The following is a 72,089-nucleotide window of genomic DNA, read 5'->3' as shown; positions in this document are numbered from 1 at the left end:
CTTGAATTTTAAATATATAATAGTCACTATAAATGTCTAGAGTAACGTCAAATATTTTTGTAAAATTTACTTCCGGTCGGCAAATACGGCTTATTAGCTGTTTTCGTTGTCCAGCGTTTTTCTCAGAAACGGTAAAAGATAGAGTCACCAAATTTTCAGAGTTAATAGATCTCACTTTGTAGGCGTGCAGTAGAGGGTTAAGAATGTCGGCCGTCACTTCCGGTCGTCACCGGAAGTGATTAAATGAATCATATATTTCAAACTTTTTTCTTTCAAACTGAAACCTATATCGGTTTACTAGGTCTGGTTCTAATTCTCAAAAAAAGGTTGACCCCACCGGAAGTTGAAACTCCAACTTCCGGTTATATCAAAGAAAGACTATTCATTCTCTCATTTTTCAGTGCCATAAATCTCGGTCATAAAACAAGTTAATGATTTGAATTTTACATATGTTATAAACACTATAAATGTCTAGAGTAAATTTAAATATTTTTGAAAAAATTCACTTCCGGTCGTGAGATATGGGGTGGACATATTCAAACCTTGTTTTTTCAGTTTCTCAATAATGAATATAGATAGACGCTTGAAACTTGTAGAGTTGATCAACTAACATTAGTCCATTGTACACATACATTCAATTTTTTTTGTCCGTCACTTCCGGTCTATACCGGAAGTATTTGAATAATTGTCGATTTACCGATTTCTTCGAGTGATTTCTCAGAGATGGCTGAAATTTTTAGGAATAATGTCTTATGAAATGACCTTGCTATAATTCTTTTTGTTTTTACAAAATTCACTTCCGGTCGGAAAATATGGCCGATTTTCTGTTTCTCAAAAGGAATTTTGTCCAGCATTTTTCTTGGAAAAAGTAAAATATAGGTTCATCAAACATTCAGGGATGATCAATCTCCGTTTGTAGGCGTGCAGTAGTGGGTTGAACATGTCAACCGTCACTTCCTGTCGTCACCGGAAGTGATGAAAAGAATCGCAAATTTCAAACTTTTTCCTTTAAATTGAAACCTATACTAGTTTATTAAGTCTCTTTCAAAGTGTCAAAAGAATATTGACTCTGTCGGTAGTCAAAACGACTACTTCCGGTTTCTTGATAAAATACCTTTTTAATTTTCGTCTCTTTGTCCCCATAAATCTCGCTTATATTTGAAGTCTTTCATATGATTTTCACATGTCTTAATAAAAGTATAAAGTTCCAAAGTTTTGATAATTTTGTTTTTCAAAATTGACTTCCGGTCGGTAGTAACCTACTACTTTTTCTTTCTTAGGTTTACTTCTTTTTTTGAGAACTCTTTCAGATAGAGACGTGAAATTTTCAGGGAATATAAACAGTAAAGAGTCGCTGTCATTTATACGAAAACGCATCTGAATAGTACTTCCGGTCGTCACCGGAAGTTACGAGAAAGGAGTAAAAAATTCGATAATACATTTCTCATTCATTGTTAAGGCACATTTTCTGATATATTTAAATGGTTTTCGTAGGAACAGAAAGCTCTTTACCGGAAGTGGTCTAACGGAAGACCTACTCATTACTAGTAATGAGTGTCTAGTTAAGGTCTTCCGTTTCTAACGGAAGACCTTCTAGTGATTCTACTGTTTATTAGGGTCTTCCGTCTTCAGCGGAAGACCCTTCTATTATTCTATTGTTGATTTTTCACTTTTCTTATTATTAGGGTCTTCCGTCTTCAGCGGAAGACCCTTCTATTATTCTATTGTTGATTTTTCACTTTTCTTATTATTAGGGTCTTCCGTCTTCAGCGGAAGACCCTTCTATTATTCTATTGTTGATTTTTCACTTTTCTTATTATTATTATTATTATTCTTTTTTTTTCTATTTACCGATTTTTGTGCAGAAGATTTCTCGGAGATGGCTGGATCGATTTGCTTCAAATTTTCAGGATTGATGCGTTGCCATTTGAAGTTTGTACCGCCGTTTCAATTTTTGCAAAACCACTTCCGGTTGGAAGTTATCCCCCTTTTATCGATTTTCAGATGACCATTTTGTCCAGACAAAAACTCAAAAACGATAAAAGGTAGAATGCTGAAATTTTCAGTGATGTTAAACGACATGTTGTAGTTGTGCACCTGGGTTGTAAAAATTTCCGGAAGTGCCTAGTATGGAAGCTCGGTAGGGGTCGAAAATGGAGTTTTAAAAAGTGTCCAATTTTTTCCACGTTTTGAATCATAACTTTTTACTCGTAACTATTTTGTTTAGACATATATAACAAAACTTGTACAGTTTATTGAGATCTTTCGTGCCATATCAAGAAATGGGCCCATGGGCCTCATGCCTCGCCTGAACCATTGAATTTCTGTTACAATGATTAACTTTTTTCTGACGAAACTTTTGATAAAACATGTAGAATAAAAGTTGTTCAGTTTTGCAAGTTCTATCTAATGATATCTAAAAATAGGCCTCCGGGCGTCATGGCTCGCCTGAACAGTGGAATTTGTATCGCAATTAATAACATTAATAACTTTTTCCTCGAGAAACTTTTGACAAGACATGTAGAACAAAAGTTGTTCAGTTTCGCAAGCGTTAACTAACGATGTTAAGAAATAGGCCTGCGGGTCTCATGGCTCACCTGAACAGTTGGGTTATTGTTGCAATCTATCACATTTTTGTCAAGAAACTTTTAATAAGACATCTATAACAAAAGTTGTTCAGATTTGCAAGATCTTTCGAACAACATTATGAAAAAGGCCAACGGGCCTCATAGCTCGCCTGAAGAGTTTGATTAGTGTCACAATCAATAACTTTTTTCTGGAGAAACTTTTGATAAGACATGTAGAACAAAAGTTGTTCAGTTTCGCAAACGTTAACTAACGATGTTAAGAAATAGGCCTTCGGGTCTCATGGCTCACCTGAACATTTGGGTTATTGTTGCAATCTATAACATTTTTGTCAAGAAACTTTTAATAAGACATCTAGAACAAAAGTTGTTCAGTTCTGCAAGATCTTTCCAACAACATCATGAAAAAGGCCAACGGACCTCATGGCTCGCCTGAACAGTTTGTTAGTGTCACAATTACTAACTTTTTTCTCGAGAATCTTTTGATAAGACATGTGGAACAAAAGTTGTTCAGTTTTGCAAGATCTTTCAAACGATATCAAGAAAAAGGCCCACGGGCCTTATGACTCGCCTTAACAGTCTGATAAATGTCGCATAACTTTATACTCGTAAATATTTTGTTTAGAGATATATAACAAAAGTTGTACAGTTTATTGAGGTCTTTCGTGTCGTATCCAGAAATGGGCCAATGGGACTCATGGCTCGCTTGAACCATTGAATTTCTGTTACAATGATTAACTTTTTCCTCACGAAACTTTGATAAAACATGTTGAATAAAAGTTGTTCAGTTTTACAAGTTCTATCTAATGATATAAAAAAGTCCTCCGTGCGTCATGGCTCGCCTGAACAGTGGAATTTGTATCACAATTAATAACATTAATAACTTTTTTCTCGAGAAACTTTTGACAAGACATGTAGAACAAAAGTTGTTCAGTTTCGCAAGCGTTAACTAACGATGTTAAAAAATAGGCCTGCGGATCTCATGGCTCACCTGAACATTTGGGTTATTGTTGTAATCTATAACATTTTAGTCAAGACTCTTTTAATGAGACATCAAGAAGAAGGCCCACGGGCCTTATGACTCGCCTTAACAATCAGATAAATGTCGCAATCAATAACTTTTTTCTCAAGAAAATTTTGATAGGAGATGTAGAGCAAAATTTGTTCAGTTTTGCGAGATATATCTAGAATGATATATATATTAAAAAAAAAAAAAAATAGGCCTCCAGCCGACATGACTCGCCTGATCAGTCGAATTAGTATCGCAGTAAATAACATTATTAACTTTTTTCTCGAAAAAAGGCTGATCTCTTTAATTAGTGGCCGAGAGGGGCAGAGAGTCTTTAATTTATAACACTTAAATGATTAATATTTGTAAAACATTACTGAAGCTAAATTGTACGTTTAGACAATATATTTGTATCATTATTTATGAACGAAAATCTCAGTCAAATTCTTATCTCATCACATCTAAAATTGGACGGAAGACCCACTCGTTGCTCGCAACGAGATCGCATCTAGTTATTATTATTATTCTTTTTTTTTCTCCTTACCGATTTTTGTGCAGAAGATTTCTCGGAGATGGATGGATCAATTTGCTTCAAATTTTCAGGATTGATGCGTTGCCATTTGAAGTTTGTACCGCCGTTTCAATTTTTGAAAAATCACTTCCGGTTGGAAGTTATCCCCCTTTTATCGATTTTCAGATGACCATTTTGTCCAGACAAAAACTCAAAAACGATAAAAGCTAGAGTGCTGAAATTTTCAGTGATGTTAGACGACATGTTGTAGTTGTGCACCTGGGTTTTAAAAATTTCCGGAAGTGCCTAGTATGGAAGCTCGGTAGGGGTCGAAAATGGAGTTTTAAAAAGTGTCTCATTTTTCTCCACGTTTTAAATCATAACTATTTACTCGTAAATATTTTGCTTAGACATGTATAACAAAAGTTGTACAGTTTATTGAGATCTTTCGTGTCATATCAAGAAATGGGCCCATAGGCCTCATGGCTCGCCTGAACCATTGAATTTCTGTTACAATGATTAACTTTTTTCTCACGAAACTTTTGATAAGACATGTAGAATAAAAGTTGTTTAGGTTTGCAAGATCTATCTAATGATATAAAAAACTAGGCCTCAGGGCGTCATGGCTCGCCTGAACAGTCGAATTTGTATCACAATTAATAACATTAATAACTTTTTTCTCGAGAAACTTTTGACAAGACATGTAGAACAAAAGTTGTTCAGTTTCGCAAGGGTTAACTAACGATGTTAAGAAATAGGCCTGCGGGTCTCATGGCTCACCTGAACAGTTGGGTTATTGTTGCAATCTATAACATTTTTGTCAAGAAACTTTTAATAAGACATCTTGAACAAAAGTTGTTCAGTTTTGCAAGATCTTTCGAACAACATCATGAAAAAGGCCAACGGGTCTCATGGCTCGCCTGAACAGTTTGATAAGTGTCACAATTACTAACTTTTTTCTTGAGAATCTTTTGATAAGACATGTAGAACAAAAGTTGTTCAGTTTTGCAAGATCTTTCAAACGATATCAAGAAAAAGGCCCACGGGCCTTATGACTCGCCTTAACAGTGATAAATGTCGCATAACGTTATACTCGTAAATATTTTTTTTAGTCATATATAACAAAAGTTGTACAGTTTATTGAGATCTTTCGTGTCGTATCAAGAAATGGGCCCATGGGCTTCATGGCTCGCCTGAACCATTGAATTTCTGTTACAATGATTAACTTTTTCCTCACGAAACTTTGATGAAACATGTAGAATAAAAGTTGTTCAGTTTTGCAAGATCTATCTAATGATATCAAAAAATAGGCCTGCGGGGGTCATGGCTCGCCTGAACAGTCGAATTTGTATCACCATTAATAACATTAATAACTTTTTTCTCGAGAAACTTTTGATAAGACATGTAGAACAAAAGTTGTTCAGATTCGCAAGCGTTACTAACGATGTTAAGAATAAGACCTGCGGGTCTCATGGCTCACCTGAACAGTTGGGTTATTGTTGTAATCTATAACATTTTAGTCAAGAAACTTTTAATGAGACATCTAGAGCAAAAGTTGTTCAGTTTTGCAAGATGTTTCAAACAACATCATGAAAAAGGCGAACGGGCCTCATGGCTCGCCTGAACAGTTTGATTAGTGTCACAATCAATAGCTTTTTTCTGGAGAAACTTTTGATAAAACATGTAGACCAAAAGTTGTTCAGGTTTGCAAGATCTTTCAAACGATATCAAGAAAAAGGCCCACGGGCCTTATGACTCGCCTTAACAGTCTGATAAATGTCGCAATCAATAACTTTTTTCTTAAGAAAATTTCCATAGGACATGTAGAACAAAATTTGTTCAGTTTTGCGAGATATATCTAGAATGATATAAAAAAAGAAAATAGGCCTCCGGGCGGCATGACTCGCCTGATCAGTTGAATCTGTATCGCAGTAAATAACATTATTAACTTTTTTCTCGAAAAAAAGCTGACCCCTTTAATTAGTTGCCGAGAGGTAGAGAGAGTCTTTAATTTATAACATTTAAATGATCAATATTTGTAAAACATTACCAAAGCTAAATTGTACGTCTAGACAATATATTTGTATCATTATTTATGAACGAAAATGTCAGTCAAATTCTTATCTAATCACATCTAAATTTGGACGGAAGACCCACTCGTTGCTCGCAACGAGATCGAATCTAGTTAAGGTCTTCCGTCTCCTGCGGAAGACCTTACTATTATTGTTCGCGTTCTTCTTCTTCATTTTTATTATTATTATTATTATTATTATTATTATTATTATTTTCCTTGGTAGTACACGCGTTTTTCTCAGCCATTTCTCGATCGATTTTCACGAAATTTTCAGGAAAGATGTCTTTTGGTGACGAGACTTTGCTTGCAAAATTTCGTGCTTGACGTCACTTCCGGTCAGGAGTTATCTCTCTTTTAGTGACTTTTTCAAGGGCCTTGTTGTCCACACATCTCCTCCGTTAGCTTTGAAGCTAGAGTCTTGAAATTTCTACACAAGATAGAGTAAACATTTTAGAAGATTTGTGGGGGATTCGATTTTACCGGAGGCGATTTGCCTAAACGCTCGCCTGGACCTGAAAAAATGGATGCCAAAATTTTTCGCCGTTTTCGACGAGTTTTGACCTTTGATCTCCAATATCTTTTTTCTTGCAAATATTTTGTTAAGACATGTAGAACAAAAGTTGTGCACATTTACAAGATCTTTTCGAAAATATCAAGATTTAGGGGCTAGCCCCTTAAATTAGGGATCTAGAAGGGCTCAAAGTCTAGATCAAATATCTCAAAAATCGTTAATATTTTGGTATAAGTCAAAGAACAAAAAATGTTCATCTCAACAATCCAAATCTATTCAGATAAAAATTGAGGTCATATGTTACGTAATAAGGGATTTTAAGGGCCAAAACCATAAATTTTTTACCCCTTGTATCTCGAAAACGACAAATATTTTGAAAAGCAATAAAGAACAAAAGTTGTTCAGAATGATGATCTGAACAATATGCATATTTCGTTTTTACCCTATGTGGCCCCGTTAGGGAGCTACAGTTTGGCCCCTAAAAATTACTTCTAGAAATAACTCGAGAACGGTAAAGAATTTCTAAATACTTGTTGAACAAAAAATGTTTGAAATGTCATGACCTTTCTTACGATATCAAGCAAAAGGGGCTGACCCTTTAAATTAGGGGCCCAGAAGGGTCCAAAGGTTTATGAGAATATCTCAGAAACTATTAATATTTTGTAATAAGTCATTGAAGCGGAAATATTCATCTAAACGAGCTTGTTCTTATCAAATCAAAAAGTAGGTCATATGTTACGTAATAAGGGATTTTAAGGGCCAAAATCATAAATAATTGACGCCTCATATCTTGAAAACGACAAATATTTTGAAAAGCATTATTGAACAAAAGTTGTTCAGAATGATAATCTAAACAATATGTACATTTCGTTTTTTCCCTTTGTGGCCCCGTTAGGGAGCTACAGTTTGGCCCCTAAATATTTCTTGTAGAGATAACTGGAGAACGGTAAAGAATTTCTAAATACTTGTTGAGCAAAAAATGTTTAAAATGACAAGGCCTTTCTTACGATATCAAGCAAAACGGGCTGGCCCTTTCGCCTGCGGGCCTCATGGCTCACCAGTAGAGTCAATGTTTTGTCGATATCTTTCGATAGCAATAACTCTTTATTGGTAAATATTTTGTTAAGACATGTAGAACAAAAGTTGTTTAATTTGTCAAGACCTATCGATCGATATCAAGAAATAGGCCCGCGGAGATTTTAGCTCACCTGTAGAGTGGAATTTCTGTCGATATTAGTCAATCTCCGTCACTTTTTACTGGTAAATATTTTGTTAAGACATATTGAACAAAAGTTGTTAAGTTTATCAAGACTAATCTCTTCATATCAAGAAATAGACCCGCGGGCCTAATGGCTCGCCTGGAGAGTCTATATCAGTCGATATCAATAACTTTTGACTGGTAAATATTTTGTAAAGACATATAGAACAAAAGTTGTTCACTTTATCAAGGCCTATCGACTGATATCCGAAAATAGGACTCCGGGTCTGATGGCTTACCTGTAGAGTCGATTTTTTTTCGATATCTTTCGAAAGGTATAACTCTTTATTGGTAAATATTTTGTTAAGACATGTAGAAAAAAAGTTGTTCAATGTGTCATAACCTATCGATCAATATCAAAAAATGGGTCTGTGGGCCTCATGGCTCGCCTGTAGAGTCGATTTTTGTCAATATCAGTCGATTTCAAAAACTTGTAACTGGTAAATATTTTGTAAGGACATATTGAACAAAAGTTGTTCAGTTTATCGAGATCTATCGATTGATATCAAGAAATAGGCCTATGGTCCTAATGGCTCGCTTGTAGAGTCGATTTTTTGTCGATATCGGTCGATCTCAATAACTTTTTACAGGTAAATATTTTGTAAAGACATATAGAACTAAAGTTGTTGAGTCTATAGAGGGCTAACAAATGACATGAAGAAATAGGCCCGCGGGCCTTATGGCTCGCCTGGAGAGTCGAATTTCAAACGAATTTCACCGCAACTTTGCTTCAGAAACTTATGATATGAAAAATTGATTATATCTAAAGTGTCTTAAAGTCGGAAACTAAATTGGGACTCATTTGTCTTTTTTTTTTTTTTTTTAACTCCGAGTGCATCAACAAATCGGACGGAAGACCTACTCGTTGCTCGCAACGAGATCGTGTCTAGTTATTATTATTATTATTCTTTTTCTCCGGTACTTTTTTGTCCGGTAGTGTTCTCAGAAACTACAAAAGGGATCGATATGAAACTTTCCAGGATGATAGTATAGCGTTTGTAGATGTGCATAGTGATAGTCATTTTGTTTGCACGTGCATGCACGCGCGCGCACGTGCATTGCAATTTTGGTACAAAAAATGGAAAATCAGAATATTGAAGGAAGCGATATAAAACCTAAATAGGATGATAGAATATCATTTGTACATATGAAAAATAATAGTTATTTTTGCCAGCACGCGCACGCATGCGCGTGCACGCGCATTACAAAATTTGTGCGCTAACTTTGGAATCAGTCTAACTTTTTTGTTGTTCATTGAAATGGCTTGAAATTCATATCATAGGTAGATATTGAGACCCTTAACTGATTTACATGGTCAAAATTACCAATTTGCACGCGCATGCACGTGCGCTTCATTTTGATTGGATAATGCTAAAACGTTTGTAACTATCTTATTTATGAAGCGAATGAGATGATATTCACAGCATAGGTAGACAATATGTGTATCTATATGTTGGTGTAACAAAAAATGCCAACGCACACGCGCATGCGCGTGCAACGTTTTTTAAATGTTCAATTTTTTAAGGACGATAACGTTTTTGTTTTTCATCAAATTCTATTCATATTAGGGGTTTAGATGTATCTTGGTACTCCTTACAAATTGCTGTGGTTAGAATTACTGCTCAGCACGTGCATGCACGTGTGCTGATTTCTGATTGGACGATTTTAAAATCGCTATAACTTCCTTATATTTGGTGGAAACGTTATGAAATTCATACTGTGGGTATATGATACAAATGCCTGTTGAACGACATCAACAAAAATTCGGAATCATACACGCGTGCGCGTGTATGCACGTGCAACGCTTTCTTTCATTTCTTGGTACTGAAATGACCATATTGAACGTACTACATGTAATTAAAGGCTAAAATAAAATGATTTTTTCCTATAGATTCACAAGGACATCACTTTTTAATTGGGGGAGGTTTGGGGAACATCTGTAACGGTCCCCGTTACAATTAGAACTAGTTAGGGTCTTCCGTCTTCAGCGGAAGACCTTTCTATTATTCTATTGTTGATTTTTCACTTTTCTTATTATTAGGGTCTTCCGTCTTCAGCGGAAGACCCTTCTATTATTCTATTGTTGATTTTTCACTTTTCTTATTATTAGGGCTTTCCACCTTTCTGTGGAAAGTCCTATTGTTATTGTTCTGTTTATTATTATTTTCCTGCCGTCAAAAAAAATCTTCGTCTTAAGACTTATCGAAAAACTTTATAGTCCATCATATAGTACTTCTTGAGAAACGAATACAGTTCACCCTGCGTAATTGAACTTTGACCCCTTACGGAGTTATTTGACCTTTCGCAGAAATCATTGTTAGCACTTCTACTTTGTAACCGTAAATGATAGGAGGATGAAACCTTTTCTAAAACATAGAGGGTAATTAGTAAAAGCGAAGAATTTCAAATGAAGGGATTCGGTGTCCCCTAAAGGGAGTTAATGCCTCTTTATGTTTTGCGATTTATTCGTAAAATATGTCGAGCTTGAGAACGGTTTGTCGTAGAGACATGGGACCAACTGGAATAGGATCGGTGACCTTTGACCTTGAAAATTAGGTCAAGGTCAAAGGTCAAGGTCATCAGAAAAGAGGAAAAAATAGCACTTTTTATACTCTCTTTCCTGCTTAAGATAGCGTTGAAATATTATATGGGTAAGTATTGACTTCTTGATTGGTTTTGATAGTATGCATTACAACTTTGAACTTTGACCCTTCTGTGAATTTCGGAGACTCGCGTCGAAAACCTTGTTATCGCTACTCCTACTTAACGGAAAGTCATAGAGACACGAAACCTTCGCTAATGAATTCACAGTAAAACCGTATTGCAAAGAAAAAATAATCAAAGGGATACAAAAACCCTTAAGCATAGTTATTGCCCCTGAAAGTCTCCAATATCATTATTTAAGCCTATAACTTTTATATTAATATAGATAGAGACATGGGACCACTTGCATTAGAACCGATGACCTTTGACCTTCAAAATGAGGTCAAGGTCAAAGGTCAAGGTCATCATCAAAATTATTTTTTTTCCATTTTCAAGGTCTTTCAAAGTATTTTTAGCATTGATAAGCTAACCGAAAGTAACCGAAAACCCCTAAACAAATTATTGCCCCTGAATGTCTTGATTACCATTTTTTAAGCTTATAGCTTTTACATTAATATAGATAGAGACATGGGATCATCTGCATTAAGAGCAAGGACCTTTGACCTTCAAAATGAGGTCAAGGTCAAAGGTCAAGGTCAACGTGAAAATTATTAATTTAAATTTTCTTGGTCATTTTGAGATTCGTACATCATCTTAAATATTTTTAAATATCTTTTTTTAAATCATTGTAGGTGGAAAGCCCTCTAATTGTTCGCGAACAATTAGGATCACTAGTTATTATTATTATTCTTTTTTTTTTTCTCCTTACCGATTTTTGTGCAGAAGATTTCTCGGAGATGACTGGATCGATTTGCTTCAAATTTTCAGGATTGATGCGTTGCCATTTGAAGTTTGTACCGCCGTTTCAATTTTTGCAAAATCACTTCCGGTTGGAAGTTATCCCCCTTTTATCGATTTTCAGATGACCATTTTGTCCAGACAAAAACTCGAAAACGGTAAAAGCTAAAGTGCTGAAATTTTCAGTGATGTTAGACGACATGTTGTAGTTGTGCACCTGGGTTTTAAAAATTTCCGGAAGTGCCTAGTATGGAAGCTCGGTAGGGGTCGAAAATGGAGTTCAAAAAAGTGTGCAATTTTTTTCCACGTTTTAAATCAGAACTTTTTACTCGTAAATATTTTGTTTAGATATATATAACAAAAGTTGTACAGTTTATTGAGATCTTTCGTGTCATATCAAGAAATAGGCCCATGGGCCTCATGGCTCGCCTGAACCATTGAATTTCTGTTACAATGATTAACTTTTTTCTCACGAAACTTTTGGTAAGACATGTAGAATAAAAGTTGTTCAGTTTTGCAAGATCTATTTCATGATATCTTAAAAAAGGCTCCCGGGCGTCATGGCTCGCCTGAACAGTCGAATTTGTATCGCAATTAATAACATTGATAACTTTTTTCTCGAGAAACTTTTGACAAGACATGTAGAACAAAAGTTGTTCAGTTTCGCAAGCGTTAACTAACGATGTTAAGAAATAGGCCCACGGGTCTCATCGCTCACCTGAACAGTTGGGTTATTGTTGCAATCTATAACATTTTTGTCAAGAAACTTTTAATAAGACATCTAGAACAAAAGTTGTTCAGTTTTGCAAGATCTTTCGAACAACATCATGAAAAAGGCCAACGGGCCTCATGGCTCGCCTGAACAGATTGATCAGTGTCACAATTACTAACTTTTTTCTCGAGAATCTTTTGATAAGACATGTAGAACAAATGTTGTTCAGTTTCGCAAGCGTTAACTAACGATGTTAAGAAATAGGCCTGCGGGTCTCATGGCTCACCTGAACAGTTGGGTTATTGTTCCAATCTATAACATTTTCGTCAAGAAACTTTTAATGAGACATCTAGAGCAAAAGTTGTTCAGTTTTGCAAGATCTTTCGAACAACATCATGAAAAAGACCAACGGGCCTCATGGCTCGCCTGAACAGTTTGATTAGTGTCACAATAACTTTTTTCTGGAGAAACTTTTGATAAGACATGTAGAACAAATGTTGTTCAGTTTCGCAAGCGTTAACTAACGATGTTAAGAAATAGGCCTGCGGGTCTCATGGCTCACCTGAACAGTTGGGTTATTGTTGCAAGCTATAACATTTTTGTCAATAAACTTTTAATAAGACATCTAGAACAAAAATTCTTCAGTTTTGAAAGATCTTTCGAACAACATCATGAAAAAGGCGAACGGGCCTCATGGTTCGCTTGAACAGTTTGATTTGTGTCACAATCAATAACTTTTTTCTGGAGAAACTTTTGATAAGACATGTAGAACAAAAGTTGTTCAGTTTTGCAAGATCTTTCAAATGATATTAAGAAAAAGGCCCACGGGCCTTATGACTCGCCTTAACAATCTGATAAATGTTGCAATCAATAACTTTTTTCTCAAGAAAATTTTGATAGGACATGTAGAACAAAATTAGTTCAGTTTTACGAGATATATCTAGAATGATATTAAAAAAAAATAGGCCTCCGGGCGACATGACTCGCCTGATCAGTCGAATTTGTATCGCAGTATATATAACATTATTAACTTGTTTGTTGAAGAAAAGTCTGACCCCTTCAATTAGTGGCCGAGAGCGACAGAGAGTCTTTAATTCATAGCACTTAAATGATCAATATTTGTAAAACATTACCGAAGCTAAATTGTACGTCTAGACAATATATTTGTATCATTATTCATGAACGAAAATCTCATTCGAATTCTTATCTCATCACATCTAAAATTGGACGGAAGACCCACTCGTTGCTCGCAACGAGATCGCATCTAGTTATTATTCTTTTTTTTTCTCCTTACCGATTTTTGTGCAGAAGATTTCTCGGAGATGGATGGATCAATTTGCTTCAAATTTTCAGGATTGATGCGTTGCCATTTGAAGTTTGTACCGCCGTTTCAATTTTTGAAAAATCACTTCCGGTTGGAAGTTATCCCCCTTTTATCGATTTTCAGATGACCATTTTGTCCAGACAAAAACTCAAAAACTATAAAAGCTAGAGTGCTGAAATTTTCAGTGATGTTAGACGACATGTTGTAGTTGTGCACCTGGGTTTTCAAAATTTCCGGAAGTGCCTAGTATGGAAGCTCGGTAGGGGTCGAAAATGGAGTTTTAAAAAGTGTCTCATTTTTCTCCACGTTTTAAATCAGAACTTTTTACTCGTAAATATTTTGTTTAGACATATATAACAAAAGTTGTACAATTTATTGAGATCTTTCGTGTCATATCAAGAAATGGGACCATAGGCCTCATGGCTCGCCTGAACCATTGAGTTTCTGTTACAATGATTAACTTTTTTCTCACGAAACTTTTGATAAGACATGTAGAATAAAAGTTGTTCAGGTTTGCAAGATCTATCTAATGATATCAAAAACTAGGCCTCAGGGCGTCATGGCTCGCCTGAACAGTCGAATTTGTATCACAATTAATAACATTAATAACTTTTTTCTCGAGAAACTTTTGACAAGACATGTTGAAGAAAAGTTGTTCAGTTTCGCAAGGGTTAACTAACGATGTTAATAAATAGGCCTGCGGGTCTCATGGCTCACCTGAACAGTTGGGTTACTGTTGCAATCTATAACATTTTTGTCAAGAAACTTTTAATAAGACATCTTGAACAAAAGTTGTTCAGTTTTGCAAGATAGTTCGAACAACATCATCAAAAAGGCCAACGGGCCTCATGGCTCGCCTGTACAGTTTGATCAGTGTCACAATTACTAACTTTTTTCTCGAGAATCTTTTGATAAGACATGTAGAACAAAAGTTGTTCAGTTTTGCAAGATCTTTCAAACGATATCAAGAAAAAGGCCCACGGGCCTTATGACTCGCCTTAACAGTGATAAATGTCGCATAACGTTATACTCGTAAATATTTTGTTTAGACATATATAACAAAAGTTGTACAGTTTATTGAGATCTTTCGTGCCGTATCAAGAAATGGGCCCATGGGCCTCATGGCTTGCCTGAACCATTGAGTTTCTGTTACAATGATTAACTTTTTTCTCATGAAACTTTTGATAAGACATGTAGAATAAAAGTTGTTCAGGTTTGCAAAATCTATCTAATGATATCAAAAACTAGGCCTCAGGGCGTCATGGCTCGCCTGAACAGTCGAATTTGTATCAAAATAACATTAATAACTTTTTTCTCGAGAAATTTTTGACAAGACATGTTGAACAAAAGTTGTTCAGTTTCGCAAGGGTTAACTAACGATGTTAATAAATAGGCCTGCAGGTCTCATGGCTCACCTGAACAGTTGGGTTATTGTTGCAATCTATAACATTTTTGTCAAGAAACTTTTAATAAGACATCTTGAACAAAAGATGTTCAGTTTTGCAAGATCTTTCGAACAACATCATCAAAAAAGCCCAACGGGCCTCATGGCTCGCCTGAACAGTTTGATCAGTGTCACAATTACTAACTTTTTCTCGAGAATCTATTGATAAGACATGTAGAACAAAAGTTGTTCAGTTTTGCAAGATCTTTCAAACGATATCAAGAAAAAGGCCCACAGGCCTTATGACTCGCCTTAACAGTGATAAATGTCGCATAACGTTATACTCGTAAATATTTTGTTTAGACATATATAACAAAAGTTGTACAGTTTATTGAGATCTTTCGTGCCGTATCAAGAAATGGGCCCATGGGCCTCATGGATCGCCTGAACCATTGAGTTTCTGTTACAATGATTAACTTTTTCCTCACGAAACTCTGATAAAACATGTAGAATAAAAGTTGTTCAGTTTTGCAAGATCTATCTAATGATATCAAAAAATAGGCCTCAGGGCGTCATGGCTCGCCTGAACAGTCGAATTTGTATCACAATTAATAACATTAATAACTTTTTTCTCGAGAAACTTTTGATAAGACATGTAGAACAAAAGTTGTTCAGATTCGCAAGCGTTACTAACGATGTTAAGAATAAGGCCTGCCTGTCTCATGGCTCACCTGAACAGTTGGGTTATTGTTGTAATCTATAACATTTTAGTCAAGAAACTTTTAATGAGACATCTAGAGCAAAAGTTGTTCAGTTTTGCAAGATGTTTCAAACAACATCATGAAAAAGGCGAACAGGCCTCATGGCTCGCCTGAAGAGTTTGATTAGTGTCACAATCAACAGCTTTTTTCTGGAGAAACTTTTGATAAAACATGTAGACCAAAAGTTGTTCAGGTTTGCAAGATCTTTCAAACGATATCAAGAAAAAGGCCCACGGGCCTTATGACTCGCCTTAACAGTCTGATAAATGTCGCAATCAATAACTTTTTTCTTAAGAAAATTTCCATAGGACATGTAGAAAAAAATTTGTTCAGTTTTGCGAGATATATCTAGAATGATATAAAAAAAAAAAAATAGGCCTCCGGGTGGCATGACTCGCCTGATCAGTCGAATCTGTATCGCAGTAAATAAGATTATTAACTTTTTTCTCGAAAAAAAGCTGACCCCTTTAATTAGTTGCCGAGAGGTAGAGAGAGTCTTTAATTTATAACATTCAAATGATCAATATTTGTAAAACATTACCAAAGCTAAATTGTACGTCTAGACAATATATTTGTATCATAATTATGAACGAAAATGTCAGTCAAATTCTTATCTAATCACATCTAAATTTGGACGGAAGACCCACTCGTTGCTCGCAACGAGATCGAATCTAGTTATTATTCTTTTTCTCCGGTACTTTTTTGTCCGGTAGTGTTCTCAGAAACTACAAAAGGGATCGATATGAAACTTTCCAGGATGATAGTATAGCGTTTGTAGATGTGCATAGTGATAGTCATTTTGTCTGCACGTGCATGCACGCGCGCGCACGTGCATTGCAATTTTGATACAAAAAATGGAAAATCAGAATATTGAAGGAAGCGATATAAAACCTAAATAGGATGATAGTATATCATTTGTACATATGAAAAATAATATTTATTTTGTCAGCACGTGCACGCATGTGCGTGCACGCGCATTACAAAATTTGTACGCTAACTTTGGAATCAGTCTAACTTTTTTGTTGTTCATTGAAATGGCTTGAAATTCACATCATAGGTAGATATTGAGACTCTTAATTGATCTGCATGGTCAAAATTACCAATTTGCACGCGCATGCACGTGAGCTTCATTTTGATTGGATAATACTAAAACGTTTGTAACTATCTTATTTATGAAGCAAATGAGATGATATTCACAGCATACGTAGACAATATGTGTATCAACATATTGGTGTAACAAAAAAATACCAACGCACACGCGCATGCGCGTGGAACGTTTTTCAAATGTTCAATTTTTAAAGGACAATAACGTTTTTGTTTTTCATCAAATTCTATTGATATTAGGGATTTAGATGTGTCTTGGTACTCCTTACAAATTGCTGTGGTTAGAATTACTGCTCAGCACGTGCATGCACGAGTGCTGATTTCTGATTGGACGATTTTAAAATCGCTATAACTTCCTTATATTTGGTGGAAACGTTATGAAATTCATACTGTGGGTATATGATACAAATGCCTGTTGAATGACATCAACAAAAATTCGAAATCATACACGCGTGCGCGTGTATGCACGTGCAAGGCTTTCTTTCATGTCTTGGTACTGAAATGACCATATTGAACGTACTACATGTAATTAAAGGCTAAAATAAAATGATTTTTCCTATAGATTCACAAGGACATCACTTTTTAATTGGGGGAGGTTTGGGGAACATCTGTAACGGTCCCCGTTACAATTAGAACTAGTTGATTATTGTGTTTGACGAGAAGAAACGACGTGTATTCATAATTTTGCCTTTAAAGCTGTTAAGATTCGATGTTCATGTATTATTTTTGTACATAATTACTTTCAAGCAGATTAATTAGTGTTAAAAGTTATTAACTTTTCCTTAATTACATGCTTGAAAACATTTGCATGTAAAAGAAACCAACGAGAAGATTATTTAGAAAATTAACATAGTGTGTTACACATAAAATCATCCGGAACACATCGGCCCTTTCACCAAAAACACAGTGTTTTTTCGGTGAAAGGATCGAGGTATTCCGGATGCCGCATAAATTATACATTGTTAGGCGTCTATAAAAGCCCCAAGCGCGTCAAGGGGAATCCCAACGTGATGTATTAACTCAGACGCAACTGTCTAATTTTAAGGCTGAAAGAGCGTAAAACAATGAATTACTAAGAGGTATTTGATGCTTTTATTTCTATTAAATTTCTGGCACGGTACTGTTGTGACAAAATACACAGCTTTCATACGCGTGAAATCATTCAAATTATTCATTCCAACTGGACGGAATGATTTCAAACGATCCACCAAAGATTTGTCTGTGCTCTTTCTCTCTGCATCAGTCCATGTTGGGTTATGATCAATAACAACCACTACCCTGGTTCCGGTCTATCCATAATGCTCCGCACGGTAGCATTATGGGTAGGCCGGAACCAGGCTATAACAACTACTTGCATACATGTATGCCTTTGTTGAAGAGTTCTCTTACGGGTTCGGTCACGCGTTTGGTTTTGATAGTAGTAATTGATTTATTATATGAATAGTTAGGTTTATGTATTTGTTAATTATTCTTTTTTTTTGATATTAAAACTGTTCATCCACCACCATCTGCTATTGTCACATATTTGTATTTTGTGAATGATATGTTGTAAACAGATATAACATGATTGTCTTTTTTTAATAAACATACATACATAATGTTTTGCAAACTCGGGGTCGCCATATTTAATTACCTAATTATATATGCGTGTCAAAGGTCATAGGGGAAAAACCAACGTAAACAATATGGACACCGCCTTTTGATGTTTACGATATATTGAATTCTTATGGGTTTTTGATACGTTTTATTCTTATATTTTGATACGATTTGTTTACGTCATGCATGGATACCTACCTACCTATCCTATTCGCTCCAGTCGGAGCATAAGGTCAATACATGACTTCGCCACTCAGCTCTGTATTTTGCTTTTGTCTCTGATTCTCCCCAAGTTAAGTTAAGACTCTTTAGCTCATTTTCGACCGTCTTTTGCCAGGTAGTTTTTTTGGTCTTCCCCTTGGTCGTTTGCCTGGTGGTGTCTGACGTAAAGCCCCCCCCCCCTTTTTTTTTTATTGTTGTTCCATCCATTCTCAAGACGTTTCCAAGCCATCGGAGTCGTTTTTGTCGTATCTCTTTGATAATGCAGGAGGTTTGTATTTGAGATGGTATTTGGCCAAAATATTCTGCATATTTGTCTCAGGCAGTTGACGTGGAAACTTGATAATGATCTCATGTCTGTTTTTGGTGACTCTTCAGCATTCACTTCCATACATTAGTACTGATTTTACATTGCTGTTGTATAATTTAACTTCAGTTTTCCTGCTATATTGATTTGATTTCCAGATAGGTCGTAACTTGTTGAGGCTGTTCTTGCTTTTGATAGTCTGTTTTTGATGTCCTTTTGTGTAGAATCTTCGGTGCTTACCACTGATCCTAGATAAGCAAATTTGTCTACTTGCTTGATCTCGTTACCATTGACTTTCAGTCTACTTGAAGATGCCACATTAAATCTCATTTCTTCAGTTTTATTTGCGTTCAGCTGGAGTCCTATTTGACTTGAAAAATGGCTGAATCTTTGTGTCTTTTCTTACATATGATCATGTAAGACAATATCGTCAGCAAAATCAAGGTCCTCTAAGGTGGAGAAAATGGACCATTGGTTTAAATGCTGTCTGACGTGTTTCATACCGATTGTTAAGCCGTTCTTGGCACACTGATTTTGACTGCGGATAACTCCGTTTACCTGATCGGGGTATATGGCTCACGGCGGGTGTGACCTGTCAACAGGGGATGCTTACTCCTCCTAGGCACCTGATTCCACCTCTGGTGTGTCCAGGGGTCCGTGTTTGCCCAACTATCTATTTTGTATTGCTTATAGGAGTTATGAGATTGATCACTGTTCGTTATCTTCACCTTGTACCATATAATCCCTCTTTTTGAGTCACCTGTTGTTTTCTTCATGACCCAATCTATGGCAATAAGGAATAATATAGGCGAGATAATACAACCCTGCCTTACTCCTGAGTTCACGGCAAATCAGTCAGTTTCTTTGTTGTTGAGTAGAACTGCACATTCAAATTTTTTGTAAAAACTTTTAATGAGGGTCACTATCTTTTCTTGCACACCATAGGCTCTTACTATTTTCCAAAGAGTGTCCCGATGGATACTATCAAAAGCCTTTTTAAAGTCAATGAAATTTATATAGAGAGGTGTTTTCATTCAACTGACTGTTCAATAATGTTTCTCAGAGCAAAAATTTGTTCTACGCAACCTTTCCCTTTTCTAAATCCTGCTTCGCTCTTGTCGTAGGATAATATCCAGTTCTTCATCTATCCTATTGAGGAGTACTTTGCAGAAAACTTTTGCTTGGGACTGAGAGCAAGGTGATGCCTCTCCAGTTCTCACAATTTCCCAAGTCTCCCTTTTGGCAGGTTTTACAATTAACCCTTTTGACCAGTCTTTTGGGATCTCATTTTTTATGCAGATGGTATTGAAAAGGTTGTACATTATGTCTGTGGATGTTGTAAGATCAGCTTTAAGTAGTTCAGCTTGAATTCCATCTATGCTCGAAGCTTTACCAGATTTCATTGATTTGATTGCTTTGACTATTTCGTCTTTTGATAGTGGTCCAGTGTTTATATTGAGGTCATTTTGTTGTTAATGTTGGAGCCATCGTTCTGATTGTTCTCTCTCTGTTGTTATCACTTTGCCATTAGTACTTTTCACTGGTGGAATTTGGGTGGACTTTCCACATAGTTCTTTAGTTATTTTATATACGGTGTTTAGGTCACCTTTAGAAGCTGCTTTCTCTGCTTCGTCTGCCAACTTATCAATGTAGGTGTGTTTATCTTATCTTGTTGATTTTTTAACTTCTTTGTCTTTCTCACTGTAAGCCTTCTGTAAGTTTTCTCTTAGTCTTGGTGACTTTGTGTTTAGGGCTTTCTTTTTCAGTTTTGTTCTTTCTTCAATATTGTTCCAAGTGTATTGAGACAGCCATTTCTTGTCGCTCTTTTTTCGGTATCCAAATGTTTTTTTCTGCAGTCTACTGGTAGACTTGTTTGATGTTCTCCCAACTACTTTCCAAAGATTGATCTTCATCTGGTTCAAGATCTTCTAATGCTCTGTATCTATTCCTCAACTCTATGCAGAATTTCTTTTGTACCTCATAATCATTAAGACGTTTAATATCAATGATATTTCTGCTTGTTTTGTTTGTATCTGATGTTGTCTTAAGTTTGAGTCTCAGTCTGGCAACTACAAGACAGTGATCGCTATTTACATCTGCTCCTCTGTAGGATCTTGTATCGAGGAGTGATCTTTTCCATTTATAATTACGTGGTCGACCTGATTTTTGTCACGGTTGTTTGGTGAGTACCGTGTTATCTTGCGGATATCTCTATGTTTGAATAAAGTTCCACCAATTACAAGCCCATTTGATGAGCACATATTTGCCAGTCTTTCTCCATTCTCATTCATTTTGCAAAATCCTTCTTTACCTTCTTTCATGTTGGCTGTTGTCGCTGCCTACTTTTGCATTCTGGTCTTCTATAACTAGTAATACATCATGCTGAGGTGTTTTGTTAATCTGTGCTAAAAGAGCTTCATAATAAGCATCTTTGATGTCGTCTTCTGCATCATTTGTTGGAAAATAACATTGGATTACCGTGGTCTTTGCATAGATGGAATTGAAGCGAGCTCTTATAATGTAAAACTTATACGGTACCAATTTTGATGCACCAGATGCGCATTTCGACAAATAATGTCTCTTCAGTGATGCTCAACCGAAATGTTTGAAATCCGAAATAACTATGAAGTTTTAGAGCTAAATATAGCCAAACACAGCGTGCCAAACAAGTGGAGCCAAATTCGTCCAAGGATAAGAGCTATGCATGAGGGAGATAATCCTTAATTTTGAAATGAATTCTAAATTTTATAACAGCAATTAAATATACATCCGTATTTTCAAGCTAGTAACGAAGTACTTAGCTACTGGGCTGTAGAGACCCTCGGGGACTAACAGTCCACCAGCAGAGGCCTCGACCCAGGGGTCATAATGTAAAACTTATACGGTACCAATTTTGATGCACCAGATGCGCATTTCTATATAAGTCTTTCGTTTACATGCTCCCACTCTATCAAGCTTCTTGAACTTTTTTTTTATTCATGATAATTGCGACTCCTTCCATATGTTGATTGTCTGATCTTCCTGAATAATTGATGGTATGGCCGTTTGAGACAGTCCTTCCTGATCCAGTCCATCTACATTCACTAACTCCCATGATATCACCTTGATGCAAGGTGAAGATAACGAACAGTGATCAATCTCATAACTCCTACAAGCAATACAAAATAGATAGTTGGGCAAACACGGACCCCTGGACACACCAGAGGTGGGATCAGGTGCCTAGGAGGAGTAAGCATCCCCTGTTGACCGGTCACACCCGCCGTGAGCCCTATATCCTGATCAGGTAAACGGAGTTATCCGTAGTCAAAATCAGTGTGCCAAGAACGGCTTAACAATCGGTATGAAACACGTCAGACAGCATTTGACCCAATGTGAGGTTGTATTGACGAACTAGATCGTTATAACGACCGTAGAATTTGCGAAATGCTGACTTCAATGGAGACTGTTGAAATCCCTGTACCATCAACTTGTTTGTCAGTAGCTTACCTCGATTTAAAAACTGACTATACCCAGAACAAGCTCTTGCATATCGAATCAGTTGAGATATATAAACACCAGATGCAGGTGATAATGGAATATTGCTACACAAATATGGGAAGTTGACGATGGAGAAGCTGAAATCATCCCGTTTGTCATACAGTTGAGTTGTCGGTTTGCCGTTAATGTCTACTTTCAATAAAATATCTAAGTATGAAGCAGAAGTGGACGACTCTGTGGTGTCCTTTATTTCGAGCTCACAGGGATATATCAAATCGACATATGAATGAAAGCTATCATTGTTAATAGACAAAACGTCATTGATATATCAAAAAGTCGAATTGAAGGTCACAGCGAGAGATTTTTTCTTCTCACGTAGAAGTTTTTGAATAAATTCTGCTTCATATGAATATAAAAACAGGTCAGCTAACAAAGGAGTACAATTCGTGCCCATGGGAATTCCAACAGACTGTTGGAAGACCTGATCACCAAAGACCACGAAGATATTGTCAATGAGGAACTCTAGCATATTTTTTCTTTCAACTTCAGAGTACTTGTGCGTGGAATCAGAGTGGTGTTTAACAAAGTAAGTTTTTGAATGACTGATCACTAGATATGAATATTTCCGTTTTCCGTTTTTGTTGAAGAAGCAACTGTCTATGATGTCAAAAAGTCTAGTCTTTAATTTATCGTGAGGAATGGTCGTGTATAGTGTTGAAAAGTCATAGGTTTTAATGCTATTGATTTGGGAAAAATTCTGTGATTTCAAGTTTACTAAAAGTTCTTTAGAATTTTTTAGAATCCACATTTGATTAACACCACCTCTGGCATATGTAGTCGCACAGTAAGTTTGAAGTTTCTCCTTCACATCTGTTAACATTTTCGTGAGGAGCGAAGATAGTTTAGGAATCCAGTATAGGTACGGTAACTCATATTCATTCGATATCATTCCATTGCTTTGATGACCTGGGCTGTTTTTGATACTTGGTACATGGTCCTTACGTTCCACGTGCCAAGCTTGATGGGTTTTTCGGGATCCATGAGGCTACAATTCCTGCGTAAGGACTCCCTCTGTGGGCTTTCTCCTTGAACATTCATACAGTTGTTTAGACCTAAACAACTCGTTTCCTCAAGGATTCCTGCTGTATTTTGATTTCTTGTATTGATTTCTGTAATAAGGCTGTTTTTTATAAGATGAGGTTATTAGCCTCATGCTCAACCCCCATCTAGGAGGACCAGGATTTTTCTAGATTTCCTTCCTATAGATCTGTTGCCTCTCAGGGCTCACGAGTCGAGATCTGCCCGGATTTGTCTAGAGTTTTCTCTCGTAGATGGGTTACCAATCCAAGGTTAACGGTCATCATCTAGCCGACTATTTACCCATAGCTGTGGACTAGGTTTGCAGACACCAGGGCATATCCACACTTCGGTGGGCCATGCATGTCATGCATCTGGGGGCCTAGTCACCTCCGAAACCCTGTGGTTCAGCCTGGGGCCCTGAGGTACCCAGTTTACCATCCTACACCTCGAGGAGGAGTCCATATCTGGCCATACAGGTCTTGCTGTACGAGAGACTATAACTCACATTGGAGGCTGACATAATCTGCTCCCACTTTCGCAACACAAGGCTGCTAGTCAATGGGAGGGCTGAAAGCGAGAGCGACAAGGACAAACACTACAACACACTGCACTGTGCGCATCATACAACCATTTGACGTCATGGATAGAGACGACTAAACGTTAACTTTAGAAAATTTTACACATTGGAAAGTTTCTTCTTTGAGAAATTATTTGTCTTGTAGTGGATAGTCGTCTAGATGAGATGATTGCACTTCCCCGTGTCATGAAGATCCCACTGATGAAAACAACTGTCGACAGTCAAATTTTTAATACGGAAACGTACTAAAATATGTTAAAATTAGGTGAAACCACTTTACATATTGCACATGCGCTTTTTTAAACGATTCTATATCCACCAATGTTTATAGAGATCAGTAAATTTTACATGGTAAATTGTCCTGCCTGCTTTACATGCAATGTGGACCTTAGTGCTTATCTGTGTTTTGGTGCATATTTCAGTCACACTTTTATATTATTTACTCTGAAATAGTTTTCGTCATGCCTATTTTTATTGGCACGTTTTAAGGCTACAGAACTTAAACAACATTAACACAAGGTGCACGTAGTAGTATGCGTATCTATCGTTGACGATATGTGCGCTTTGTGGGCTAGAACAATAAAGTGTACACGGTATCCGATAGATTGGATATCTTTTACATGACATTTATAATACCATGTCAGCTTTAAGTATTGATTGGACGTTGGATGGATTGATTGATATTATCTTCATTAACGTCCCTCTTAAAAATTTGTTCACTTACGACCTTTGAACAGGGAGGGTTCTTTATCGTGCCACACTTGCTGTGACACAGGACTTCGGTTTTCGCGGTCTCATCCGAAGGACTGCCGCATTTAGTCGCATCTTACAACAAGCAAGGGGTACTGACGTTGGAAACACTAGCAGAAATATATTTGATACAGGCCAGTATATCTGGATTTACTCTCCCAGCATCGATGCTGCAGGCAAAGGACTAATAATAAGACACATATCAATCAAGTCGTTCACATAGAGCTTCTGCAAGAAAGAAAGCTCCCTAATTTTGCCCTTCCTTCGATGAACAGGTATCACGTGTGTGTATGGCTATCGCTGCTGACTCTCGTACATGTATTTTTACCCAGTGGAACAGCTGTGTAACCACAGGGACTCGTCACAAATTGACCCTCTCTATTCTATATTTAGAATTGTAGAGACTAAGAGTAATTATAGAGTAGACGATGTCCAATTTTAATAAGACAAAAATTCGTGACGAGCCCCTGGGTGTAACTGAACACTGAAATTTTGTGTATAAAAAGTACCACAAAAGTACGAACTCGCTTATGTTTGCTGAGAGTGATTTATCCTTTGGGGAGTTCTATGAAAGTGTTTTTAGAATATTTACTATTTAAATGATGTCCTTTAATCTAATGCATTAATGTCACCGCTAGTCGCATCTTTTTCTTGTCAATGAAACATTATTCAGGGGAAACAGTGGGACAGTTTAGGAATTTTACATTTGCCATAGAAGGCTGGAACCCTATATAATAAAGGAAATAGTATGGATTATTAAAAAATTTAATAAATGATGTCCAAATAGTGCATAGAAGATTGTCCGTGCCTTTTATTAATACTCTGGAGTTGTCTTTCTTTGAAAGGACATTCTGCAACGATTATGATTATACATAGGCCTATATCAGGGGCGGATCCAGGAATTGTGGTTACGGGGGCGCCACTTTACGAGGCAGTGGGTCCAGGGGGCGAAGCACCCAGAAGCTCCTGGATTTTACAGATTTTATGGGGCTTGAAATATTTTTCCTATTAAGTCATTTGTACTATTTTCTAACATTTTAATAAGGTGAAATTTATAAAATGATCCAATTTTTTTTTTTTTTTAAATTAAGTTCTCCCTAATAAAGTAATTCAAGAAATCAAAGGATTTTGTCATTTATTTCTCCTTGAGTGGAAGAAATTATTGCTTATTTTATCGTTTAGTACATTTTCCGAAACAAGATACAGCGATTTACCTTAAATTTGAAAATTTTAGGGGGGGGGGGGGGGGGGGCGCCGGCTGCGCCCCCTCTAAATCCGCCACTGTATATATACCCCAGTTGCAAACTGCAGTTTCATTCAATGAATTAAAATAATGAGAAGATAAAATAAAATAGTTACAGCACAAAGAAGAAGTTGATGCAAATATATCTCTAAACAATGAAAATAAAAACCCCAACATTTGACCCCTGACCTTGGTAATACGAATACGTACATGTACTTATCCATTATATATACTTTATTCCCCGTACTCTTCAGTGTACATATATATTCATCCTGTGAATGTTGATTTATTGATTGTATCTTGTTTAACGTCCCTCTCGATAATTTTTCATATGGAGACGTCACCATTGCCGGTGAAGGGTTTCAAAATTTAAGCCTATACTCGGCGCTTACGGCTTTTGAGCAGGGAAGGATCTATATCGTGCCACACCTACTGTGACATTGAACCTCGGTTTTTTGGGGTGTTTTTTTTTTTGTTTTTTTTTTTGCGGTCTCATCCGAAGGACCGCCCCATTTAGTCATCTCTTACGACATGTGAGGGGTATTGGAAACCTATTCTAACGGGATAATCCTGTGAATGTGTGTCTCCTACATCGAAAATTCAGTTCTCTATATAGGCGTAATGTTTAGCGAAGTGCAATGTTGATGGGAAGCAGGATAAGATGATATGTGACGTCATGTCTACGTTTTGATGTATATCATAACAAAACTGCCAAAAATTGACCAAGTTTCAAAAATTTCTCTACAACCGCACATCTGAATGATAAACTAAGTGCATATTCATGTAGAGCAGGAAGGCCTCTACCAAATTGTGCATTTCATGATCCCAGGGGTAGGGGTTTGGTACCAGAGTGGGGCCAAAATGGTCGTAGTGATTAAATATATATGTATATATTAAGCATTGAACGTAACTACCAAATTTGGTATGAGGCATCTTTGGGACAAGGGTGACAACATTTGTAAATTTCAGGACGCCTGCGCCCCGGAGCATTTGGGACAGGGTAAAAACTGCAAAAAGAAAAACTAAATGCATAGTGATGTAGAGCAGGAAGGCCAGTACCAAAATGGTAAATTTCATGACCCCCGGGGTAGAGCATCCGACTTCATCACAGTATATAGTGTTTATGTATAGAACATTATTGCAGTACATAGTGTTTATGTGTAGAACATTATCGCAGTACATAGTGTTTATGTGTAGAACATTAGTGCAGTATATAGTGTTTATGTGTAGAACATTTAATAACATATTTGATTAATGCTGCTGATACTACATATAAATTGAAACTAAATAGATAAATAGACGGAGTAGGTAGGTCTTTACAAAAGTTGTAAATTTCTCGATCCCAGTGGTAGGTCCAACATAATCATCGTGACTATTGTCTTTATCATTTCAAAGATTTGATTTTGATGGTATGGTATAAAAACTAAATGCATATTTAGGAAAAGCGGAAAAGGATGTACATGTACCAAAATTGCATGTGAATTTCGCAACCCCAGGGTGTTTTTTTAAACTCTAGGAAGGGTTCAAAATAGCCACGTAGTGTTAATGTTATTAATATCATATCATGTACAGTATTTCATCAATATAGACACTTTTTGGGGGCATTTATGTTTTAAGAGCACCGACATCTTGTTTTTGCACCGTTGCTGAATATTAGAATTTAGCTTGGATATAGAAAAGAGATTTTTTTTTCTAAATGACATAGCCTTTGGGGCTAGTGATACTTTTAACTTATACATGGGTGACTGCTAAGGCCTGTACATAGGCATCTTATGTACTAATTAGATTTGTCAAATTTTGTGTTTGTCCACTTTGTAATTTATTACAAATGTTATACATTGATGGATCGTCCTTGAGAGCTCTTATTTGAAAATCAAAAGGAACCCCTTATGCTATATGCTTATACGTATATAAAGACGTGTATTTGTTGCATGGTATTTCTAGATTTCATGGATAACCAACTACATTTTAACATCATCAAATTTAATGTCATAAATACATGTACAAATGGCAGTTATAAAGTGCAACATGAAAACAGATAAAATAGAAAACAGAACTTGACAGTGAGCTATGTACAAAAGTGGATGATAAACAATAATAGTTTGTTTTACCCGATCATTAACAAATTGAAATTAACAAGCAGTAAATAACGACAGTAGTCAATAACATCTACCACATGGAATTTTTAGTTGGACAGTGGTACGTAATCACTCCACGTGATTCTGGGAGGGTACACTTTTATCACCAAGAATAATGTCCCTCCTCTGCATATGTAGGGAGTAACGACAGGCCTTATTTGTCGCTAGAGTTAGCTCTTAACGCTCAGTTTTTGCATTTGACTACGTCAATGTCCTCCAGATCAAAGCACACCATTTGTCTACGGACCGTCCGTAATCGGCAACCTTTCTTTTTCTTCTCACACCCTTTCAGACCACGTCGAAGCTTCCGCTGAAAGTCCTTTACCGACTCTGTCAAAAGAAATAATTTGGTGAAAAAATGCCTAGAAAATAATAAAGTAATAATATTAAAGGTCTCACAAAGCGCAAAGCCCCATGCCCACAAAGAAATCAGTCGGTACGTCATTACTTAAACAGTCTTTGTGTATTTGTAGATAGTACAAGACTGTACTCGGAATTGATAAAGGAATTTCCTACGTCCATTACATTGATTGAAACGCATAAACACACACACCGCATGGCAAATTACTATAAACATTTTGCTTCAAGGGGGATAATGTTAAATATTTGTAACTACTATGTCGATAATTTCAAGTCGTAAATATTTACATTTACGTTGGTTTTTGGCTATGATATGTAGTGAACAAGTCGTAAATATTTACATTTACATTTACGTCGGTTTTTGGCTATGATATGTGTAGTGAACAAGTCGTAAATATTTACATTTACATTTACGTCGGTTTTTGGCTATGATATGTGTAGTGAACAAGGAGGAAATATCACTGTAAACAAGGCATACAGATCCTGGAGTGTCTATAATCGTTTTCATATTTAGGTTTCTACTGATTACGTCATACTTACTGACGCTAGCAGCTCCCAAAATGGCTTTGGAAGATTTCACCTGGCGCCTAAAAGAAGAGGAAGCGCATTTGTTCAGCTCCTGTCTTTGTTTTATTTTATCTGAAATAACCAAAAGAAAATGCGCAGAGTTACAAATATTAGAGCGAATCGATGTTAACCTAGGCAGAACTTGTACGAGTCCTCCTCCGATATGAGTGTTGCGAGTAATTTCCCTTCCATGAAACATTTGAACAATGAAGTAAGTTTTGAAGATCTATGTCGGCCTAAATCATTGGTGACATGTTTAATTAAATTACAGAACTATTAACCATTGTATACAGCGCAAATACAGAGGTTTCATTGAAAACTATATACCCAAACAATAAGGGGTGAAATTAAATCTACATACCTTTACTTATAACATATTTCCAGATTTCTACCAGATGGGTCTTCACATTATCAAATGCAATAATTAAAGTGTCATCAGCTTTTTTGTCACCGCGAATTATGAAGCGGTAAATTATAAACTCAGTCTTTGCTGGTAAACACATATTGTTATAATGACAAGGCAAAGCGCCATCTGTCGGCTGAATTGAAGGGCATTGTTTATCAGCCATTGTCACATTATGCTGCACTCTAATACAATTCTTCGATTTCTTTCTCTGCCTTCTTCTGTTTTTCTTTTTATTTCTACGACCATCTGAAATTAGAATGACTAATTATTAGCACTGATTCGAACGGTATGTCATGCAATTACGATAAAAAAGAATAAATGTTCCAACCTTTAAAAAAATATTTTTCAATATACATGTATCATATTACAACTACATGTTTTAATTTGATATGCAATTGTTGCGTACATTTGCAACGGTTGTACTTATAAAACACATACAGTGAATTTTATGTCCATACCACAGGCAATTGTATCGCTTGGGTTCGAATTTATTATTAAAGAGTAAAATTTAATAGTAAATTCGAACCCAAGCGATACAATTGCTTGTGGTTCATACATGTATATGTGGTGATATTCAATCAGAACAAAACATCATATAAATGTACATATGTACCGACAAACATCAGGTATACATGTAGAACACACACAGTTATGCATCATTTACATGGAGAACCGCTATATACAACATGTGGTAAGCAGCACGTACACACACAACACTCAGACAAACACCGTGTACACATTTACCACAAACCACATGTACATGCTATCAAACATAAAGAATTGTACAGAAATATCTATTTCCCATCTTTCGTATTATTGATTGAATATTGTTTAACGTCCCTCTCGAGAATATTTCACTCATGGAGACGTCACCACTGCCGGTGAAGGGCTGCAAAATTTAGGCCTATGCTCGGCGCTTATAGCCATTGAGCAGGGAGGGGTCTTTATCGTGCCACACCTGCTGTGACACGGGACCTCGGTTTTTGCGGTCTCATCCGAAGGACCGCCCCATTTAGTCGCCTCTTACGACAAGCAAGGGGTACTGAGGACCTATTCTAGCCCGGATCGTATTATTGAAAAATTCTCATTTACTACGATTAATTTGGTTACGGTATGTACATATATATTAGTATCCCAGACTACCCCTAAATCTATTATAAATTCATGGTACTAAGTAATTGGTCTATTTAGTACCTTTTCGCTTACTCCGTCCCTTTCTGTTTCTCCTTCTGTTTTTCCTCCTATTTTTTCGGGATTTTTTTCTCCGTTTTCGGTCCTTCTTACAGACTCCTCCTTTCTTCCTGGGTTTATCGCACGTTTTACAACACTTGCCCGCCACAGGGTAACTCTTACTGTTAGCACACTGCAACTTCGGACATATCTCCCTCTCACATGTAATGCCACCATTCTGTTAACATCAAATTTTATTTTCACAAAATTTCATTTATGATACACAAGGAACTAATGTAAATTCACAAACAAAAAGCAGGATGAACAAACAAAGTGTCTTGAGAGGTACATGTACATGTATATTTAATTCTATGCTGGTGGGGGTAGACGTTCATTCATTCAAGAAAATTCATTTCCATTGAGCGCAACGCAATAATTTATTTACCGGTAGTATGAAAAATACAAATTTAGTTTTGAATGACTTGATATTTTGACGTTACAATGATTATTTTATTACATCTGGTTTTAATGTGTGCAACAATATAGAATCAGAAGAGAAATGCTGGAGAGGTTCCGAAGAGGTGGAAGATATTTTTAATTTCGAGGTAATATGATGTTTATCCTTCAAAATCATCCAACCAATCAGATTAGTTATTTTTCATAAACCGTTAGGGCCTTTTCATGAGATGTGGTACCGTAATCATAAATGATAATTTAGAGCTGAAAAGAATAGACTGTTCATATCATATTTATCATAAAGACTCACAAACCATACACAATGGTGACAAAATAACCCCCGTTTCCACTATCACTCATTATATCATAACGTTTTTACTACTTCCTGTGTGTCGCAATATATAGCACCATACAATGTATGCCATTTCCTGTGCGGTAGACCGTTTCCGGTGGGTCACACTAAAGCAGGCATTTATGTGTATCGTTTCCCGGCCCACTATCCTTGGGAATACGAAATTTAACATATCTCCTTTCATTTTACATTGACAATTGATGACAATTTCTTATTTCAGAATTATATTTCACACCTTTAAAGGTTCAGTCTCCTTGTACCTATATTGCAATAAAAACCGAATTTACTACGCGTATGTTGACTACAGAAAAAAAAGCAACACAAACCAACAAACACAAGAATTTCTGAAAGAAATTTTACGCAGCAGAAAATTGTACGCGTTGGAATGGGTGGTCTCCTGTAGTTGAGACATTAAAATGATACACACCTTACGTCCTAAACATGGACTTACCAAACATGTGCAAGTTATGCAAGGATTTGTTTCCCCGGCAACATCCGGGGACCAGACTGTGCCATTCTTCCTTTCTTGTCCAGTACCATCTGTGCAATCTGCCAAAATAAAGAAAAAAGAAGTGAAAGCAGAGGCAAACATTACAGTATTTCCACAGAGTACGAGAGTACTCGAATGCCATCTTTATAAAAAAAAAATTGACATTACATTATGATTATTTCCATCTGGAGTATGAGAGTGATACAGGTATAAGCTTACTCGTTTCCTTAGCGTTTAAGATAATGAAAAAGGTATTCTACATAATGGTTAAATTGTATTTTATCAGCGATGCCAATAGGAAATCTGGTTTTATATTACATTTGTACTTTAATTATCAACAAAGACAACAATATCGTGAATACTATATGGCATGCGAATACCACCATTATACTATACAAGGGAAACAAGAACAGGGTTTGAGGTCACTATAAATCTCCCTGAAGGGCTAGGTAAACAAACAATTTCACCAAACACGACCTTGACCTTGTGAATAAGCTTCTTCATCTCTCTGTAGGTGTGTCTCACTCAGTCATCATTCAGAAATAAGTTTTCTTTACATGAATATTCACTACAGCTGCACAGTATCAATTCATGGTTATTTTGCTTACTACCCATGGGAGATGAATAGTAATTAAGATGAGCAATACCGGAGCCGAACACTAATCGAAACGAATATTTTGTCGGGAGAAGAAGCAACTTGCTTAAAAGGAATCTATCAATTGAACGCTGACTCACTTCAAAAGTCTACTATAACCCACATTTCGGCTGTTAACGAAACTCTTGACACTTACGTCCAGCATTATCCGAAAACACCACGAGCGTAAAAGTCCCCAATGTCAAGAACACTAATTTTACAAAAAAATCGACGGCCATTGCTATATCCAATTACAAAGTTAATCCAACCTTCGAGAAGCCAGATGCCAATGGTCACGTGACAACTCTTGAAATCGCTAAGAGGTTTATATAGCAAGAGATTATATTTATGATATAGTACTTGTGTTAAAAATAGTCAGGCATGACATTACGTTAGGTTCTTTTGTATACATGTATGTCAGTTATGCGTCAAATGTACTTGCAAGTTCAAATGTCCAAACTACTTTAACATGTCGAAGGACATGCTATAATCACATTGTATTACCACTGTTGTTTTCATTTGCAAACACACGTGTTAATTTATATATAGGGCATAACATATGGATACCACTACAGACTCGGGTACAAGCTACATGTACTAATTTGTAGAACTTGTACCCGTCCGCCCGATTTTACATTACCCGTCAGCCCGATCTTACATTAACCCACCCCCCGATCTTACATTACCCGCCCACCGATCTTACATTAACCCACCCCCCGATCTTACATTACCCGCCCACCGATCTTACATTAACCCACCCCCCGATCTTACATTACCCGTCCGCCCGATCTTACATTACCCGCCCACCCGATCTTACATCCTTGTAGATACCCGGAGCTTCCAAACAGAGATTGACGAAAGAGATACATAGTGTATATAGAATAGAGTCAAATCAATTGGAATTCACCTGATTCTTGCAATCGAAGATTAATCATGCTATGTACTATATAGTTAAATTTGCTGATCTACAAACAAAATGTAATTGTTGTCATAATATATGCAGGTATATAGTCATTGCTATTATTAATATGCTCTACCGATAGTCATGCTATTATTGATATGCTATACTGTTAGTCATGCTATACCGTTAGTCATATGCTAAACCTGTGGATATTGATGCCTAAATTGTTCTTGTTCTAGAGACATGTAAAACCCTTTGGACATTGTTGTTATTGACATGCTATGTTGACATTGATATTTTAAATGTGTTAAACCTATCTACTGTGGACTTTGCTATTACTGGCATACTAAACTTGTAAATATTGTTATGATTAGTATGGTTAATCTGTGGACATTGCTATTATTGACATGCTAAGCCTGTAGATATTGCTATCATTAGTATGCTAAATCTACAGGTATTGCTATTATTAATTTGTTAAACATACCTTCTGGTTTCCTTCTTTCTATTTTGTCATTTGTTTTGTTATCTAGAGATAAAAAGGTCATAAGCTCATGCATGTGTCCACACCCGGCCGCTACTGCTTAGCTACTCGTGCATGTAAGCTACCAAGAAAACCCGCGGCAGTTTTACAATTTAAAAAAGCACAGTTAAGAAACGTGACTATTATTTGGGTTCATTGCACAGGACTTAGAGGCGCTGTTTTGACGATGTGCTATCTATTCCCACTCACCAACACACACAGGACTAATTAGTGGCGCTGTGTTTGATGATGTGCTATCTATTCCCACTCACCAACACACACAGGACTAATTAGTGGCGCTGTGTTTGATGATGTGCTATCTATTCCCACTCACCAACACACACAGGACTAATTAGTGGCGCTGTGTTTGATGATGTGCTATCTATTCCCACTCACCAACACACACAGGACTAATTAGTGGCGCTGTGTTTGATGATGTGCTATCTATTCCCACTTACCAACACACACAGGACTAATTAGAGGCGCTGTGTTTGATGATGTGCTATCTATTCCCACTTACCAACACACACAGGACTTAGTGGCGCTGTGTTTGATGATGTGCTATCTATTCCCACTCACCAACACACACAGGACTTAGTGGCGCTGTGTTTGATGATGTGCTATCTATTCCCACTCACCAACACACACAGGACTAATTAGTGGCGCTGTGTTTGATGATGTGCTATCTATTCCCACTCACCAACACACACAGGACTTAGTGGCGCTGTGTTTGATGATGTGCTATCTATTCCCACTCACCAACACACACAGGACTAATTAGTGGCGCTGTGTTTGATGATGTGCTATCTATTCCCACTTACCAACACACACAGGACTAATTAGAGGCGCTGTGTTTGATGATGTGCTATCTATTCCCACTTACCAACACACACAGGACTTAGTGGCGCTGTGTTTGATGATGTGCTATCTATTCCCACTCACCAACACACACAGGACTAATTAGTGGCGCTGTGTTTGATGATGTGCTATCTATTCCCACTCACCAACACACACAGGACTTAGTGGCGCTGTGTTTGATGATGTGCTATCTATTCCCACTCACCAACACACACAGGACTAATTAGTGGCGCTGTTTTTGATGATGTGCTATCTATTCCCACTTACCAACACACACAGGACTAATTAGTGGCGCTGTTTTTGATGATGTGCTATCTATTCCCACTCACCAACACACACAGGACTAATTAGTGGCGCTGTTTTTGATGATGTGCTATCTATTCCCACTCACCAACACACACAGGACTAATTAGTGGCGCTGTTTTTGATGATGTGCTATCTATTCCCACTTACCAACACATATAGGACAACACGTATCTGGTGACTGGTAAAACTTGCTACAATGTTTTCTGACGTCACACGACTTCAGGAAACAGTAAATTTGTCCTGACTGAAAAATAATGATATAAAAGTTTGTTGCTCATTTTTCGCTTTAACTTTGTTCGTATTACACAAAATATATGTACAAATAAACAGCGTATACACAATTCTAGTCCATGAGATATATTACTTTCTTCAGATTTATTCGTCAAATCAAAAATCAGATACAAAGCACGATACATATGTGGAAATTCACGAAGTGTCTAAATGTACTTTTGATTAGTTCATTCCTTATACAAGGTGAGGCAGAGAGATCATAAAAAATCAAAACCAATCTCCGATGTTTGGGGAATAAAGAGCAAATTCAAATACACTGTACACTGTGAAAAATTGAAGATAACGAACAGTGATCAATCTCATAACTCCTATAAAGGTGAAGATAACAGTGATCAATCTCATAACTCCTATAAAGGTGAAGATAACGAACCGTGATCAATCTCATAACTCCTATAAAGGTGAAGATAACGAACAGTTATCAATCTCATAACTCCTATAAAGGTAAAGATAACGAACAGTGATCAATTTCATAACTCCTATAAAGGTGAAGATAACGAACCGTGATCAATCTCATAACTCCTATAAAGGTGAAGATAACGAACAGTGATCAATCTCATAACTCCTATAAAGGTGAAGATAACGAACCGTGATCAATCTCATAACTCCTATAAAGGTGAAGATAACGAACCGTGATCAATCTCATAACTCCTATAAAGGTGAAGATAACGAACAGTTATCAATCTCATAACTCCTATAAAGGTAAAGATAACGAACAGTGATCAATTTCATAACTCCTATAAAGGTGAAGATAACGAACCGTGATCAATCTCATAACTCCTATAAAGGTGAAGATAACGAACAGTGATCAATCTCATAACTCCTATAAAGGTGAAGATAACGAACCGTGATCAATCTCATAACTCCTATAAAGGTGAAGATAACGAACAGTGATCAATCTCATAACTCCTATAAAGGTAAAGATAACGAACCGTGATCAATTTCATAACTCCTATAAAGGTGAAGATAACGAACAGTGATCAATTTCATAACTCCTATAAAGGTGAAGATAACGAACAGTGATCAATCTCATAACTCCTATAAAGGTGAAGATAAAGAACAGTGATCAATCTCATAACTCCTATAAAGGTAAAGATAACGAACAGTGATCAATCTCATATCTCCTATAAAGGTGAAGATAACGAACAGTGATCAATCTCATAACTCCTATAAAGGTGAAGATAACGAACAGTGATCAATCTCATAACTCCTATAAAGGTAAAGATAACGAACAGTGATCAATCTCATAACTCCTATAAAGGTGAAGATAATGAACAGTGATCAATCTCATAACTCCTATAAGGAATACAAAATTAAGAGTTCGGCAAACACGGACTTGGACATATCAGAGGTGTCAATTTTTGGGATGTATATTTTTGATTTCTACATTGAAAGAGAATTAGGAAATTATAAAGAAAAAGGGGTCACAACGCTTGTTTTTGAGTTACAGTGTTCTAAACATGACCTTTTTGCATTTAAATTTATTCAATTAAAACTTGATTTGTCTGTTGATGTCAACACAACATAAGCAACACAAATCAATCATTACATAAAATATATCATGTCTTCTAACACTACAGATTAAAAAAAAGTTTAATACTAGTAATGGAAATAAATGATGACCTTTTTGCACTTGATATATGAAAAAAAAAATCAAGATATCAAATTTGAGAGTTTAAAAGGACGTATTAGGAATAATGTCAATTTCTAAAATTTCACATAATCTTCAAGATCTTGTCTAAAATTTTAATTGGAACTAAAAAAAAAAGTTGGGGTTAGAGACCAAATGTTTGAACTATTGGCGAAAATACTGAATTTTTATACAAAATTTCGAGTAAATTAATTTAAACGTTTTTATGAATCGGTGTTCTGTTTGGAAAAATATATCGACCAAAGTAATAAATTACATCATTTGAACAACTTCCAAGTCTCAGCTACTTGTATCATAAATTGTACAACTGAAATACACGAATAGGAGTATAAAAATAGAAGATATATGCTGTCTGACGTGTTTCATACCAATTGTTAGGCCGTTTTTGGCACACTGATTTTGACTACCGTAACGGTTAACTCCGTTTACCTGATCAGAATATAGGGCTCACGGTGGGCGCTTACTCCTCCTAGGCACCTGATCCCGCCTCTGGTATATCCAGGGGTCCGTGTTTGCCCAACTCTCTATGTTGTATTGCTTATTGGAGTTATGAGATTGATCACTGTTCGTTATCTTCGCCTTTCATTGAATGAAACAGAAACTGTAATTTCACGCAGATTTAGAACTTTTTGATTAGTCAATCCTTCCGCCACAAAATATAGTCCCTGCAAAACCCTTTCAAAGTTTGAATTGACACAATTTTTTCCAACTTGATAGGGTTCAGTAATAGATATGTAATATGTTTGCAACAATGGGATCAGTATTGAACCAGTAAATACTTAGTTGTAGCATCCTGCGCAGTTGTGCACAAAAGCTCAAGAACTAAGTTTATTAATTAAGTCCAAGTTTCAACTTCAATTGTTTTCGAGAAATCCAGGTCATGTACCTAGAAGGAGTAAGCATCCCCCTCTCGATCGGTCACAACCCGCCGTGATGCCTATATCTTGATCAAGTAAATGGAGTAATCCGAGGTCAAAATCAGTTTGTTGACTTAACTAACCGGTAAGTATCATATTTTCATGTAGAGTTTTTACATAATCTACCTGGCATATGCAGTTGACGCATTGATTCAGTTTGGTTGGCGTGATATTTGTGTGGTTATTGGAGAAGAACTGGTTATGTTGATAGATCCGTCCCTCAAACTCACAATTTCGATCCTTATCCCCCGCCTTCCCATCGTCATCCGGTGCCACTGTAGGAATGATGTTTTTTAGATCTAGGTGAAAATAGTGTGGGATCGCAATTTCAGGCCAGCAATACTACACAGCTGTCGCCCAACAACACAATGTTTAATGCACATACATGTATTTATAAAACAAAAAAACATGATAGAGATATTCATTGATTTTTATATTAGTTTTTCAAAGCGTTGTCCATGAATATTATTCATTAGGAATCTGGTTTTATAACTTGAGTGCGTAAAACAGAGAGAGAGAGAGAGAGAGAGAGAGAGAGAGAGAGAGAGAGAGAGAAATACCTTCACACACAGGACAGCAGGCCCCCACCGGATACCGCGGCACCTCACAATTCAATATTGGACACTCCACCTTGCTACACTTAACTGTGTTCTGTTTCAATAACACAAAATATGTAATATTGTTATTGAAAATATGTAACATTGTTATTGAAAATATGTAATATTGTTATTAAGAATAATGTTGGAAAAGTTTTATTTTAAATAAAGATGTTAACGGTTATCCCCTACAAAAGAGATCGTAAGACGATCGGCTTTATAAATGCTAACTTGCATTTAGACCTTGGCTCCAGTTGATGTTAATTAAGAGTTTAAAGGTCAAAGGACAATGCAAATGAGGAGCAATGGATGACCGGCTTTGTGTGGCCATTCTTCCCCTATTCATTACACCATAAAGAGGTCAAATATCAACATGAAATTATCCAAACTATCATTTGGGTAGCGTTGTAAAATTTCACGGTTATCGTTGGGTTTTTTTTTTACTACAGTGTAAAGTGGGCGTTTGGAATCAAAGCAGGATAAAGAAAGTTATTTTACCTCTTTGTTTAACTTTTTATAAAGTGAACTGTGAACACAAATTACTTGGTTTATTTTCCTTAATGGTTCCATTATTAAGAATGTGGAGTGGGTTCTGACGGTGCAGACGAACGACATCAGACAGACTTTTCAGATCGCCAGGTTTAATTATGATATTTCATATTCACGTAAAAATGTTTGTTTTCTAAATCACAATTTTGTGTCATAATCCTCTGTCCCTTTGTGAGAAAGAGGCGCTCAAACAAACGCCGGGACGAGCCAGACTTTCTCACGATTTCACGACGACACGAGGCGGCTTCCCGCCAAATAGAGGATAATGGCGCAGACGCACGGAGCAATCGTCGTTTGAAAGAAGTCAGTTGGGTATAAAATTGACTGTTCGTCTTAAGGAAACTTACGTTGGAACAGGTACAGTTTACACAGCCAGCGCCTATCTGATGTGTATCCTGAACGGGGTTCCAATAAGCGCCCTCTCGGTAAAAATGTATGTTATCCAATGTACAATCTGCTTCTGAAAGATAAACAAAATCGTACATTATTTTTGTATTTGTTAAATTTTCGTGCAAATCCTATTATACGTGAAGAGAAAAATGTTTTATGTAGAGCATTCTTCACAATAATAGGCTGTTAAAGTGTTGAATTACAAATTGATGCTCCTTTTAAAATATTTCATTGACTTCGTCGAAGATCAATTACACAAGTCTCTTGATGCTTGTCATTTCTAACAGGAACATTTTATAATTGATTTTTATAAATTTAAAAATAATCACCACACATTTGAACGGATCGGCGCGTGGGGGCGCCAGCAGCGCCGAGCTCCCTCTGCGTGAGAGCAGACGTGAATTTGAGCGATCAATCAATGCAATGGCAGAAAGCATTTACACAAACTTCTGAACTTTGTACACCAGTGTTGTCGACAGTTAGTCGCTGTCTTAACACAACAAAAGCTTGAATAAAAACTTGTATAGTAATAACAAGTTATGTTGTGTGAAGTTTACGGCATAAACAGGGAAGCCTTACTCTATTGCACCACGATACCTTCAGTTTGTAAGCGGTGCCGCTTGTGCGAAAGGTCTTCCAACTAAGATCAGTATTTCTATTGATAAAAAATAATTGTGTTGATAATTAGAAATTATATATATATATATATATATATATATATATATATATATATATATAACTGTGTGTAGTATTTTCATCATTAAAATTGCATTTGAAAATAGTAAAAATCGAAGTGGTAGTGCCTGTTGTTAAATTACTATGTCCAACAATTATAGTAAAGAATCATATACATGTATATGTTTGTAAGCTACAGAGCTGCTGTGTAAAATGAGATATACATAGGGCGGAATAGACGACATGTAACTGGGCTAAACTTCTCAAAGATATAAAGATACAGCAGTAGAGAGCTCTCCCTCGCCCCTCCAGTAATCTTACCGCACCACCCATATTTTGTTTCCAAGGCGAGAACCACCCTCCCTAGAATTCTTATTGTAATGGTGGTGATTTTCTGTGAATTAATCGGAATTTCCTCCAGTGTGTGTTTCCAATTGCATATTTTGTTTTAATGTTTGATATCGGATAACAATTACATTTATACTCATTCTTAATAATAGGACTATCGATTTCGCTCAGTATTGATTATATCTGTAAAAATAGACTTGGAATATCGTATCACAATAAAGAATTTATTTAAATTAATATACTTGGGCGTGACGTTCCTGTAAGTTAAATGAAAAAGAAAAGAATTGTAACATTATTGAATGATTTTACAAATTTTCAAATTGCAAGCGATGACCTAGGTAATCCGCGTGTCGATACGCAATACTTCAATCGCTCTATAACCTATATGATATATGAGAAAGAGTGACTAGCTTAGATAGTACACCACAACCCGGGAAAAGTACATAGTTCTACAGTGACAGGCCCTTTATTTCTATACACAAAAAGATTTGTTATCGCACCGATCAAAAACAATTGACAGAGTCTTACGCTCTTAATGATAGGAAAACGTCGCCTTTTAGATCCCCGGTTAGATAAATGTGATCTTTTCATTTTTTATGTAAATAAAAGACTACTCAGTTGATCCGCCTTTCGTTTTTTAATAATTGCATTGTTTAGATAATGTATTAAAATATTTGGCAATTGTTCTAGACCTACGTTGGCAGATGCCGGAACTGATAAAACGTACTTCTCCCGTCGAATTGAGACAGGGCTGGGCCTAGGAATGGAGCTAGGGAATTAAATCCAAGTAAATTAAAAGGTTTTGTTTTGTGTGTGTGTAATCTGTCTGAGGAACAATCGTCCGTTGATTAGAGTCGGTCCCCCACTCGAGACAGCTAGGGCCATGGACTAGTGATAGGGATGGCGGACAGAATACGACAATTTCAAAAGGTTTGGCAGACGATTGGAAGCACGCGACTCCAGGGAAACGTCGCCAGGTGTGAATTTCTTCTCGTCTGCTGGTCACGAGGGCGCGCTATGAGCGAGATGTTGGGCTGAGCCCTGATCGATAACATCGCGAGTATGGGTTTATCGCATTAACATGACATTTCATGGCATGCACTCTGATTATTTTATAAGCAGGTAAACAGGCTTATTATGATGGCGATAATGTTTACCAGGAGAAAGTCGACTGCCACTAGATAATATTGAATACGATTATAAATCAATTAAAACTTCCCATCCGTCTAGGCCATAGGAAAGATGACATAGGGTATTATTTATCCCGTGTATGAAAGGAAGTTAAAAAAAGAACACGTAGTCATAGAAATTCATCAAATAATTTGAACATAAATGAAAGAGATGAAAGTAAAGGGAAAAGCGGCTGATATTTGAAATCATGAATTTATAGATTTATCAAAAAAGAGAGGTATAATTCATCTGACATTGAAATAAATAAATGCAAGGACGAACATAGAATTTTAAGAAATATGTATATATGCACTACTTTCAAATGCATATATATTGTTGGTAATTATTATGCAATTGTGAAACATGGTTATTTGCTGAAACGTACCTTACAGGTAACAAAATTGCCTGTTATACTTGTTCAAATGAAATTAGTATAACAATAGTTCCCCATTGTGTATATATTTGGTTTATTGCAAAATAAGGCTTATCATTTATTTCAAATTGATTCCCTTCTTCGGCCGACCCGGAAAACATCCCAAGCCCAGAAAAAATATTGCTTTTCATCTCGAGACTTTGTTTTTACGTTTAGCTCGAATTTCAGAGGATAGATGCTTTATCTAAAAGCTTAGTCAACGTTTTTTGTCCATCGAATGTCATTTAGTAACAGGTTTGTCTACAAAAAAATATTTTTCCACCTGTCAACTCATAGGTTACAAAAATGATGCGTTGCAAAAGCAAACAAACAATTATTCAATCTAGGCCTTGTTTGGTTTAACTTTGAAAAACAAAATGTTTGAATTAAAGTAACAACAATACTTTCTAAATTATTCTCAGCACTAAACAATAAAGGATTATATTTAATCATGAAATACAGATATAATTTTCCGTTCTATTCTTTTTTTTAGTCAGGAGTGACTCTGAACGTTATAAAAGGCAACGAATTAAGATAATTTGATACCTCGAAGGATTTTGACCAATTACAGACACATATAGCACTAATATGAGAAAAATAGTTTCGAGGAAGTTTTTTCCCGTGAAAAACTGGCGACTATGTAGACTCGTGGGCAATTCATTCATCAAACTGTAATGGGAAGAAATGCATTACTCTTTACGTTAGCAATTGCAAGGTCTGTTGGAAACAAATCACAGCGCCTGTCTGTTGGTAATACCAGGGTAAGATTTTACTAGTTGCATAATGGAAGTCATTAAATAAATCCGCTTTTGTTACTGTTTGTATTAATGTTTTCTATCTACATGCTTCAAATTTTGCACTCCCCCACCCCCTGTTTACGTGATGAAATTTGTTAAACGATACAAATATTCGCCTGAAGATCCTTAAAACTAAGGAGAAACAATTTCGCGGAATCTTCTCACCCATGGGGAATGTTGTAATTATGAGTCCGGATAAATAAATTTGGCTTTTGGAGCCAATAAATTACCTCTAATGATCGATTGACAACTTAAATCGTCGCCCAACAATGGGGAATACACCACGTAAGCGTCCATAAGCACGGCCCCCGAACCTAGACAATCTTCTGATCAACTAATTGCCTAAAAACACGACCGTCGATATAGGTAAAAAAATAAAATAAGGCACAGTCTCTTGTCCAGACCAGACAGGAGTGTAATGATGTCCCAAATTACTGTTTTATTGTTAAAGACACTTTGCTTCCCTAAATTAGCATTTTCTCCAATCCCCATAAATTGCACACTTTGAATAGATTTGAGTGCAAAATGTTCATTTATGTCATTGTCTGAACATTCTTGCAGAACGCTTGCGTCAAAGTTTACAATTTTTTTTTATTGGGAATTCAACCGAAAGGTTTGCGAGTCAAATATTAAATTTATAATGATCGAAAAGTCGACTCGTACACCTGTAATAGACAGTTTCTTCATCGTAACAGTAAAGTATACAAATTAGATGCAGCGAATTTGATAGTATGATATCATAGAAAGAATCTGTTGACGTGAAGATTTTCTCTAATTTGTGATTAACAATGACACAGACAGCGGATATCATCACCACTTACGGGTACTTTGTTGATAATCATTGGTAGAACTCTAAAGATATTGTCATATATTGTCTTTTGAAAGCCGATAAAATTACTTCCTCAAGAGGCTTTCACTTAAAAATTTCCTCCCATCTAGATATCGTATATTACAGAAAGCAATATAGATAACCGCAGCATTCAGATCTATAGATCTAAACATTATCTCTCGCTCCATCTTCGTATCTGTATGCAATCTGATCTATTTGATTTCAAACGATTTCAACAAAAACCTCCATAAACAAAGCAAGTGACTTTACAGGTTTTACTTTGGAGAGAGTAAGGACGTATTTAAGATATCGGCCGTCAGTTAAATTTCTTGTGAAGAGAGATCCTTTTCACTCGGAGCAAACGCTTTAAATTCGATATGATCATTACAGGACCCGATAACATCTTTTGAAATTTGAAGCCAAGGTATGAAAAATTCTTACCTGTAGAAATTATTCCACAAATGATAATTGCAATCACCGCTAAGCCCCTCCACATGTTATCTAAACAAAAAAGTTACAGTTAAATTCTTCAAGGAAATGTCACTCATATCCTATAAATCCAGCGGGACCTGTACGACTGAAATTTTAGGAACTTGTTACAGTCAGTAGTCCGTCACATGCACTGCTTTTCTGGAGTTAAATAACTAAATCACTCTTTGAAATATATATATTACACAGTCCTGCTATATTTCTGGTAATGTTGTGATAATTGAAATTCAGAGGAGCCAATCATCAGTGACCACGTGACAGCCCGCTTAGGGAGGTCCAAACCCAATACCCAAACTGAATTTTCAAAGATAAATTAAGACATTTATTTTCCAATCAAACTTCGCCTTATACGGATTTCCTATGCTGGCGTCTTTCTATTGCTCTGCCTGTTTTTAAATATTTGACGCGCACATGTTTATTAGGACTCGATTTAATAACGTTCAACTATCGCATTAGTCCTAACTTCAACAGCGCAGCACAGTTCAAGTAAAAGACCGATTTGTCGAGTAAATCTACGTGGTTCCTGTGATGATAAAATGATTTTTTTTAATCATCCTGTAGATTGCTTGGCGCCCATGAACGCATCTTTTACTTATTTTATATGTATATAAGGAATCGACGGCCCGTAGGCTGAATAATTTTTAAAATGTCAGATAACACCCTTTAACGTGTATTTACAACATTCATCCCACACTCTATTCTCCTTCCCTGTCTCTGTGTAAGAACACACCGTAGAAACTACAAGTATAAAAACGATGTAGAGAAAAATTATATGGAAATTTAGATTTGTGAATTTCCTACACATACCACAAATGAAAAAATTACTATATGAGGTATGGGTTTTTTATACCCCAGTAATCGGAGATTTGGGGGCATATATTGTTTGTTATGCCCTTGTCTGTTTGTCTGTTAGTCCGCAAAAACATTAAGCTTGGACATCATTTTTGAATGGCTGGCGATAGGGCTTTCATATTTCACTTATGTATTTCTTGTGACAATACCTTTCATTTGGTACCAAACGTTTGGACCATGTGACCTTGACCTTGGGTTTTGACCTACTTTTGAAAAACTTTTAAGCTTGACCATAACTTTTAAATGGTTGGTGATGGGGCTTCCATATCCCGCATGTATATCCATTGTGACAAGGCCTTTCTCTTAGTTTATTACATTGCTGCCGTACGGAGGCATCAGTTTAAAAGAAGTGTAATTATTCAGATAAAAATGATCCTCTGAGAATTGACCCAAATAAGTATATTACATACTGGTATGCTGTATACACATTGTTTTCATGCAGACGTCATACTTTATCTAATAGTTTAAGTCCATGTATTGCTGATTTTAGAATTTATTGCTTGCAAATTTGAGATAATGTATAAATTCATACTGGGTGTGGTACTCACCAGATATTTTCCACTGTCAAGAGAGAGTTGTTGCTGGTTCTCTGCCCTGTGACTTGCTACAATAGGTGAGCATCTTTCTGCAAAATTGTTGTTGTATCAATGATGTCATATCATAGCGGCCAGAGGGTAATTCATAAAATACAAGAGTTCTATGACTGTATCACTAGTTTTGCCGTCTGTGTCGATGTGTGTGTGTGTTTCGATATTGTTCGTGGTTTAGCAATAAATGTGATCGTAAAAGTCATGAAATTGTGTGAATGAAAAAAAGAGAGTTCGGAAGCGGGATTATCCCATATGTTCAGTGTATAATACAGTTTTCCCTCTGTAATAAAAGACGACATTAAACGCGGACAGACTCATCGTATCGCTGTAACTTTTGCGTAATACGAAACAATTAGTCACGTTTCATTGAAGAACTCCTTGGCGATATCAATATCACTATGATTATCTTAAACTACGGTGATAAAACATTAACAACATAATGATTCTATAATAAATATCGGTCGGTTTGCTTTGTAACATTGAAGAAATTCTTTGCCATGTTTAAGACAAGATCGAAATTTTGTATAGTGTATGTTTGTATATGGTGGTGCACGTATTTTATACATGTATTTCACCAATCATAATTGATTGAAATGCAGTTTACATGCAGTCAGTTATAAAAGAATCTTTTGTATAATCATTTATCGTCTGACATTCAAACTATACATCGAAATCAAGCTTTCGAACCGCTATAATGCTCTAGAGCGCAAGTTCGTTACAGGTCGCACGCATCAGGGTCAGAACTAGGTGCTAGTCGTAACTGTTCCGTCACTAAATAATGAAACTTATTGTACATTCTTTAAAAACGGAAATATGTAGACATTGGCAAAACATAAAAGTTAATTAATAACATTAGGCGTCGGCATGATAAAAAATATGGGTTTATAAGCTTTATAAACTGAGGTCCCGTGTCACAGTAGTCATCAGCACAACAAAATAAGCCGAGGTCATGGGACACAGAACGCATCGAACAACAAAGATTAAAGTTTTATAAACTGATGCCCCGTGTCACAGAACGCGCCCACACAACAAAAATTAACTGAGGTCCCGAGACAGAATGCGTCAACACATGTCCCGAGAAACGTACAGAACGACACAATTAATAAAGATATGTCGACACAATAAAGATTAAAGCTTTCTCTATAGTGTAACAACACGCGTTAACACAACAAAAATGTTTATAAACTGAGGTCCCGAAACAGAGGACGCGTCAACACAACAAAATTAAACGTCCATAAACTGAGGTCCCGAGACAGAGGGCGCGTCAACACAACAAAAATGTTTATAAACTGAGGTCTCGAGACAGAGAACGCGTCAACACAACAAAAATTAAATGTTTATAAACTGAGGTCCTAAGACAGAGGATGCGTCAACACAACACAAATTAAATGTTTATAAACTGAGGTCCTAAGACAGAGGATGCGTCAACACAACAAAAATTAAATGTTTATAAACTGAGGTCCTAAGACAGAGGATGCGTCAACACAACAAAAATTAAATGTTTATAAACTGAGGTCCCGAGACAGAGGATGCGTCAACACAACACAAATTAACTGTTTATAAACTGAGGTCCCGAGACAGAGGATGCGTCAACACAACACAAATTAAATGTTTATAAACTGAGGTCCTAAGACAGAGGATGCATCAACACAACAAAAATTAAATGATTATAAACTGAGGGCCCATATCACAGAAGATATCGACACAACAACAACAACAACAGAAAACCCATCAGAATTGATTTAACTGAGGTACCATACGCGTGTCACGGTAGACATTGACACAACCAAATTAAATGTTTTATAGAACTTATTAACCGAGGTCCATTCCTATGGTAGGTGATTAGATGTCTGTACAACAATAGATATCTATTAACCGAGGCCCATTCCTATATATAGTAAGTGTCTGTACAACAATAAATATATATTAACTGAGGCCCATTCCTATATATAGTAGGTGTCTGTACAACAATAAATATTTATAAACCGAGGCCCATTCCTATAAAAGGTCTCTGTACAACAATAAATATCTATTAACCGAGGTCCATTCCTATATATAGTAGGTGTCTGTACAACAATAAATATCTATAAACCAAGGTCCATTCCTATATATAGTAGGTGTCGGTACAACAGTAAATATCTATTAACCGAGGCCCATTCCTATATATAGTAGGTGTCGGTTACAACAATAAATATCTATTAACCGAGGCCCATTCCTATAGTAGGTGTCGGTACAACAATAAATATCTATTAAACGAGGCCCATTCCTATATATAGTAGGTGACGGTCCAACAATAAATATCTATTAACCGAGGCCCATTCCTATATATAGTAGGTGACGGTCCAACAATAAATATCTATTAACCGAGGCCCTTTCCTATATATAGTAGGTGACGGTCCAACAATAAATATCTATTAGCCGAGGCCCTTTCCTATATATAGTAGGTGTCTGTACAACAGTAAATATCTATTAACCGAGGCCCATTCCTGTATATAGTAGGTGTCGGTACAACAATAAATATCTATAAACCGAAGTCGCGAGGTCATGAGAGGTGTTGGAACAACAGCATTAAATGTTGATATAACATATCAACCGAGGCCATGAGTCAGAGAGACGTTGATGTGACAGGGGTTGAGGATTTCGCAGCCTCATAAAGTGAAAGTTCGTGCCATGCTATGCTTGGCTTCGACAAGATAAAACTGAGGTTCTACGTCATGTTAAGCAAATATTAATGTTTTATAAAATTTAGAAAGAGGTCCCAGTAGACATGACAAAATCCCTTACTGTGTTGCTCCGATTTCATAGCATTTATCAAACTTTAAACCTGGATTTGATATGTAAGCAACCAAGCTCAACCAATCGTCGAATGAATTGTGACAGAAACCACTTGACCGCTACAGGCCGCGGTAGTTTACTACGTGAATGATATGTTTGAACATTGGACTCGTATAAAATAACGTCGAAGGATACTTTGATGCTATGTTGGTAGCCAATATCACGGCCTGTATCGCTTTAATGTTTTAAAGAAGAATTTATAGGAGTACGCAAGCTGAAGAGGAAGTGATAGGAGTGCGGAAGAAGAGGAAGTTATAGGAGTGCGGAAGAAGAGGAAGTGATAGGAGTGTGGAAGAAGAGGAAGTGATAGGAGTGTGGAAGAAGAGGAAGTGATAGGAGTGTGGAAGAAGAGGAAGTGATAGGAGTGCGGAAGAAGAGGAAGTGATAGGAGTGCGGAAGAAGAGGAAGTGATGGGAGTGCGGAAGAAGAGATAGGAGTGTGGAAGAAGAGGAAGTGATAGGAGTGTGGAAGAAGAGGAAGTGATAGGAGTGCGGAAGAAGTGATAGGAGTGTGGAAGAAGAGGAAGTGATAGGAGTGTGGAAGAAGAGGAAGTGATAGGAGTGCGGAAGAAAAGATAGGAGTGTGGAAGAAGAGGAAGTGATAGGAGTGTGGAAGAAGAGGAAGTGATGGGAGTGTGGAAAGAAGAGGAAGTGATAGGAGTGTGGAAGAATAGGAAGTGATAGGAGTGAAGAGGAAGTGATAGGAGTGCGGAAGAAGAGAAAGTGATAGGAGTGTGGAAGAAGAGGAAGTGATAGGAGTGCGGAAGAAGAGATAGGAGTGTGGAAGAAAAGGAAGTGATAGGAGTGAAGAGGAAGTGATAGGAGTGTGGAAGAAGAGGAAGTGATAGGAGTGCGAAAGAAGAGGAAGTGATAGGAGTGAAGAGGAAGACAGGAGTGTGGAAGAAGAGGAAGTGATAGGAGTGCGGAAGAAGAGGAAGGGATAGGAGTGCAGAAGAGGAAGTGATAGGAGTGAAGAGGAAGTGATAGGAGTGTGGAAGAAGAGGAAGTGATAGGAGTGCGGAAGAAGAGAAAGTGATAGGAGTGCGGAAGAAGAGGAAGTGATAGGATTGCGGAAGAAGAGGCGGTATAAAGAAATTGATTGATTCTAATTAAGTATGGTATGCATGCAAGGTGAAGATAACGAACAGTGATCAATCTCATAACTCCTATAAGCAATACAAATAGATAGTTTGGCAAACACAGACCCCTGGACACACCAGAGGTTGGATCAGGTGCCTAGGAGGAGTAAGCATCCCCTGTTGTAATAACGCTCCTTGATTAACGTGTAATTATTTGGAAAAGGCTAAGTTGTCTTTGAAAATAGTAGGTGTACACTAACAGCTTCTATCATCCTTCACACTGCAATCACACGACAAAAAGTTGAAATAATAGAATTACCTTTTGAATGAATGAATGGCTCAATGTTAGGGTCATAAACAGCTTGTCTAGATACTGAATTTTAACCGCTAAAGAGAAACAAAAACTCAAGGACTGCTCCATGAGAGGCCCGTGTACCTACACTTTACAGCTTGTAGATTGACTGGTGTAATATTAAACAGATTCCTTATTTTACGCGAGTACTTAGTATAGCGACGTCAAATCGCGAGAACACGAATTCGCGAGTGGTCTTTGATCAAGAATTCTAATTGTATTTAGCAATATGAAAATAAAACCGAGTAATGTTAGGATGCTTCTCGCGAAGTCACGTGGTAATAAATTCCCTGTGTATATATTTAGGAATTTACATTAATTGAAGAGTCAAACATTAGATGGAAAGAGAATAAGACTGGTTTCAGTTAATTACCTATGTACATATATATTGACATTCATTATACGGCCATTTAGTATATTTTAAGCCGTTCGCTCCAAAGATTATCTTGATTATACTTCATTAATTTTTAAAACGTGCACTTCCTTCTAACACGCTACAGCATAACTTTAAAGAGCGATGTGCCTTTAGTACGAATGTACTGCATAATATAATATTTAACAGTGTACTCGATGTACTATTAAATACAGTGCTGGATGTATTAGATATCGATACATCTACTGGGTACCATGAGTTGCCCTTGAATTTGGTAACAGAATACCATTCAGAGATTGTTCTAAGAAGGAATTTGCCAATGCACAGATCGCCTGCAGTCCGGATGACTATTGCGTAAAAGGAAATGAAATTTACTCACCCAACCGAGTGTATATTACCCCTATAGAATACCCTATCATGAAGGAATTGATTTCTACTGAGGGAACAACTTCATTCTTCTTTCTGAGACGATAAATCAATTACGTAACCTTCAACACATACTTTTGTTATTTCTGTAACAACGATGAATATCCTTAAAGCTTCTAAACATAGAGGGAGCTGTGTCCTTGTTGGACGCTCTTACATGATGTGTCATGGCTTTATAAATCTAAAATTAAAATCCGTACTTTGCCAATAGAAGAGATATGCTAATATATCTAAATCGTAGTTTGACACATTACACAGTATTGTACAATAAAGTGTTTCTTTTTTCTTCCACAACATTCTTTGTAAAGCTACAATTTTCACTTTTCCAAAATAGTTATTTTTTTTTTTTTTTTTTTGCAAATTGTAAAAATTGTAATACTAGCGCTAGAACAGAACTTAAACATGTTCAGGTAATATAAATACTAAATATAAAAAAAACCCAAACTAGAACAATCTTTTACATGTAAGTAGGCCTATGTTCCTATTTAAAGAATATTTTTCTTTGTAATAACGTAATTCTGATCGAAGTAACTTGCATTATTATGTCATAGCTGATATCTTTTTTTTTTATTAGCAATAACATGTTTCTAAATTCTTGAGAATTTCGACGTGTAATACCTGATCATGAGCCATTTTTCATAAAATAATAAAGTCCGTATCGAAACGTTCCCAGTACAAGTTAATATTATTGCACGCTAAGTTTTGAATAAAGATGGCGGCCCAGCTGCCATTTGGTAATTTCAGGTAGCCAGTTTTGATCAATTTTAAATTCTTATAATATTTCGAACCTGATTTACAGTGGTGGATCATAAAATAAGGGAGGGGGTATGGGGATTGCAACCCCCGTTTGGTTGAATTGCTTTTTAAAAAGGTAAATTTTTGCTATTTTGAGAGTCTTCATCCCACCTTTCTCTGGTGGAAAAGGCACAAACCTGAGCCGCAAACCTATATATCCCCTTTGACATTATCTGGATCCGCTACGGGTTAAGACAAGAAAAAAATTGAAACATTTCACAGGCATTAATCGATGCAATTAGATGAATGTTGAAAAGGTGTGTAACTGTGATTATGCATGTAATATATCAGTACCAATAATGCTTCAGTTTACTGTGATTATGCATGTAATATATCAGTACCAATAATGCTTCAGTTTACTGTGATTATGCATGTAATATATCAGTACCAATAATGCTTCAGTTTACTGTGATTATGCATGTAATATATCAGTACCAATAATGCTTCAGTTTCTAACTTGACGAGAAAATGAAGAAGTTGTCAACATAAAACAACTGAAGTATGGTTTAGCTATATAATAAAGGAGTTATGACTATACCTTTACAAAGTGAAGAAGAAGAAAACAATCCTAACAACATAAAATAATACCAATGAAATTCAACAAAAACGAATTGCAATTTAATAATACTAATGAAATTCAACAAAAACGAATTGCAATTTGATAATACGAGATCAAAGATCTATGTGGCATACTTTATTAAAAGTAGATTTTGACTATCTTATATGTTCTACCTTATGTTTTCATGAATTTCCCCCAAAATATTATGTTCATTATTTATGCAGCCTTGCTAAAGCAAGAAAAGAAAATCCTCAGTTACATGTGTATGTAACGAAAATTTCGTTTTTGTACGTATCTTTAATCACAATATTGATAAAGATTTTTTCTTTTATGGAATGATGTAGTAAGCACGAATAAGATACAAATATACGAATTACATGTAATGAATAAAGCTATAAATACCATTGATCATTTCCCGCATATAGATTACACATTATGACGAAATTAAAGGTATTACTGCGCGTGGCTAGACGGAGTCTCATTAAAGGAGAATTCCGATCCCGTAAATGGTTCATAGTTTTACTTGTGTCTTTATATTTCCAGGAAGTGAACAAGCGTTTATGGAGCTAAGATCAATGGAGGGCGACACAATGTTTGTAAACAAGAGACAAAGATTTGTCGTGATCAATCAGAGACACGTGTATAAATTCATAATCTGTTAAATAATGGCGAGCAGTTCCCAAGCCTTGACGTCGGGAGGAGCATTAACATTGATGAAAGGACATTCCTACGAAAAGTAAACAGTGGTGTTCTGTTCTGTAGGTTTCCTAGATCGAACAATAAAATAGTGCCCAATGTTACCAAGACTATCATTGGAATGTATTCAGCTGTAAATTGTTTTTTTTTTTAAATATAATTTATTATGTGCGGAGTGATCCTACTTAAATTTTGAAATAGTAAACAAGAAGTATCTCCTTCTCTTGATAAAATACTCACTTTGGTATGGTACTACTTTCTGTATATATTAACGAATCCAACCCTTTAGTATATGCCAAGTAGATAATTATACAGATACTAGAGGAAAGTCTAGTTCTAATTCTGATTGTGGATTTCACAAATACGTCCACCCTCCACCATTTTCTTTTACCCACTTTTTGCAACCTGTTTGGCTTCAGAAAGATTTATTTGCATGTATCAATCACAATAGAATTTAGATATAGAATTTGTTTTGTTTCATTCAGCTTTTCAAATAAAAATCTTTTCCACGCTCTTTGTGCATTAGGCGTAGACATTTAGAAGGAAAGGCATTTAAAAATGATGATAATAATCGCCAATGTTGTAAAATCACAATCTATACGTGGAAATCAAATATTCATTTTGCTCTATCATAAAACTTCAGACCTGAAATGGCTGTTTTCGATATCAATAATTTTGTTAAAACGTCTGAATGTAAAGAAAAGTCGAATCGTAGAACATCTTATTTCTTTTTTAAAGAAAAAAACCCCTATATTTTTACCACAATGTTACCCACATCTTTTATATTTGTGGAGGATATATTTAAAATGATGGTCCAAATATAGGATAAAAATTAACAATACAGAATGCATACTATAAATACGCACCATTAAGTATTTCTTTGTTAGATTTGTACTTTCATGAACTGACTCATAAATGCGATTCACATACTTTTTATGGAAACATTTTAAGATTTGTACACATGTAAGTTATGTGGTCTACTAGTGTAAAAGGTTTAATCGTTAATTAGTTTGATCAATTCCCATCGATGACAAAGGAAGCACATATAGACAAATTGTCTAGTTGTTAATGTTTGCACACTACTGTGGTGAACATTTACGTCTGATCCAAAGGAGGAGTACGATTAATGCTTACAAAGGGAAATAATCCATTATGTGTGTCGTACGTCTGGACATTCGAACACGAATACGAGTCTGAAGTTATTTCAATAAAATAAATGGAATATTTACAAATTTGATGGAAAATGATTGCCTAGAGTATTTTCTCTCATTTTACTCAATGTGTAGAGCAGCAATCTTTACCTTGTGTGTACCTATTCTAACACTTTAAGGATTTGATGGAAGGTTTTTGCAGCAAATGCTTTCAAAGTATTCGATGTAGAAAATCGCTTTAACAGCTGGTCTTTAACATCATGTGGGAGAGTAGATCTAGATGATGCTCGTACTCTTCTCATTTTCTATCGTCGGCGTGAATGACACAGTAATCTACATCTCCAACCGTAAATAGTATCACAATTATCAAACTATCCTATCTTTTCTAAACGCTGAAGCGGCCCCGAGGACACGGTCAGTAGACACACGATTTCCGCCACACTTCGCGAAGACAGTATAGAAAAGATCGCTTATGGCGTTAACAAATAATTTATAAATCACCGATAGTTGATGGGAATTGACAGTTACATAGATGTTATCAGAAGACTATACATTACTTTATATCTTTTTATGATATTTCGTGTTTTAATTTGCTTACCAAGCCTTTGGGTTACCCATGGAAATTTATTGTACATACATGCATTGACAAAATGTGTCTACTAGAACTCCTGAAATGTCTTGCACAACGAGATATATCATTCTTATTTAAGTTACACAATCGCACTATTATACCCTGGCTATCCAAATCTTTCAAGTCCTTCAAATCCTCCAGAAGACGTTATTTTAATGATGATCACAAACAGTGGCGACATCGCATTGTCTAGTTAAGAGCTCTTGGGACGACATTGAAAACGGCTGTGTAAATACACAAGACGCGAATACGAGTGTTTTGGGATAGTCTCAATAGTGCAGGTAAACGCAGAAGCCACCTGGAAAGTCCTCGGGGATTAACTAATTTCAAAATTGATAAATTTTATTCAGAAAACAATTTTTTGACAGCTTACACGCGACCGCTACGAACAGTAGTAGACATGATGAAGCTAGGATCGGTGGACACCATCAGATCGTTGGTAATTTACTCGTACATCTCACTAATACACTGACGTTTTCTCGTGTTTTCTTCTTCAAGTATTATTTGGTGTTAAACCTGGTCGTTGTAAGCAACAATCCAGTACATATTTTTTTCTAATTATTATTCGTTATTGCTGAAGACATAAGTCTTATGGCATACATGTTTACAAAAATAATGAACAAGTTAACAATTGTATAGTATGGCATGGCATGACATTATATGGTATGTTACACAATACTGATGTGAATTTATAGACAGAGAATGCTATATAAGTAAATCATTACGTAAATTAAAGGCACAGTAAAGATATTTCCCCAAATTACACAACTCTTTGAAATTTTCTACACTTAATAATTGTATAAGTTTAAAATCAGATGGGTTTTTGCTCAAAGGTGTGCTATCAGCCGAAACCCTAAGTTTGTATCAGAAACTCATCACACTGCACCCTAGTATTTAACTCTTTAAGATACATGTAATAAATTCCGTGAACTTCGTTAGTATAAAATGGAATAATGTCATCTGTAAAGGATTAAAATACCATTACAAAAACGGGAAACTCAGAAATGGAAAAGTAAATTTTCTACTAAGTTCATATCAGCTGGTATACAAACAGCGCGGGACGTAGACCTCATTTTCTCACCTTCCTGACAGACGCCTAACAGAAGAGACTCTCCAATGTCTAAATGTTTGTGCTAACACTTGAATATGAAGATTTGATTACCTGCCTTCATAGCGAGGAGATAACAGGTGTCTACAGACATTGCATCACAGATTAAGTGCGGATCTAACTTTAGAAACATCTATCCACCAGTAAGAATATACAAGGCAATTAGGAGCAAATTGACAAAGATTAAATGGAGTTCTGTGAGGTGTAATGTTATATAGCAAATATATAAGCCCTATTATTTAGTAATGGTGAAATATATCAGCGATCTGCATAAGTACCCGAGTTTCCTTCTAAATGTATATTATTTTTCAGTCTATGTTGGTCGGTTGTTTTACGTCCTGTGGAGAATTTTCAATATACAGTAAAACTGTGATATAGCGAATTTCTGCGGACACTCTATAAAAATTCGCTATAAGCGTAATTCGCTATACGTTTATAGCGAATTCACAATTCAAATATAACGAATTCGTTATAAAACTGATTTGTTCTACATGTATATTAGTACTATAAGAAAGCAGCAATCGATGTACTTGCGTTTGTATTGTCTCTAAGAGAAATTAAGCCTATATAATTTCGAGAAGAATATATTTTTATGCAAGAAATATACACATTGATTTATATATGATAATTTATCTTGATGGATTATTAAGTCACGCAAGAGATGTCACCAGTTGTAGGTGAAGTGCATACTTAGCGCTTCCGGTCGTAGTAATGAGGGTTCTTTAACATGCCAATGCTTGCTGCGAAACGGGACCTCCGATTTTCAGGTCATATGCAAAAGATCCGTGACTCTCACTTTTAAATGCCGAGCGTTTGGCAAAGGAGCAATCACTACCTATGTTTAAGCCGTAGGTTTGACGCGACCATAGTACGCGTGGGGCTCGAACTACCTCCCAGTTACGAAGCGAACGCCTCAGTGTATGTATAAATTACAAATGAAACAGTTTGAAATACAGTGTATCATATTCTACCTACAATTTACACTTATAGATCATAAGTAATATCTGTGTCACTGTGCTCTATTCAATCTATTCTTCAGTTAATTTCGGTTGAGATTCGGCTCGGTTGAATATTTGGACTGACGCCTTCAACGAATCTCGGAGCAATTCTTCATAATTCATGTCTGGAAATTTAATTTCGGCTTCAGCCGGTTCTAGCAATTAATGTACACTTGGGCGGCACTGCTGTTCGCTTCAAATAAGTTAGTTGACTATCAAACCAAATTTGTATCACTATCAATGCTGCATTACTTGCAGTCTAAGTATGTAAATTCCATTAAAAAAAAATCAAACTATCACTAAATTTCGTTCAAATGAAGACTTTCATGGCGCAATTTTATCTCCCGAAATTGAAGAGTTCCTATAGTTTGTTTTATAAATTAGCGATATATAAGTAGGTATGTGGAGATACAATGTATCAGTAACTAGATTATAGGAACTCTTCAATTTCAGGGGATAAAATATTGTGCCACGGACGTCTTCATTTGAACGGAAAATTTAGTGAATATTCTAATTTTGGGATTAAATCACTTATTTGAAGCGAACAGCAATGTCACCTAAGTGCACATTAATTTCTAGAACCGGCCAAAGCTGAGAGTATATTCCCAGACTTAAAATATGAAGGATTGCTTCGAGATTCGGTGAAGGCGTCGGTCCAAATATTCAGTCAAGCCGAATCGCAGCCGAGATTGTAAAAACCGTTGGCATTAGAACTTGCTAAAGGAAATTTAAGCTATGTCATAGTGTGTGGACTCGTTGAGTACTGATTAAATTAGTATACTAAAACATACGTCATGATCATCATAACAAATAGAAGATACGGGTTAAAATTCCGAGTTAAGGGCGTTTTTGCACTTCATAATATCGGTAAAGCGATCCTTCAGGGTGAATTACTTTACGTTTTACTATATACGAGATTTTCGCTTAGAGATACGAACAATTCCTATAATCTGTTAATCTCTTACATTGGTATCTTGCGATTAAACTGTCAATTTAAAATCATTATGCGCGTCAACATCAGCATAAAGATCTTGCTGCAATTATTGTATGCGGCACGCCAGCGATGACCGCGCGATACCGTCACAACTACTGACATTTTTTACTCATTATCAAACGCGTCGCCCTTCCGCGAAAAGAATCCTTGACATGCTTTCGCGTTGTAGATAACTGGCAATTATTATTATCATTTAATAATATAATAAACTTCTGATAAATTCAAACATACTTATACGAATGTGCATGTATGCTTTATAAATATTGAAAACGAACATAAACATTCCGATCAAGGTCAATGCACCATAACGTTCACCGGCTAGAGGCTGGACTCATATTACGCAAAGACCACTGGTCGACAAACATTTATACAAGTACTACATAAAAATAATATTTATTGTTCTTTAAAAGAATTTTTTTTTTTTAAAATGCATCTGGAAAAACTTTTATCTCTTTTGCGGGTCCACCTTGCATGACCACAGTTGCTGTATACGACCAAACTCCGCAGGTGTTGGATACAAACAAACTCCGCAGTTGCTAGATACGAACAAACTCCACAGTTGTTAGATACAAACAAACGCTGCAGTTGTTGGATACGAACAAACTCTACATGCAGGTGTTGGATACGAACAAACTCTGCAGGTGTTGGATACGAACAAACTCTGCAGGTGTTGGATACGAACAAACTCTGAAGGTGTTGGATACAAACAAACTCTGCAAGTGTTGGATACGAACAAACTCTGCAGTTGTTGGATACGAACTTTGAATGTACATCTCATACTTTTTCTTTTTCAATAGAAAACAAGTTCACTTGGCGTTAAATGGATCACCATAGGTTATGATTTTTTATGAAAAAGCGGCCTGAATTCCAAAGCAATGCTTGGGCTTCCGATGTGCAAGGTCACCACACTTGGTTTGCATTTTCACATGTAAAAGATCATATCTACTAGAGTACATGTGTACTTGCAATCAGTTGAGTTGATTGAATACCATATGAAACCCATTTTAAAATTGTGTAAACATGGGCGAATCCAGGATTTCAGTTTAGAGTAGGGGATGTGAAAAAAATTATGAGAGACAGTGAACCGGGTGTCACCTTTATGCCCCCACTGGGTCCAGGGCGAAAGGCGAAACCCTGATGGGGGGGGGGGGCAGGGGGCGAAACACCCAAAAACTTTCGTATTTTACTATATTTTGATAACAAAATCTGGCGTAAAACTAATAACTATAAATTATGTGTTTAAGACTAACCTGTAGTAATAAATCATGTTTACTTTATTTTAAAGATTCATAAGTCCTAAGCAAGTACTAATTTTAGTTTCATAACAGAAATGCTATTTGAAATTCATTAAAAACTATTGTTTCTGCGAAAATCGTTGAAAGGGGGGATAATTAAAATAATATTTTAATAAAGTTTCTAATCTTTTTCAAGGTTTGTTTCACGAACAGATTTAAAACAACAACACTGAATCTGTAAACCCAAGGAGGTGCAGATGAATTAGATCTATAAAAGAATGTCTTATTTTTAAAATAACTTGGATTTCTAAAATTATGTGTATAGATTGGCTTTTATATCTTTTATCTAATAACTTATATTCCCAGAATTATATGTATATATTGGTTTTAACTATAAAGGTATTTTTGCGTCATTCAATTCCCGTTTCGGAAATGGCGTACCTCAAAAGCCACACAGTCGATATCACTCGACACCGCTGCAATCTAATTTGGGAATAAACGTGCTTGCCTCGAACACTGCCGGCTCCCTGTGTCTACCATCTTTTTTCATAAACAGACATGCGTGGGTGACGTCCATATTTTTAAACCGAAAGGTAGAAGATAGGAAAAATAACTGATTTATACATTTCAAATTGACATCGAATAAAGTGTAACAGAAACAAGAGGCCCACAGGCCTTATCGGTCACCTGAATACTAGTAAAAAAAAAAAAAGGGTATCACTGCTTCCATGGGCTATGAAATCTAGAAAAAGATTTCCTGTTCTGAATATCTAAGCTAAATTCTAATGTTCAGCAACAGTATAAAACAATATGTGTTCTTAAAACCTCACTGCCTTCAAAAGTGCATACGCTGATGAAATGCTTTAAATAATAAGTGTATTAACATTAAAACATCAAAAGATATGACTAATTTGGACTCATCCTAAAGTCATAACCCTGGGTTTTGATTGAAATTCACCATTTTTGTACATACTTTTCTACTATTCCTAAGTATGCATTTAGATTTTATACAGTATCAGCAAACTTAAACATAAATACTATATACTAAGTTTGGCCCCACCCTGGGGTCAGAACCCTTACTCTTGGGATCATCAAATTTACAATTTTGGTAAAAGACTACCTGCTCTATCCATTTAGTTTCAATTTAGTATCAATAGCACTAAAAAGATGTTATTTAAGTGTTTTACACATAAACACTATATAACAAGTTTGGTCCCGCCCTGGGGTCAGAACCCCTACCCCGGGGATCATGAAATTTACAATTTTGGTAGAGGCCTTCCTACTCTCTATCACCATGCATTTAGTTTTTCTTACACATGTGCGGTTCATGAGAAGATTTTTGAAAATTGGTCAATTTTGGACAGTTTTTGCCCCGCCCCTAAGGCCCCAGGGGTGCTGGAGACCTGGAATTTACAATTTATGTCCCCCCCCCCCCCTTGTCCCAAAGATGCTTCATACCAAATATGAAAAGAATTGGACTGGTAGTTATCAAGAAGAAGTAAAAATGTTCAATTGTTAACGCACGATGGACGACGCACGACAACCGATTGCAATGGGTCACTTGAATTTACTCGTTTTTGAAAATGTACGAGGGCATGAACTGTGTCACGTCATGCCAGCATACTTCATAAAGTCCGTTAACTTATAGATTTACCGTATTTATCCATTCATACGTACATTCTTCACAACTACATCGCATTCATGAATAGATGGTTATCAATTCACTTGGTAATGATATCGAAGGTAAAAACATTGGGAATGTATATGTAAGTTAATGCAGTCATTAAAGTCTTGAGGAAAACAGTCTTTGAAAAGTTCATTTCAACTGAAATACTGGAAGTTTGAAACAAAGAATTTGATGTATTGTTAATCGTTTCTGAACAAATTCTTTCTATCTGCTTCTTAAATAAAAGAAATGCTGATCTTTAATTTGCCAGGAAAAGGTTTGGTTTTTTTTTTAATCGGACAATGAATTGTAAAAAAAGAAGCAAATAAAACCTTTATAGCATTGTGATCAGACGTAACTATCATTATGTCTCCAACATTTCTTGTCACCAATGTAACGCCGGCAAAGTTTTAGTCTATTGTATAGGCAATGTTTGTACACACGTACACAACATACCACGCGCTCTTTGAAGTCTCCCTAATGTTTATTTTGCCGCACTGCCCTTAACGGACGCCGATATAATTGGCGATCTGTAGTCGCTCTGACCATAACTAACTTGTATTACGACATCTACAAACACGTCTTTTGGACGAGAGAGTCCAAAAATGAAAAGCTTTCACTCGTATCCAGGCGCTCGTCGTAGTTTGGCGCAGACTAATAACCGGCTAGAAGGGTGTGGGAACACCGGCGATCCCCCACGCAGCTCGACAGACCGGCAGTCTGGCTAGAATTGAGAGAATTACGTCAGACGGGCGGCTATCTATTAATCTGTCACTTTTGGCTAGTATTTGTGTGGTGCAAATAAAAATGAGGCGTCACCAATGAAAATCATATCAAGAGACGTTAACTCATGATTTTAACGCATAAAAAGTGAAACGTACGATTGATTAGAAATGCCTTTGAAAGTATTATATTAATACATATTTGTATTTATCATTGCGCGATATTACTTACCATGTTGCGTTTAAAAGACCTTCCAAAGGGAGGTAATCCAATTTAATAACTTGGAAAAAACGTACAGTCCCTGGTAAAGAGAACATAACGGTGACTATCATCAATCTACCGTCGGGTGTATATATATACTGATCTACCCATTAGCTCTGTGATATGGGTTTTAAGGTGTCAGAGAGTATGAAGTCTATGTTAATGATTAGTCTGCCCATCGCGTCGAAATCGTTTAAAATTCAAATTCCAAGTGGAGACGACTGTCCGCCTTTTTGTTGATGAAGAGGAAGAAATCAGAAACAGACAATTAAATGTGTACTGCGTGCTTCTGGAAATGTATAAGTTCTGAGGTGCAGGGATCATTGGGAGGCGCGATAGAACAACAAACGATTGAGCCAATTCTAGCGGTTTTATTTGTTTTGATCGTAAACAAAACCACAATTAAACTGTTCATAGATCGAAGAGCATCGACACTTTGTCGAAGAGGCAGAGACAGAGCGATTTCCCTGCCTCCATCGTCTGCGCTACTGACGTTCTGTCTACTGCCAAATTCCGCGCACCTGCCAAAAACTCACCGAAATGTTTTCTTTCCATTTCTGTAAAGGGTTTCATGTCTGAAGATAATTGTTTTTCGTCTGGACAACTCGTTTCATTGACGACCTTGTTTTATAAAAATGTATTTTGAAAACAAAAATTATGAATCAAGAATTAGATAACTTTTGATCTAACATCTTATTGGTATGATTGCAGGATTAACCAATTTTAATTAATTAAAAATGTTTACCGTCCAATTTTCGATTAATATTGCGGGAAAAAAAATAGTCATGGTGTCTTATCGAAATTTCCACTTTTTATCAAGATTAAAACACTACAAGCTGTATGAAATGGTGCGGTCGATACTATAAATTTTACCAACCATTCAGAATCGCTGTACATCCTTGTCAATCTAACAAAAATCAAAGGATATAAGCCTACTATATGCAATAAGGAATAAGTGGTGATTGATTTATTTTTGAACAAGGAAAAAACATACATTGTCTATTAATTGTTTATAATGAACATTAGTAAAAGAGATTGATTGTTTATAATTTGATTAAGGTAGACCATTACACAAAATTTTATTCAATAGCTCGTTAAAACACCTCTTATGCAGTATCAATCTGATTTAAATCAGATCCCCGATCCGCTCCTCTTTCTTCATCTTGTAGCGACTAGCGGATCCAGGATCTGATTTTAATCCGATCGATGAAGTATGATTTCACTATCAAAAAAGTGATACAATCTCTCAAATATTTTATATGATTTTTTCATGATTTATGATAAAAAGGTACTTAGTTTGCAAATATGATATATCATAGAGTCCAAATTTTGCTTTGATTTGATGCATAATATGAATATCTAAGAACATATGCCTAAACGACTCAGATATACGTTCGAATTTTTTAGATAAAAAAATATATTTATCAAAATTGAAAAAGTTATTTGCAAATATTTTTTAAATGTACGGATAAAATCTTCAAAAAACATGTCAATTAGAAAAAAAAGATATATCAGAAAAATATACATTTTAAAAAGAAATTAAAATGAAATGGTCAAAATTCAGAAATATTACTATTTTTCTAATTTGAAACAAGCCCGATGGGAATATATATATATATTATATATATATATATATATATATATATATATATATATATAGAAAGAGTAGTCATAGAGAACATTGTATTCAGAAAACTACATTCCCTTGTTGTAAAATGGTTTACAAATTAAACGAATTTATAAAGGAAACTAATTTCTTGATGAACAGAGAGAACAGTGCATACTATTAGCAACAATATGGTTATTTTAGTATTTTCTATCAATTTTGATAAGGATCTGTACTTTTTTCTCTAGTTTGAATTTAGTGATTGCTAAAATTCGGTCATTTCGTTTCAATATCTTTTTACGATATATTTCGATCCTCAATATATTTCTTTTCTAACTGACATGTTTTTTGAAGATTTTCTCCGTAGATTTAAAAAAATATTAACAAATAACGTTTTCAATTTTCATACATGTAAATGAAAGGTGAAGATAACGAACATTGATCAATCTCATAAATCACATTCGTTTCAATTTCTTTTTATGATATATTAATCATAAATAGATAAACATGAACATGCTTTTCTTTAAGAACGTTTATATCTTAACATTTTAGGCATGTTTTATTAGATATTCATATGCACCAAATCCCGTTCGTGCCGGTAATGGTACCTTCACATTCAAGGATTTTTCTTACGGATCCTTACGTATTCCATAAATCCGTAAAAGTACACGGATTATTACGATTTAGACACGGATACTGACGAGTGATTTACGAATGCTTGTGATTGACTACGAGTCGGAGATCCGTAAGGACTCGTTAGAAAAATCCTTGAGTGTGAAGGTGGTATTAATCGTAAAGTTTCAGTATGTACTCGTAAACTAATCGTGTCTATACGTAAAGACTCTGAACAATCCGTATTTTTAGCGATTGTAACCCGACGGAAATGAAATCGTAAATATCATTTAGGCATTCGTAATAATCCGTAAACAATTCGTAAACTATCCGTAAAAAAAAAATCGTAAACTAACCGCAAAGATTCGTAAAAAAAAAAAAAAAAACCCACCTTTTTACGAGTGTTTTACGGATTCTTAAAAGCAGTTTACATGTTCTTGCGATTAGTTTACGATACTTACGGATTGTTACAAGTTATTTACGGGTTAATTACGGAAAATGAAATCAGTGGACAATCGTGAATTTTTTTTTGACATGTCAAAAAATTAGCCCCTACTTCCACGGATCCTTACGAGTGTGTGCGAGTTGTGAAGAGTTATCAACGGATACCGAAGAGTGATTTACGAACGCTTGCGATTGACTACGAGTCGAATATCCGTAAGAACTCGTAAGAAAAATACATAAGTGTGAAGGTGGTATAAGTGAGAAAGTTTCCCAGTTTACTTTCGGAAGGTCGGTGGTCTCTTCCCAGGTACATATTGTATCTGGGTTCTCTCTTCCACCAATAAAAACTGGGCGCCACCAGACAACTGAAAAATTGTTGAGTGTGGCGGAAAACATCAATCAATCAATGCACCAAAATCACAGCTAAATTTTGGACTCAAGAATTCTTATTTGCAAACAAATCATTCCTGGAAAATTTTCAAAAAATTCATATAAAATAATTGTGAGCTTGTATCATTCTTTCGATGGTGAAATCATTCTTCATAAGAGGTGTTTAAATGGGCCATAAAATATAATTGTAATGTAATGAGCATCATAAAAAAAAAAAAAATTCTTGTCAGAAGTGGGATTCGAACCCACGCCTGGAGAACCAGACTGCGACCTGAACGCAGCGCCTTAGACCGCTCGGCCATCCTGACATGTTAATAACTTCGTGCTAAAGCGGTATCATTAACATATATTGAAAATATATTCATTATTTCATTCACTCCGAGATATTCCTTTGAAAACAAAACTTTTCTGTATCAATAAAATAAATTAGGACTCATAATTGAACAAATTATATCAAACTAGCTGAGAGGGGCATTTCGTAAATACTTCTCCGTGATTGGTCTATTTTGAAGTCTGACGTCATGCAGGAGTTCCAATCTCGACTTCCGGGTAAAGAGAGGAAGGAAAAGTGAAAAAAAAAAAAAACACCATAGTGATGTCGCAGGAGGTGACAGCGGAAACTTACATCCGTAAGTTACCGTACTCCGCAATCCAGAAGCTTGTAAATCTTTTGGAACCAGACCAGCTGTGGAAGAAGTTTCTGTGTTACATCCCCAAACGACTGGACAGCGAGAATTTCGAGGAGCGATACAGTACTGCTCAGGTGAAGATGATAGAGAACAGAGCAGGAAAACCCGGCACCTATGCCACCAGGTATTACATAAAATATTATGAATTAATGGGTAAAACAACAAGGGGAGAATATGGGAATCACCGAAATTACTGCTAATCACCGAAATTACCAAAGAAATGACTGAAATTACCAATAAAGGGGCCGAAATTACCTCAGTATATGTTAATCTATATACCATCTAGTCACACATCAAATTTCATGAAGATTGGTAACGATTTGAAGGAATTGTTTCCATAAAACCGATTATTGTGACGTGTGAATCCGAGTTACTTTCCTTTACTGACAGGTACTCAGTAAGTGAACTATAAATAGGGCCCAACCAGTAAGTTCCAAATGGCAATATAAAATTCAGGACAAATATTTTATTTCATTTATTTATCACACTTTATTGTATAAATCAATACCATGAATACAATATATTTAATACATGGGAAATAACTTGTATTTACACTTCACATTAAGCGGTTTAATGACCACAACTCCTCCAAATCGTTATCAATCTTCATGAAATTTGATGTGTGACTAGATGGTATATAGATGAACATACACTAAGGTAATTTCGGCCCCTTTATTGGTAATTTCGGTGATTAGCGGTAATTTCAGTGATTCTATGTACCGTATATATGGTATCACTGATTGCAACTACTGAACTAGGCCTTCCAGCTGACCGCAGTGCCAGACTTTATTTTATGGACATTTGATACCAAAAGAAGATCTCCTTGGCACGCAAAAGATTGTTTCCCTGATTTTGAAAAAAAAAAAGAGTATGCTCACTGAGTGCCATTAGGGAAACTCAGTGTTTGAAATTGACCTCATCGAATTGGCATAGTGTTAAATCTAGGATCTAGAGAATTAGGGCACACATATGTTCAAAAGGGCACTCTTCGTCGCGGCAAGACAATTTTGGGGCACTTTCATTGTATCATACTATGATAGTAATCAGGGCTTGAAGCTAACTTTTTATGTCACCAGTCCAGTCAGACTGATGGGGTATAATTTCAACCAGTCCGCAGAAAATTTTATCAGTCCAACAGAGTTTTACAGAAATGATTAAACATATTTCGTTAATGTTATTAAAATGAAATTAAACTCCATATGCCTCAGACAATATTGTAACACTTAAATGTCGGATTTATATTTACGAATAAGATTCATCTGATATCTACAGATCGAAGCATGCCAAATGTGTGTATAAAATTTCATAAATATATTTTCCAAAATGATGCTTTAGAACATTAACCAGTCCCATCGGACTGACTAAAACAAATGTCAGTCAGTCCGCCATACTTTTAACCAGTCACAGACTGACAGGCATATGTTAATTTCGAGCCCTGGTAATAGAATAATCATTTAGCCTCTTTAAAAGTTAATACCTGCTGCCTTGATTTTAAACTTTTTAATCAACCATGTGAAATGAAGAACAATTGTTTATATTAACAAATATTTTAAAAAAATTAATAGAGAAAAAAGGGCATGGCGCCAGCCAAAAAGGGTATGGCGTGGTGCCATGCTAGTTTGCTTTAGATTTAACACTACTATACTGTAACATTGAAAAAAACCACACACACAAATTTAAAACATTGTTATTTACTTCTGATGTACTTAAAAAGCATATTTGCTTTCCATAACATTACAATGTCCTTTTTTCCTACCTTTTTTTCAGACGTCGACTTTTGGGATAACTCTATTGCTTTAAACCTAGAAAATTGGCATAGACAATTTGGTCTATCTCAATTACAAATGGCATAGACTGGTGTCATTTGACATAGACTCGGTCTATCGGTCTATGGTTAATTTCGAACACTGGAAACTCAAACACTCTGACACAACCAAACATATTTAAATTAGTTAACTGCCATAAAATGGCTGAAATATTGCCAAAACGGCTTGATCAAATCTCTTTGTGGTGCAAGTAATTCTTCATCATGAAAGGTCTATTATGTCACAGACATAGCCCTGAATAATTCTTCTTAGTTTTACTTAGCTACAATATTAATTTTGCCACTTTTCCAATGACTTTGTTCATCAGAATTATTATTTAATTACAGAATAATTCTCGAGGACTGGGGAACACAAAATGCTCGAGTAAAACATCTCATAAAAGCACTTGGTAAAGCTCGATTATATGCAGCAGCTGACTATCTCGCCGTCACCCAACTCAAGGGAGATCCGGTGCCTAAAGAATGTGAACCAAACTTAAGCCTTGTGGGTTCCTGCTCACTGACCCCCAATGAACAAAAGAACCTGGAAAATGGAAGCTCTGAAAAAAGAGAAATGTACAATAAAGCGAAGGTACCAGACTCACCCCCCGTCCTGCCAGACAGTACCACTGACATTTACACTAGGTCAAGTTATAGTAGTGAAGAATCTAGAAGAGTTGATTCAGATCCCTCTGGTCTCCACACACCTTCACAAAATCGGGTAATGGTGAACAGAATCGAGTCATATGACAGTGGAGAAAGGACACCTGACCTGCATTCTCCATACTGTGCAGTCTCCACAGAGAGATCAATACCCAAGCCCCTCTCAATGGTTTATCAACCAGACTCTCAGGCCATTAACTTTGCTGTATTGCAGTGTTACACCAATAACTTTGATGATAGGCCATCCTCACAAGGGGGAACTGTAATTGGTAGGGGAGGATTTGGAACAGTATATAAAGCAACGTTTCCAAACAATTATGTTGTAGCTGTAAAAAGGTTGAAGGACCCTGAAGATCCAGTGATGCAAAAGCAGTTTGAAACTGAACTAAAAACATTAGCAGCCTATCATCATGTAAACATTGTAGAACTTGTAGGGTACTCCATTGATGGCCCAGAAAAGTGTTTAGTGTACGAGTTTATGCCCAATGGATCTCTAGAAGACAGACTTCACTGTTTAAATGGTACCCCACCCTTATCCTGGCAATTAAGACTTGATATTGCATATGGAACAGCCAAAGGAATTGTTTATCTGAATGAAAGTGGTTTAGTTCATAGGGATATTAAAAGTGCAAATGTTTTATTGGATGAAGAATTTGTGCCAAAAGTAGGTGATTTTGCTACAGCACGCCTGGCCCCCTCTGGCAGTAGTACCACGGTGGCAACCACAAAATTGGTGATAGGAACTTCAGCATACATGGCCCCTGAAGCCATTAGATTTGATATATCAGCCAAACTTGATTCTTTTGCATTTGGTGTAGTACTATTAGAGATTTTAACAGGGCTTCCACCCAGTGATAACAATCGGGAGGAGACGGACCTCGTGAGCCATGTTACTGAGAATTTGGAGGACAGCATCATCGGACTTTTGGATCCCCGCGCAGGACCATGGTGTCATCAGACTGCTGATGATCTGTATCGGGTGGCCCATCGGTGTTTGAGGGATCGGAAAAAGGAGAGAGTGCTAGTCAAAGAAGTTCTTTCTGACTTGGAGATATTGTTAGCTAGTTCTAGTTGACAGACCAGGTGGTTTAGGAGTGAGCCCAAAGGTTGAACTGTTGGATTCCTTCTACACAGTGAACTCGAGACACAACATGGTTCACTCCGGGACTGTCAGAGCTACGCATTGTCAGGTGTTGGGATCACCCTTGGCACTAAGGTCTGCCTAGTTAGCAGAAGACAAAATTAGTTAGCTGGCACCTATCATTTTTTTCTGAAATTATTTGAGAGGCGGGTCCAAACCTGGAAATTTTTAACAGAGGGAGACTGGATTATTCAAGGATTTCAACAGTCAATATATTCAATAGGTCCATTATCAAGTGTTTTACATTTTGTACTAAATTAGTTACGAATTTGCATTTTTGGCAAACATTAGGTTGGGCCCCAATAGTTTGTCTTCTCTCATGTATGCAATTGTTTTGTCTCTAATACTAGTCATGTCTATAGTAGCACAATCTGTGTAACGTATCTTCTGACCCTGCTGAACTGATACACTCATTTGTTGATTTATCTTTAAGGATGACACATCAATTTGCATCATGGTTTGAAACCTTGAATCTGTTTATACTCAACAAAATACAAGTCATGTATATGTAAAGTGATGAAAAAATTTGAATATTTATGCTCATATTTTGAATTTGGAGTCAACAGTTTCAAAACTATATGTAGTAAACATGTAAAGGTATATTAATTCTTTATTGATACAATTTCTGATGTATATAGATTTGAATTATATGTATATATTAGAAATAGAAGATGTCCTTCTGAAAGCTTTGCTACATTTGACGGTGCATGTACACGTACATGTTATGTATATATGGTGGATGTTTCAAATGGTAAAAGGATTTATGAGAGAAAGTTCTTAAAGAATTAAAACACACAAGAACTCGTACAACATGGAAAGCTCTACTAACTTAAAGGCTTGTTCTCTCCTAAAAACGAGGATATATTCTGATAGTAATGTGATGGTGTGTGTACATGTGCAATGCCAATACAAAATGCATTGGGTCTGTTGTTAGTTTATAAATAGGCCCAGTTGCAAGGGGATGCCCCACTCTATGGTGCATGTTTTTGTTAAGTGTCTGTTAGTTTTGTAGCTAACCTATGAGGCCATAAACTCTACTATCTCACTGTTATTTTTTAAATTGAGAAACAGAAATATTTGTTCCTTGTTTTATTGACCACAGAATATGACACTGACCAAACAAGTAAGGATCATGTTGTTCACTCTGTCATCTGATATAGGTCTTTAAATGCGATAAATTTAAAAAAGAACAAACTTTAGAATGAATATCGATAGTATGCATCCTTTCTGTAAATCCATGGGTTAATTTCACTCCAGTTGCTGAACTGGTAAAATTATGGTTGGACCAGTGCAAGCCATTGTGCTCTATTATGCGTTTTTTGAATCTCTTCTTCATATCTATAAATTTTCCCTGCTTCATGATTACATTAACACATGTTTTACATGTAGATATATTCTCAGATTTTTGAAAAATTCTTGGAATCACTAGAATACCACAATGTGAACTAGCGCATATAGAATTAAACATTCTTTTATGTAAAGTTTGTGAGTAAAATGTCCAGAGTTTACACATCGATAAATTCTTCAAAAAGAATGTTTGATTCTTATAATTTCAATTCGTTCCCTGTATTATCAATTTAATATTTGAATAGTTTCCCGCACTTAGTTATTTTTTTTTTTCAGGCTTGTATGTAATACATAGCTTTTTTAGCTCACCTGAGCTGAAAGCTCAAGTGAGCATTTCTGATCACCCGTACTCCGGCGTCCGTCCGTCCGTCTGTCCGTCTGTAAACTTTTCACATTTTCAACTTCTTCTCAACAACCACTGGACCAATTTCAACCAAAGTTGGCACAAAACATCCTTAGGTAAAGGGAATTCTAAATTGTTAAAATAAAGGGCCAGGCCACCTTCCAAGGGGAGATAATCAAGAAAAGGTAAAAATAGGGTAGGGTCATTAAAAAATCTTCTTCTCAAGAACCACTGGTCCAGAAAAGATGAAATTTATAGATAAGCTTTATTAGGTAGTGCAGATTCTAAATTGTTAAAATCATGGCCCCCGGGGGTCGGATGGGGCCACAATAGGGGGTCAAAGTTTTACATACAAATATATAGGGAAAATCTTCTCAAGAACCACTGAGCCAGAAAAGCTGAGATTTATATGAAAGCTTCCTTATATAATGCAAATTCTAAATTGTTAAAATCATGGCCCCCGGGGGTCGGATGGGGCCACAATAGGGGGTCAAAATTTTACATACAAATATATAGGGAAAATCTTTAAAAATCTTCTTCTCAAGAACCACTGAGCCAGAAAAGCTGAGATTTATATTAAAGCTTCCTTATATAATGCAGATTCTAAATTGTTAAAATCATGGCCCCCGGGGGTCGGATGGGGCCACAATAGGGGGTCAAAGTTTTACATACAAATATATAGGGAAAATCTTTAAAAATCTTCTTCTCAAGAACCACTGAGCCAGAAAAGCTGAGATTTATATGAAAGCTTCCTTATATAATGCAAATTCTAAATTGTTAAAATCATGGCCCCCGGGGGTCGGATGGGGCCACAATAGGGGGTCAAAATTTTACATACAAATATATATGAAAAATCTTTAAAAATCTTCTTCTCAAGAACCACTAAGCCAGAAAAGCTAATATTTACATGAAAGCTTTCTGACATAGTGCAGATTCAAGTTTGTTCAAATCATGGCCCCTGGGGTAGGATGGGGCTACAAGGGGGGGATCAAAGTTTTTCATACAAATATATAGGCACATTCTTTTATAATCTTCTTCTCAAGAACCACTGAGTCTGAAAAGCTGATATTCACATGAACAGCTTCCTAACATAGAGCAGAGCTAAGTTTGTTCAAATCATGGCCCCCTGTTGTAGGATGGGGCCACAATAGGGGATCAAAGTTTTACATACAAATATATAGGAATTTTTTTTAAAAAATCTTCTTCTCAAGAACCACTGAGCCAGAAAAGCTGATATTTACATGAAAGCTTTCTGATATAGTGCAGATTCAAGTTTGTTCAAATCATGGCCCCTGAGGATAGGATGGGGCCACAAGGGGGGATCAAAGTTTTACATACAAATATATAGGAAAAATCTTCAAATATCTTCTTCTCGTGAACCATTGGGCCAAAGAAGTTCACATTTACAAGAAAAATTTCTGACATAGTGTAGATTCAAGTTTGCGAAAACTATGGCCTCCAGGGGTAGATTGGGGCCATGATAAGGACTACGGTTTTACATGCAAATATATATAGAAAGTCTTCTGATATGGACC

At 36.2% G+C, this 72,089-nt stretch overlaps 2 protein-coding genes, 1 long non-coding RNA gene and 1 other non-coding gene across 8 annotated transcripts; 2 read left to right on the top strand and 2 right to left on the bottom strand.

The window, feature by feature from the left end:
* Positions 1 to 27,889: 27,889 nt before the first annotated feature.
* On the bottom strand, positions 27,890 to 61,664 carry LOC130050367 (uncharacterized). 5 transcript variants are annotated; one of them, XM_056150241.1, is made up of 13 exons: positions 61,486 to 61,581; positions 45,593 to 45,669; positions 44,145 to 44,204; positions 39,430 to 39,542; positions 38,498 to 38,588; positions 38,064 to 38,236; positions 35,229 to 35,325; positions 33,882 to 33,923; positions 31,824 to 31,921; positions 30,589 to 30,802; positions 29,350 to 29,640; positions 28,962 to 29,060; positions 27,890 to 28,391 (listed from the first exon to the last, which is right to left on the bottom strand). In XM_056150241.1, exons 3-13 carry the CDS (start codon positions 44,197 to 44,199, stop codon positions 28,246 to 28,248), a joined length of 1,419 nt encoding a protein of 472 aa, XP_056006216.1. In that variant the 5' UTR covers positions 44,200 to 44,204; positions 45,593 to 45,669; positions 61,486 to 61,581; the 3' UTR covers positions 27,890 to 28,245. The 5 variants fall into 5 exon arrangements, with proteins under 5 accessions (XP_056006216.1, XP_056006219.1, XP_056006217.1 ...); XM_056150244.1 differs by lacking the exon at positions 33,882 to 33,923 and having other exon boundaries at positions 61,486 to 61,664; XM_056150242.1 differs by lacking the exons at positions 45,593 to 45,669; positions 61,486 to 61,581 and adding an exon at positions 44,378 to 44,584.
* LOC130050368 (uncharacterized) lies at positions 42,755 to 53,262 on the top strand. The gene is made up of 2 exons (XR_008798793.1): positions 42,755 to 42,838; positions 52,596 to 53,262. It is a non-coding gene; the product is annotated as an uncharacterized LOC130050368 (long non-coding RNA).
* Positions 61,665 to 64,791: 3,127 nt separating the features above from the next.
* Trnal-cag (transfer RNA leucine (anticodon CAG)) lies at positions 64,792 to 64,875 on the bottom strand. The gene has a single exon. It is a non-coding gene; the product is annotated as a tRNA-Leu (tRNA).
* A 195-nt stretch (positions 64,876 to 65,070) lies between these two features.
* Positions 65,071 to 69,938, top strand: LOC130050364 (interleukin-1 receptor-associated kinase 4-like). Its single transcript, XM_056150237.1, has 2 exons — positions 65,071 to 65,380; positions 67,409 to 69,938. The coding sequence occupies exons 1-2, from the start codon at positions 65,163 to 65,165 to the stop codon at positions 68,796 to 68,798; spliced, it is 1,608 nt and encodes a 535-aa protein (XP_056006212.1). The 5' UTR covers positions 65,071 to 65,162; the 3' UTR covers positions 68,799 to 69,938.
* The last annotated feature ends 2,151 nt before the right edge of the window (positions 69,939 to 72,089 follow it).

This window comes from Ostrea edulis, chromosome 9, assembly GCF_947568905.1.
Source record: "Ostrea edulis chromosome 9, xbOstEdul1.1, whole genome shotgun sequence".
NCBI lineage: Eukaryota > Metazoa > Mollusca > Bivalvia > Ostreida > Ostreidae > Ostrea > Ostrea edulis.
Note: the sequence above shows the minus strand (reverse complement) of the source record. Positions and strands in the feature narration are given on the sequence as shown.

Bases quoted from the DNA above. Each gene is read 5' to 3' on its own strand.
- LOC130050367 (XM_056150241.1), bottom strand. From the start codon at position 44,199: ATGTGGAGGGGCTTAGCGGTGATTGCAATTATCATTTGTGGAATAATT. The intron at 39,543-44,144 runs GTAAGAATTTTT...TTTATCTTTCAG, and splicing joins TTGTGGAATAATTTCTACAG to AAGCAGATTGTACATTGGAT. The intron at 35,326-38,063 runs GTAGATTATGTA...ATTATTTTTCAG, and splicing joins GCGTCAACTGCATATGCCAG to TCAGGACAAATTTACTGTTT.
- LOC130050364 (XM_056150237.1), top strand. From the start codon at position 65,163: ATGTCGCAGGAGGTGACAGCGGAAACTTACATCCGTAAGTTACCGTAC. The intron at 65,381-67,408 runs GTATTACATAAA...ATTTAATTACAG, and splicing joins CCCGGCACCTATGCCACCAG to AATAATTCTCGAGGACTGGG.